The sequence below is a fragment of the Lactuca serriola genome, chromosome 4, assembly GCF_051521515.1.
Source record: "Lactuca serriola cultivar US96UC23 chromosome 4, Lser_US96UC23_V15, whole genome shotgun sequence".
Classification (NCBI taxonomy): Eukaryota; Viridiplantae; Streptophyta; class Magnoliopsida; order Asterales; family Asteraceae; genus Lactuca; species Lactuca serriola.
In genome coordinates, this window is record NC_136411.1 from 387,966,665 (window position 1) to 388,030,872 (window position 64,208).

General features: G+C 37.3%; 3 protein-coding genes across 6 annotated transcripts; 1 reads left to right on the forward strand and 2 right to left on the reverse strand.

The window, feature by feature from the left end:
• Positions 1 to 40,670: 40,670 nt before the first annotated feature.
• Positions 40,671 to 46,077, forward strand: LOC145097810 (serine/threonine-protein kinase PBL34-like). The gene is made up of 6 exons (XM_079035450.1): positions 40,671 to 41,515; positions 42,853 to 43,190; positions 43,752 to 43,887; positions 43,965 to 44,101; positions 44,551 to 44,674; positions 45,407 to 46,077. Exons 1-6 carry the CDS (start codon positions 41,332 to 41,334, stop codon positions 45,907 to 45,909), a joined length of 1,422 nt encoding a protein of 473 aa, XP_078891576.1. The 5' UTR covers positions 40,671 to 41,331; the 3' UTR covers positions 45,910 to 46,077.
• A 2,692-nt stretch (positions 46,078 to 48,769) lies between these two features.
• On the reverse strand, positions 48,770 to 53,318 carry LOC145097811 (uncharacterized). 3 transcript variants are annotated; one of them, XM_079035451.1, is made up of 12 exons: positions 53,161 to 53,318; positions 53,029 to 53,067; positions 52,368 to 52,491; positions 52,059 to 52,271; positions 51,632 to 51,757; positions 51,005 to 51,073; positions 50,797 to 50,937; positions 50,314 to 50,409; positions 50,006 to 50,173; positions 49,182 to 49,260; positions 48,954 to 49,046; positions 48,770 to 48,858 (listed from the first exon to the last, which is right to left on the reverse strand). In XM_079035451.1, the coding sequence occupies exons 3-12, from the start codon at positions 52,440 to 52,442 to the stop codon at positions 48,821 to 48,823; spliced, it is 1,098 nt and encodes a 365-aa protein (XP_078891577.1). In that variant the 5' UTR covers positions 52,443 to 52,491; positions 53,029 to 53,067; positions 53,161 to 53,318; the 3' UTR covers positions 48,770 to 48,820. The 3 variants fall into 3 exon arrangements, with proteins under 3 accessions (XP_078891577.1, XP_078891578.1, XP_078891579.1); XM_079035452.1 differs by having other exon boundaries at positions 53,029 to 53,318; XM_079035453.1 differs by lacking the exon at positions 48,770 to 48,858 and having other exon boundaries at positions 48,865 to 49,046.
• Positions 53,319 to 55,193: 1,875 nt separating this feature from the next.
• On the reverse strand, positions 55,194 to 58,130 carry LOC145097812 (uncharacterized). 2 transcript variants are annotated; one of them, XM_079035455.1, is made up of 11 exons: positions 58,020 to 58,130; positions 57,698 to 57,928; positions 57,121 to 57,287; positions 56,832 to 56,930; positions 56,663 to 56,731; positions 56,453 to 56,593; positions 56,109 to 56,198; positions 55,843 to 56,010; positions 55,679 to 55,757; positions 55,445 to 55,537; positions 55,194 to 55,282 (listed from the first exon to the last, which is right to left on the reverse strand). In XM_079035455.1, exons 1-11 carry the CDS (start codon positions 58,072 to 58,074, stop codon positions 55,275 to 55,277), a joined length of 1,200 nt encoding a protein of 399 aa, XP_078891581.1. In that variant the 5' UTR covers positions 58,075 to 58,130; the 3' UTR covers positions 55,194 to 55,274. The 2 variants fall into 2 exon arrangements, with proteins under 2 accessions (XP_078891581.1, XP_078891580.1); XM_079035454.1 differs by having other exon boundaries at positions 55,194 to 55,537.
• Positions 58,131 to 64,208: the final 6,078 nt, after the last annotated feature.

Below are 64,208 nucleotides of genomic sequence, written 5' to 3' on the forward strand. Positions count from 1 at the left end.
CCACATATAATACAGAAAGCTAACTATACTCCTACTAGCTTTGACATATACGCAGGACTCATCCTCACTTCTCGAGAAACCAAACTCTTTAACTTTCTCATCGAAACAAAGATTCCATGTGCGAGATGCTTGCTTTAATCCATAAATGGATTTATCAAGCTTACACACTCTATTAGGGTACTTCGTATCTATAAAACCCTCTAGCTGACACATGTAAACATCCTCAGCCAACTTCCCATTAAGGAAAGAGGTTTTGACATCCATCTGCCATATTTCATAATCATGAAACACAACTATGGATAGCATAACCCTTATAGATTTAATCTTTGCTACTGGTGAGAAAGTCTCGTCATAATCAACTCCAGGAGTTTGAGTAAATTCCTTCGCAGCCAATTGCGCCTTATATGTGTGTACTTTCCCGTCCATGTCGGTCTTTTCTTGAAGATCCATTTTCACCCGACCGTCTTACGACCTGGTGCATTGTCAACCAAGTTCCAAACTTGATTGTCATACATGGACTGAATCTCGCTGTCCATTACCTCTTTCCACTTTGCAGACTCTTGGCTCGCAATGGCTTCCTTGTAGTTTTCAGGTTCATCCAAATTTATCAATGTACTATCACTGATAAACATATCACCTTTAGTTGTTATATGAAAACCATATAACACAGGTGGAACGCTAACTCTACTGGAACGTCTCAGAGCTAAGGACTTGTTAACTGGATCAATAGGAGTCTCATCCTCAGGTTGAGCGCTAGTGTTATATGTTTCTTCATCGCTTAAATCTTGAAGATCTTCAAGGTCAATTTGCCTCCCACTGTCCTCTTGGCATATGAGCTCTCTCTCGTGAAAGACTCCTCTCCTCGCAATGAAAACAACATTGTCACTCAGTCTGTAGAAGAGATATCCAAAGGACTTCTGTGGATAGCTGATGAAAATACAACGCTCGCTACGAGGATTGAGCTTGTCGTGAGTCTCTCGTCTTATGAAAGCCTCGCAACCCCAAACCTTGATGTGCGCTAACAAGGGAACCTTCCTTCTCCATATTTCGTGAGGTGTTTCGGCAACCTTCTTAGTTGGGACTAGATTAAGGATTTGGGTGGCAGTCTCTAAGGCATACCCCCATAATGAGATAGGTAACGAAGCTCGACTCATCATGGAACGAACCTTGTCCAACAAGGTCCGATTGTGCCTCTCAGCCACACCATTCAGCTGCGATGTCCTAGGAGGCATCAATTGTGAAACAATTCCACATTCCTTAAGATAGTCCTGGAACTCTATACTAAGATACTCACCACCACGATCGGATCAAATCATCTTTATCTTCTTGCCCAATTGATTCTCCACTTCTTGCTTAAACTCTTTAAACTTTTCAAAGGTTTCCGAATTGTGCTTGATTAAGTAGATATATTCATATCTACTATAATCGTCGGTAAATGTTACATAGAAGCGATTAGCATCCCTTGTGGTGGATCTGAAGAGTACACACACATCGGTGTGTATGAGATCCAACAAACCCTCACCTCTTTCACAAGTACCAGTGAAAGGTGACTTTGTCATCTTTCCAAGCAAACAAGATTCACACGTGTCATCTGAATTTAAGTCAAATGACTCGAACACTCCATCCTTTTCGATTTGGGCTATGCGCTTCTTGTTGAGATGTCCAAGACGACAATACCACAAGAATGCCTTGTCCAAACCATTGGACAAATCAATATGCAATACATTATTTCCTAAGTTGTCTACAACCATCACAGTTTCATATATACCATTACAGGGCAATGCTTCAAAATAAAATTTACCATTATAAAAAGCATTAATATAACCAATTTCATTGTTAAATGAAAATCTAAAACCTTGTTTATACAAATCATGAAAAGAAATAATGTTTCTTTCCATATCTAGAGAGTAGCAACAATTGTTCAAATCTAACCCTAACCCATTACTAAGCAATAAAGAATAAACTCCAATCTTGGCGACAAGCAAATATTTCCTATTCCCCATGATCAAGTTCATCTTCCTGTTCTCCACATCCCTACTTCTTCTTAGACCCTGTGAAAGTGGGCTTTATCTTCCCATCCTTAATGTCCTGCAAGTATTTAGGACAACTTTGTTTTCAATGCCCTTTTTCATGACAATGGAAGTACTCTGCTTCCTTTGGATTGGATGAGGGAGTAGTAGAACCACCTTTAGACCCACTAGAAGAGTGTTAGGATATTAATCCTTGAAAGATCGATTAGATTCAAAACATATTAAGAACAAGAACAGAAAAATGATTCAAAATATGCATAATGATTATAGGCCACAACCTTAGAAGAACTCGATTAAGAATTGCTACTGTAGAGGCGTGATTAGGGTTACAAAAATATTGCCAAAGTTATGAAACACGGTGCATGCATGCACCTTAAATACTCTAACCCTAATAAATGACGGGTGGACAAGCCCAAGCCCGTTCACATAAATGAACTATTAAATAAGACGTAATGATGCAACTCTAATTCCCAACAATCTCCCCCTTTGCGTCCATTAAGGTGAGAGACTCTTCACTATTGTGTCTTCTTTGTAGTATTGAAGAGCTTGGGAATGACTACGAGAAGATGCATGCGAAAAGCAATGTACCATCTTATCATATCAGAGTAAATCTTCTTCGCAGCTTCGTCATTCAGTTTTACATTGCCCTGTGATCTCTAAAGTAAACTCCAAGCAAGTTGTAAAGAAGAAATGCTTATCAGGCAATGCGAAAAGGCACTTTTTTACATTATCAACTAGACCATGATGAAACATTACAGTCCAGTTCTCTTTTACAATCTTCCCCATCTGTATATTGTTGATGTCTTTCGTCTTGCCAGTAAGGGGAGCATTGGGTTTCCTCTTCAGAACTGAAGCAATTTCAATGTCAAACTTCGCCACTTCATAAATGTACGAAATCAGCGTTCGTTTTATATGCCCCATAATAGGTTCGTATTTCTTTTCATCTTTCAAAAGTGTTAGGTCCAGTTTAGTGTTGCGTCTGTGGGCTCGTTAGCTAGTCCAATTTTGTCTCCGGTATGGGCATGTCCATCCGTGAGTACGTTGTAGGGTTTATTATATATAGATGCTTGCATGCATTCTTGAACGTAATGATTTTGATAGAGATTTTATAGCGTACACGTTCTTATCTTTTGTAACCCTAGAATCCTCTACAACGGAAGTTCTTCATCGAGCTCTGCTAAGGTTTGAGTTAATCGAATCATTTGACTCATTCAAATCCATACTTGTGTTTTTATCTCACTGTTTTACTTTATTGATTTGCCTGTTATAAAGATCTAATCGATCAAAGAGTTTTAAATACTCATCAATTGGTATCAGAGCAGGAGGCTGTGTAATTCATACACATCTCTTCTGTGAAAGAAGTGATTAGGGTTTTTCCGCATTAACTGATATTTATTGAGCCGTCACTCCATAATTGACGTATCTCAGTATTTATTCTTTTGCCCTAATATTACATATTACAAGTCTGATCTTTCAAACAGGTTAAACGATCAAGCATGGACGATTCTCAATCTAATCCTATCAACATCTCACACAGTATTGGATCAACAACAAAGATTCCTATTCTTTACACCCAGGATTACAAAGTTTGGGCACATCATTTTGAAGACTATGTCATCGGATCTGAAGATAATGGGTATCTTATATAGGAAGTTATTGTGTCTGGACCATTTGCTCATTCAGGAACATCTAGAATCATTAAAACTCAGAAAGAGTATAATGATCTGTTAAAAGATGTGAAAGACGTGGCTCAAGACGAAAAGGAGAAGTTTCAGTGCAACATCAAAGCATTGAGACTGATCCGATTCGCTCTCCAGTCTGACACGTTTAGGTTGGTGAGTTCCTGCAGTACAGCTAAAGAAATCTGGGATAGGCTGCGAGAGCTGTATTCCACAGATGAAGATTTAGAGCACTCTATTCAGACTTTGCTTTTGTCTGAGTTTGGAGAATTTAAACAAAATTCTGATGAGACCGTCACTCAGACGTTTGATCGCTTCAATCATCTTCTTAGCAAGATGATCAAACATGATATCGAAAGGAAGCTGATTGAACAGAAGGTCACCTTTTTGAATGGCTTAAGATCCGAATGGAGAGCTGTTGTGTCTACAGTTAAAGCTCACGAGCAGTTCAAGTCATATTCGCTGGCGAAACTGGTGGGGATTCTGAAATCCTAAGAAAAGATTGTGATGCAAGCGAAAAGTGTGGTCTCAAACTTGGGGTCTTTGGCCCTCCTGTCCAAAAGCAAGAATGTAGTAGAAGATGAAGATCCAAACTTGGAGGACTACGATCTTACTACAGAAGATTATGCTATGATGGTGTCCAATCCAAAAAGGTTCATCAAGAAGAGGTTTCCTACCAATAAAAACCAAAATTGGTAGGGAAGCTACAGTTCAGAAAAGGTAAGGGAGGAGCTGAAGACTGAGGAACCAAAGAAAGAGGCGAAGGTTGAAGGAGATTCTGGTGTCAACTGCTATTACTGTGGAGGAAAGAATCATTATGCCAAATACTGTGTTCTGAAGAAAATGGCAGAAAAGGATGAGGAGAAAGATGAAGAGTTTGTCTTGATGAAAAAGCTGGAAGAGATCAAGAGGAAGAAAGCTGCTACTAACCCTTCTATGAATGCTCTTATTGTATAGGGTTCGGCAGAGGATGATGAGTTCGGTGGCGTGCAGGTGTGGTCAACCGACTCAGAAGATGATGAGGTGAGAAAGCCTTCACATGGAAAGGCGTATGTCGCAAAAGGTGGTGAAAGCAGTGGGAAGTGTTTGATGGTGACTGACGTATCTCACATGAGAGGATACAATACAGATGGTGGAAATGAGGACACCAAGGAGCGAGAGGACTTATGCTTCACAGCAAAACCTCTCAGTGTGCAGATCAATGAGCTTGATGAATTGATCAAGAAGGTACAATCTCTTTTTATCTCGTTCAAAGCTCCATAGAAATCATATGAAAAGGAATTAAATAACTTAAATTCAAGAATTTCAAATCTGGATAGTTGTTTAACTCAAACACGGGTCACCAATTCTAACCTAACTGACCAAATAAGCAGGGTGTCATCCAAGAGTGAGGAGCGAAGGATGTGGATTGAGCAGAAGGAGTCAGAGCTGATTAAGTCTAAGGATGAAAACATTTATTTACAAAGAGACAATTTAAAACTTTTAAAACAAAGAAATGTTTTTTGTTTGATTGCTAAAAAAAACTTTATGCTAACATTACTCAACTGCATCTGAATTGTGAAATAGGGTAGAAAATACATCGCATGATTTTACCCTTCCTTGAGTTTAAGGAGGATGAAATCGATGCTGAGGCATACAACTGTGAAAGTGTTGTATCGTCTGATGATGTGAATCCCACTTACACGTATGGTCTGGACAAAATAGAATCTTTTATAAAGTCCAAAGACCATAAGGACATGCTGAAAAATCTTTTGGATGAAACGATAAGCTGAAACTAAGGACCAAAACCATACAAAAATTTGACTCATTGAGTGCCAATTTAAGTTCAGAAAATAAAGTTGATGTTGAAAACGCATCTAAACTTAATGAGGACGATGATATGAGTGAAATTTCTGTAGAGGATGTAGTCGATTGTTCTGAGTTTGTCAAGAGCGAACCCGAAAACCACAAAAATCTAATTTCTGAAAATTTTGTGGAGTTCGCTCGTTTGTCCCAAAATAAGTCCCCGATTCTTGAAGTAAAGGTTGTAGTGTACCAAAAGGTGAGAACTACTCCAAATCAGGTGTATAAAGTCACAGGAGTAACCGAACATCAAACAGCCGAACTCACTGCCATTGTGAACGAAGATAACGTAGATGGCTGTGATGAGTTCTTCTGGTCAGCTCCTATAGATAATGCCGACGAAACAGTTGGTTTGTCAGAGCGAACATCCTGGAAAACAAAAGGAAGATATGTACCAGAGCCGTTGAACAAGCCTAACAACTTTGACGTGCCAAGCACTAGTGGCACAAAAGAAATACCTGTTGAAGAAGTCACTTCCACAAGCGAAACATCATCTGTGAAATGTGAACCGGCTGACAAGAAGCTGAAACAAAAGGCTAACACCCACAGACAGCCGAAACAAGTGAAAGATCAAAAGCAGCAGACGAATCTGAGATACAAAAAGAATCTCTCAGAGCGAAAGCAGTTTTGGCGATCTCAAAACGCCCATTTCTCCTATCATGATAAAAATTCAAAGCCAGAGAAAAAGACCTTCAGGCCGCATGAGGAACAGAACCGAAAGGACAGGTTCGGTTCAGAGAGCAACAACAACAGAAAGGACAGGTTCAGTTCAGAGAGCAACAACAACCGAAAGGACAGGTTCGGTTCAGAGAGCAACAGCAACCGAAAGGACAAGTTCGGTCTTGAAAGCAACAGCTACCGAAGATCCAGGTTCGGTCCCTCTGATGATCATAAACAAAAGGGTCACTTAGCACCTCAAGTCAGGAAAGACTCCCGGTCCAAAGTCTCTCATTCAAATTCCTCTCATTCTCAATTCTCTTCTAAACCCAATTCCATTCATCCACAAAATTCAAATTCTTCAACGAACTTGAGAGGAAAATCGAAGATTTCCTCAGTCCAGGAAAACCGAAAGAAAACTAATGCCCAACCACCAAAATCTGAAACCAAAACGTCTGTAACTAACCCTAACAAAATCAAAGTTTTCACCATTAAGAGAAAAGATGAAACATTAATAAAAAGAACATATCTTGTTGATGTTTCTCTTACTATTCCTGTTCTTGTGAAAGGCTCACGTGGACCCAAGAAACTTTGGGTTCCTAAATCTGCTTAATTTTTGCAGGTTATTAGTGACGAGCAGTCCGACGAAGAATGGTACATTGACAGTGGCTGCTCACGTCACATGACAGGGAGGAAGGAAGAGCTAAGAGAGTTTCGATCTCTTCAGAATGGTGGGAATGTCAAGTTCGGCAACAACTCTTATGGAACGATAAAGGGTTATGGTATGATAACTAATGGAGACTTCACAATAAGAAAGGTGGCGTACGTTGAAGGGCTACAGCATAATCTCATCAGTGTGTCTCAACTGGTGGGAGGTACCGGTCTTAAAGTTTCATTTGATGATGAAGGTTCAGAAATCATAGAGAAGAAATCAAAAAGGGTGATTCTCAAATCAGAACGCAAAGGCGAAATGTTTCCTCTCAATCTAAAACCAATCACAGGAAATCCAGCTATATGTCTTTTATCCAAAGCTCACTCTGACGAAAGCTGGTTGTGGCACCGAAGGCTCTCACATCTCAACTTCAAAGACATCAACAAGCTTGTCACAGGGGGTCATGTTAGGGGTCTCCCATTGCTCAAGTTTGATCGAGAACATTTGTGTGTTGCGTGTGAAATGGGGAAGCAAATTCGTCAAATTCACCCATCCATTATAAACACAAAAGTTGTTGAACCACTTGAATTGCTTCACATTGACTTGTGTGGTCCATCATCAATCGAAAGCATTGGCAGTAGCAAGTATATTCTTGTTATTGTTGATGATTTCTCACGTTTTACATGGGTGTTCTTTCTGAAGCACAAATCTGAAGCTACTCCTAAGCTAAAGATGTTCATCAAGTAGGTTGAAGTACAACTGAGAAAAGTTGTTCGCAACATCAGGAGAGACAATGGACTGGAGTTCAAGAACAAAGAATTTGAAGACTTTTTGGCAGAAAAAGGAATCAGTCACAACTTCTCAGCCCCCTACACGCCTCAATAGAACGGAATTGTCGAAAGACGAAACCGATCCTTGTGTGAGGCGGCCCGAACGATGCTAAGTTTCGCTTCTCTTCCTTTATATTTCTGGGCTGATGCTATTGTTGCGGCTTGTTTTAAGCAGAACAGGTCTTATCTCAACAAGCGCTTCTCTCTTACTCCTTATGAGATCATCAATAACAGGAAGCCGAACGTGAAATTCTTCCATATATTCGGCTCACGATGCTTCATCTTCAACTCCAAAGAACATCGTAACAAGTTTGACGTTAAAGCTGATGAAGGAATCTTTCTGGGATATTCTCTTACTTCAAAAGCTTACCGGGTCTTAAATAAGCGTTCAAGGAAGATCGAAGAAACATATTATGTGACTTTCGATGATAACTACGTCAAAAAGCTAAAGGCTTCTAAAGAAGCAATTGGAGAGATATTCACTCAAACAGGTCAAGTCATGGCCTCGATTGCTAATCTATTCGATCAGTTTGTGGAATTATTCGATGAACCTGAGAAAGCTACTCTCTCGGAAGCCAAGGCAGCAGACAACAAAGTCGACCATCTGAAGCAAATTGTCGAAGATGCAGCCAAACGAATGGGTGAAGGAGAAAAAGTTCCGAACGAACCTCCTCAGCAAGGCGCTTCAGTTGAGGGGGAGAATCCTCTTTCTTCAAAACAACCAAGCTCACAACTTGAGGGGGAGTATTCTATTCCAGTTCCACCCAAAAGCTCAACTGCACCCGAGAGTCCTATAGCACCAGAAAGTCCAGCTACACCTGAAAGCTCATCAGTCGAGGGGGAGAACTCCGACATGTTTTTCTATGACGATAGTCAATCTGAATTAGAAGAAATGGTAAACGATGAATTGGATCCATCCTATGATCCAAATTACCCTCCTCTTGTTAAATGGACCAAAGATCATCTTGTATCTCAGATAGTGGGTAATGTCTCTGAAAAGGTCCTCACCCGATCTCAACTGAAGGCAAAGCAAACATCTCTATTCTCCAAAGTAGAGTTCTGCATGTATAATTCTTTCGTATCAAAAGTTGAACCGAAGACAGTAAATACTGCTCTTGATCATTCTGACTGGGTTCAAGCTATGCAAGATGAACTCAACGAGTTCGAAAGAAACAAGGTATGGCACCTCATTCCAACTCCTAAAGATGCCTCAGTTGTTGGTCTCAAATGGGTATTCAGAAATAAAATGGACAAGGAAGGCAATGTGATTCGAAACAAAGCTCGTCTCGTGGTGAAAGGATACTGCCAGGAAGAAGGAATTGATTATGAGGAAACTTTTGCTCTGGTAGCAAGGCTGGAATATGTTCGAATATTTCTGGCCTATGCTGCACACAAGAACTTCGAGGTCTACCAAATGGACGTGAAATGCGCCTTTCTGAATGGAGAACTTGAAGAAACGGTTTACGTGGAGCAACCTCCTGGTTTTGTCAATGAAAAGTACCCAAATCACTGTTATATTCTGGACAAGGCAGTTTACGGTCTGAAACAAGCACCTAGGGCATGGTATGAAACGCTAACCAAGTTTTTAAAGATGTCAAAATTCAAACAAGGTTCGGTTGACCCAACCTTCTTTCGTAAGAAGGAAGGTAACCACCTTATGATTGTTCAAATCTATGTCGATGATATCATCTTTGGCTCAACGAATCCTAGCTTGACAGCTGAATTCAGAAAGTTGATGGAGACTAAATTTGAAATGAGCTCAATGGGTCTGATTAACTTTTTCCTTGGTTTAAATATTAGACAGGGACCCAAAAGGCATCTTTATCAACCAGGAAGCATACACCAAGACTCTTCTTGCTAAATTCGGCATGATGGGAGACTCAAAGGTTAAAGTTCTAATGGCATTCGGAACCAAGGTCACACCATCCTTGGAAAAACCCGCAGTCGATATTACGCTATACCGCCAAATGATTGGGTCTTTAATGTACCTCACTGCTAGTAGGCCTGATATAATGTTTTCTGTGTGTTACTGTGCTAGGTTCCAGGCGAATCCTCGTGAACCACATATGCTTGCAGTGAAAAACATACCCTGGTATCTGAAACGAACCACCTCCCACTGTCTATGGTATCCATCAAACTCAGGTTTCTTCGTTCAAGCCTACTCAGATGCAGACCTTGGAGGATGTGGTTTAGACAGGAAAAGCACCACTGGAGGCTGCCAATTCCTAGACGGGAAATTGGTTAGCTGGCAATCAAAGAAACAGACATGTGTTTCTCTGTCTACCGCCGAAGCAGAGTACATCGCAGCAGCCTCCTGTACATCTCAAGTGATTTGGATCCAAAGCCAGCTCCGGGACTATGGACTCAATATGAAAAACATCCCACTATATTGTGATTCAGAAAGTGCAATTAGGATCTGTCATAACCCATTACAACATTCCAAGACAAAGCATATAGCACTAAGGTATCACTTTATTAAGGATCATGTTGAAGATGGGAACGTCGAAATTCACTTTGTTCGAACCACTGATCAACTGGCTGACATCTTCACCAAAGCTCTTCCTGAAGCATCTTTCAATAAAATTCTACAAGGGCTAGGAATGATGGAATTGGAGTCAGTACCAAAGACTACTTCTCAAAATTAAAAGTTGGAAGCGAAATGTACCGAACGTTCGAGTTCGGGTCACATGTGTGCCGAAATGAACCGAACGCTCGGGTTCAGTCCTGTTCTGGTATGCCGAAATAAACCGAACGCTCGGGTTCGGTCCTATCATCTAATCTTCGCTTATCACTCAACGGTAGTTTCTTTGGTTGTAAATCTTTTGTATCATTTTCTCAAATTCTTCTCTCTTATTTTCAACGTTCTTTTCTTTTTCAAACTTATTTTTTTGCAACCGAAATAGACCGAACGCTTGGGTTCGGTTCCAATATATATATATATATATATATATATATATATATATATATATATATATATATATATATATATATTGCCGAAATAGACCGAACGCTTGGGTTCGGTTCCAAAATTTTTTGTGTGTCTCATTTTTTTTATTATTATTTTAAATCAAAAATTACAAAATCATTTTATTCTTTTAAATCAAAAACTCCAAAAACATTTTTTTATTTTTATTAGTTCGATAATTTTTTGTTTTGTGTCTTATATTTTTGTGTGGATATTTGTGGGGAAATTCTTTCATTAAGTTAAGTGTCCCTAGAAGCATGCTATTGTATGTGTCCAAAGCCTCACATGATTCTGAATAATAGCCTTACTGACTTGGTACATACAAACCTTGTCTTCCCAATTAGGCTTTCATATTTATTCTAATCATGAGCTACCTAACTCTCTTCTCACATCAGACAAGAGTTTTCTGCTTGGTCCTTATTTTAACAGCAGAGGTACTTTGGTTTTTCTTTATACCATCTACACTACTTTTCTCCATCTCATTCGCTTCATAAACGTAACCCTTGAGACTCTCAAAAATTATCACTGAGGTTTATGGTTACACACTTTCTGTGTTTATGATCTTAGCTTCGTGTCACTACGTACTGAGTGAAACCCACAATTCAATACCTACTATGCATTGACGGTGAACAATCAATTTTGCTCTAGCTTTCACTCACGAATTGGCGGACTTATCAATGAGGATGGAAAGTAAAATCTCTAATTTTCTTTTGTGTGATTCCTATGAAATTGTTAAATCCCATAACATTTCTTCCCTTGGAATCCAGTTTTAAATTTTTTTTTTGAGATTTTACATAAACTATTTTACATTACCACTTAAATTATTTCAAACCTACTTGTTCAACAGACTACATTGGTCTCACAAGTACTTCGTTCGATTACTGTCTTATATCAAGATCAGGAATTCTGAACTGAAGCGAAAGCCACCCAAATTAGCCTGATTAAAAGAAGCCTTTCAACACTTCTCAATAAGTGTCTGATCGTTATTCAACGGGAAACCACACAAACACTTTAAAGTCTCTTTTGACTTTGAAGGAAGAGATTCGTGCCCGGGATCCATTGTTTCGTGTCTTTATTGACATCAAAAATTCCCTTATATGTGTTGCTTTATTTCCTTTTCCTTTACACACTAAGCACGAAAATCTTTTTGATTTTCCAACATTCTGGTTTCATTAGTTACAAGGCATATTTTTTAAATGGGATTTGAAGTCATAAAAGAGTTGTGGCTCACATTGATCCACATGGTCAATTTTTCTTTAAGATGACGTTTAATCTAAAAGGATAAGATGCTGACTCAGGCGGGAGTCCAATCGATTTGATTTTCAAACGGCGCTTGAAGGCCAGACGTGCGAAGTGGAACCGTTTCGTTTAAAAACGGCGTCTGATAGGAAGGCGTGTGAATCGGGACTGATACTCTCTCTCATGCGTAGTCATCGGTGCTAACAACTATCACGCATCAATCACTTCCGAAAAACCCTTCGTATTTCCTTCGAAGATTTGGGACAGATTCTTCTCTCTCCTTTATCCACAGTATAAAAGGTAATCTTCACCATTATTTACCTCTTTACTGCACCCAAATTTCAGAGAGCAAGAAATTCTTCACGTATTCTACTGTTCATCATCTCTCCCAACTTCTTCACAACAATGGCGGATTCATCATCGGTTCATGCCACTTCCCACATCCTGCCGATTCGTCCCCAACAGTGTTTGATCATCGATCTTACTCCTCAGGTTTATGATGCCTTCATGTTCCCGATCATCGAGTGTCTCAAATACTCGCCGCTTGCTCCTGCACTCACCAAAGCTGAAGTTGTTCCTATGGAGTTCTTATCCCAAATTTTCGCCACTGCTCATTACGACAAGTCAATCGATAGGATCTTCTTCGACGTGCTTGATCACAAGGCGTCAATCTCCAAGCAACGATTCTGCTCACTTTTAGGGTTTGAACCTGATTCATTTAGGGTTAACCCTGAATCAATTCCGGTGGGTCACCTGTTTTCTATACTCTACAATATGGGTTATATTGAGGTGCTGACAACGGTCATGAAGTTCAAGAAATCGTGCCTGTCTCCTCAGTGGAATAGGTTGTTTACAGTGCTGTTCAAGGGGTTATCTGAACGCAGCGCTGGATCAGACGGAGCGAGTCGTCTGTTCATCTCGATTCTCTATGGGGTCTACAACGGTATCAACCTGGACTATGGGTCGGTCCTATGGCAGAAGCTTATTCAGAGTCTGGCTTCTACATCTCAGCATTCCGAGATTTCCTATGCTCGTTTTTGGACTCTCATTACAAAATGGGTGATGGAAAAGTATCATGTCCCCATTGTTGCTGGTTCTCCAATGTCTTCGATTGGTACTTTCCATACCACGAAGATAATTGTCTCTGACGCATCCAAGTTTCAGTTCATTGGCTCCATCCCTGAGTCGATGTATGGAGACGTTCCTGCCGATAGCCGTATCATCAGAACCTACAAGGAGTTTCGTCGCTCTGGTCCTAGAGAGTTAACTCCTGAGATGATTAAATCCATCCATGAAGCTGACAAGCCTGCTCCCAGGGGAAAGAAGAATGAAAAAGGCAAAGACAAGCAGGTTGGCAAGGGAGCGAAAGGACCTTCTCCCAAGAAACGTAAAACCACCAAGGCTGCCCAATCCCCTCCAATGAAGAAGAGAAAAACCCAAATGAGGCGAAAGTTGATACTCGCTTCCTCCTCAAGCGAATCTGAGGAAGAAAACTCAGACTATGATGGGTTTCCTCGTGGTAACACTCATCCACGATCGCCTACCCCAGAAGTTCATGTTTCCACTTCACCTATCTCTTCTCCACCAGTTACCATTCCTATTTCTATTCCCCCCATAACCTCCACCACTCAAATACCACCTACCTCCATCCTAGTACCCCCTCCCATTTTTACAGAAGCTACCACAACCACTGCTGAAGTAAGAACCAACGTATCTGATACGGGGGCTCCTACTAAAGCACCCGAACCCACTCCCACTACCGAACCTACTTCACAACCCGAACCTACTTCCACTACCGAGCCTCCACCCTCACCTCAGGCAGCAGAGGACGAAGAACCATTCCTCGGTGGGGAGGATATGACATTTGATTCGGTCTATTACAGTCCGTATCAGGTGCAGAGTGATGACGATGATGATGCTCCGGTCACCAAGAAGCATCTCAAGGAGCTTCACGAAAAGATAGATTCGCTCATCGCCTCCTCTTCTTCATCACAGTCTACTATTTCTGAAGCTGCTATTCAAAATATTGTTGATGCTTTTTCCAAAGCTCATCAAGTCTCTCTAGACTCAGCTACTGCCGCAATTGATGCATCCACCAAGTCCTGTGAGGCTGCGAACGAAAAAGTCGAAAAACTATTTACTGATGCTTCGTCTCTGTTGAAATCTTTACATGAGACTGCTAACAACACCAAAACGAAACTGGAACCTCTTGTCAACCAGCTGACTACCTCAGTTGCCTTAGAACTGAAGTCTTTTGGCACTCTTCGTCAAACTCTCTCAGACGACAACTCAGCGTTTAAGGCGACGATTGAGGAGCGACTGACCAAGCTCCAGGAAGATCTTGCTGCTGAAAATTCTCTTATGGACGCTCTTGCCAGAAAGACCACTGCTCTGAAGGTCAAGAGTCTTCAACTCTCCAATTCTCAAAAGGAGATTAAGTCTCTTCGATCTAAAAGAGAGATTGTGTCTTCGTGTGTTTCGGATGTCCACGCAGCTATTTCAAACATCCTGGAAGCACATGACCCGATACTAAACTACTCTGTGAGGCGTACTCTCGCGGAAAAGCTTGCTCCTGCCCTTTCTCTTCTGAGCAAAATTGAAGGGCTCCTTGACTTCGTGTCCATTCCGAAACAAGGGGGAGAGCATGTATCTCAACCGCCTCCTACTTCTACAGCAACCAAAACAACCGAACCTCCTCCAACAGGCCAAGCCTCAGGTTCGGGTGCCAAAGACAAGGGCAAGAAAATTGCTGAAGAGAGTGATGAAGATAAAGAGACCATTGCCGATCTTTTGAAAAAGCAAGGCCGAGACAAGGACGCTGACATTAGCGCTCGGGTTGCTAGAGAGGCTGAAGAAGCTGAATGAAAACAGAAAGAAGCTCACGACCTTCTTGAGAGTAGGAAAACCCTTTTTCCTCCTTGGACTCTTGAGAAGTTGCTGAAAGAAGCAATCGAAACACCGAGTATCTTGTGGCTCGAACCAGTGATCTCTCTAGATCGCATTAATTCTGTCGATTCTCAGTTCGACATGCCACTGACCTGAAAGGCGTTCGTCTTCCATGCCTTTGACAACATTGTCGAGTTCCCTCATCCTCATCCAAAGGTAGACAGGGATTTCATCGAGTTCTATCTGAGGGCTGCTTAACCACAGTATCAAACATGGGGCGCTCAGAAGATAGTCAATGTTCGGGTCCTCAAGCCGTATCTGGAAGGAAACTTTACCAATGTTCGGTTTAAGGTGCTAAGAGGATCTGCCAAGACCGAACATGCCATTTCGGTTGCTGATCTTCCCAACTTAAATCCACACGATTGGATAATTTTGCACAACATCCTTCTTACAAATGAAGCAGAATATGGTCAGATCATTGACCACTTCAAGAGGATGCTTGTCTGCTACATCATGGAAGTTGCCAAGATGGATCAGGAGATAGTGAGTGTCTTCAAGAAAAAGCCTACTATTTCTCCTGTTGGCTCAGCAAGTGATCTCCACATGATGCAGATGGGGAAGATAGACCCGAAGAGAAACTCTGTTATGTTTACCAGAAACGAAGGCCAAAAATGCCTATTCGCTTTGGCAGACAAACATCTCTACACCACTGCATGTCTGGAACATGTTTTGAGTATCATTCATCGGTGCAAGCAAAACTCAGCTGACGACAAGAAATACTTTGATGATATGATCCAGTGGTACATCCGCTTCAGACAGACAATCCTCGCTATTATCCCTCGTCTGTTTGATACCACCAAGAAGGTTCCGGCAGCTGGACCCAACAAGAAGAAGTGATAGTCTCGCTCCAAATTGACGCAAAAGGGGAGATTGTTAGGTCCAGTTTAGTGTTGCGTCTTTGGGCTCGTTAGCTAGTCCAGTTTTGTCTCCGGTATGGGCCTGTCCATCCGTGAGTACGTTGTAGGGTTTATTATATATAGATGCTTGCATGCATTCTTGAACGTAATGATTTTGATAGAGATTTTATAACGTACACGTTCTTATCTTTTGTAACCCTAAAAAGGAAGTGCAATAAAATGATCCAATCATAGGGATTAGGACATGGCAGATCAACCAAGGAAAACTCATGAACAGCACTTTCGGATCCTCTTGTTGTTTTGAACTTGATGTTCACGAAGCTCCCCGTTTCAACTGGCCGTATGACCTTCACAGTGGTAATCTTTTGTGCACTCCAAGTGAGGTGCTAAGACTTGGCATGTGATAAGTAAAACTCCATTAAAGAGTTATCAACTTTCTCATCTGTTGAAAGAGCATTCATAATTACTTCAAAACTACGAAACAGGAATGCTCGTGGAGTGATAGGCATGTCAAATTGAGAATCCTATGAATTCTCCAGATCAAACGAAGTTACATGCTCCAACCAATGCATTCTTGGATTATCAACTGCCTCATTACGGATTCGCTCCAAGTTCCATGGTGGAAACAAAGTCTTTCGACTTTCCAAAGTAACCTGAGCTTTGCGTTCTGCTCGCTCCTTAGCTTCTGCCTCTCGGATAATTCTTTGATGTTCGTCCATTTCAGCCTCTCAAGCCTTTATTCTTTTGAGCTCGTTTTCATCAGGCTCTTCATCGTCACTATTCACTAGTTTTTCTTTACCTTTGGAACCCAAAGCTACATTAACCTTCATTTCACTGGAGACTTTCGGTTTTTGCTCCTCATGACTAGATGTACTAGTGTTGGTCTCTGGAGGTTGTTGAGGTTCTTTTGATGATTCTCCCCCTTATTTTGAAAGGTCGGGAGACTCTGAAACACCCTCTATTTGATTGAGCATGGAAAGAGCAAGATGAAATTTGTCAGTGAAATGCCTTCGAATAGAGATTGTAAGTATAGGATCATGAGCATCAAGAATATTGGAGAGCAAAGCATTAACATCTCCAACAATGCTTTTAATAACAGCTCGTTCGGACTTAAGATCCTTAATCTCTTTGTTTGCGTGGGCGAGTTTAGCAGCCTGAACTTGGACTTTCGTTGTTTTGGCAGCTAGTTCGTCCATAATGCCGCTTTCAACTGCCAGATCTTCACGAAGCTTATCAATTTTTGAAGAGAGTGACGTCCGAAACTCAGTGCTATCTGTTTGCAGATCAGTGTGAACCTGCACATGGGCTTCTTTTTCATTTTGTAGTGAGGTGCGAAGACACACTATTGCCTCATTCGCCTTGGAGGTATTTGTCTCAGCACATGTTTGTAAAGTCTTCATAAAGGTCTGAGCATCAGAGATGAGTTTTTCAACCTTCTCAAGCACCCCTTTGCATATAGCAGTCGAGTCAAAAACCGCTTGATTCGCTTTATCCATATTGGCCTGATGTTCTTTTTTCATCGACTGGAAAAAGGCCTCAACTGTTGCCTTAGCGAATCTAGCTTCGCATTGATAGCCTTGAACTGTCTTTGAGTAACAGGAGCATCATCATCACTATCATCCTGAACTCGGAATGGATTGAACTGAAAAGATTTAAAATCAATCCCATCTCCTTTGAAAAAGGTATCTGAATCATCTTGTCTCAAAATAGAAATTGGAGGTGTTGAATGACCTGCAGTTAAACCTGAAGCTCCTACCCCCGCATCAGATGTGTTGATAGTAACAAGAGGTTCACTGGTCATGTTCGTGGTTGAGGTGGTGGCAGTAGAGTCAGTGGACATAGGAGTGGAAGAAGCAAGAATGGTTTGAACTTGCGAACTAACAGGGGGACATGGTTCAATGGTAATCGGTGTAAAAACGGTAACAGTAGGAGAGGGAATAGATGTATTCTCAAAGAAGTCATCAATAATAGGAACGGAGACGGGAATCAAAAAGATTACCTTGGGGTTTGTGGAAATAGGCTGTGAAACCTCAGAAATAGATGTTGTAGTAGCATCCTCAGTTTGGATAGGCTTGTCCCTTTCAATGCGAATGTCTGAGTGAGTGTTAGACTGCGAATGTTTGCTTTCACTGGGAGTTGGAGATCTGGGCTTAAGAGTGGCTTTCTTGATCTTTCACTTCTTGGCTGGAGGAGGAGATGGTGCAGATGAGCCAGCTTTTTCCTCTTGTTTCTTGGGGGTTGCAGCTGTTGTTAAAGTACCTTCTTTCCGAGTTTTCTTCTTTCCTCCTTTCTTAGGATTATCAGCGTCTGCTAATATCGCTCACATCTCATTAGTCAAAGGACGAAAGCTTGAAATTGGAAGTTTCCTGTAAGTCTCGAGAATCTTGCTAGCAACAAAAACAGAACAAAAGATGGCTTCAGGAATGGAACCCACGAACGAAAATTTTAAGTTGTCAGCGATGATGAAATTCATAGTGTGAAAGATCGAAATAGCATACATGAATGAATCTCGCATCACCGGAAGTTTAAGCCTCTCAATTACCCTTTGAACAACAATCTTCTAGAATCGAGCACATGAAATCTCACTGTGTCGGTTTGAAGAATGAGTACTTTGGACTAATTTAGTCCAAAGAAATTCCCCAAAGTCGATGTTTTCCCATGTGTAGATACCATACATGATGGTCATGAACAATTTGTTGGCGCAGTCAGAGCCAATCACACACTCAGAGAAGCTCTTGAATAGTAAAGTAAAAAGCCCATTCCATTGAGGCGGCAGATTAGGTTTTCTAAACTTGGAGATGGAGGTTAGGGCTTCTTTGTAACCCATTTGGTAGAACATCTCCATAATGGCAGCGATAGTGATGGAATCGGGGTCTACCATATCAGTAGTCAACTCAATCCCTAAGAAGGAACAAAATCGGGACATAGTGATTGAGGTTTTCCTGTCAAGAACTTCGAACATGATTCTTTGTTCTTCCTTGATGTATCAAGCAGATAAGTACGCCTTGGAGAGAGGAGACAATGGAACAATCTCACAAGTTCTCAAAGCTTTAACCAATGGTGCGTATTTCAAGCACTCAACAATCGGTAACATGAAGTTGTCGTACTTGAGAGGATCGAGATCCAGAATCAAGTTTTGGTTTTGCTTGATAGTGAGAAGAGATGAATGCCCTGATTGTTCTTGAATAGAAGGAGTTTCAGAAGATCCCGCCATTGATAATTGCTTAAAGATGAAGATGATGAACAGTAGATGATGAAGATCGCCAAAATTCTTTGCGAGTATTTGTGAGTGGTAAGGGCAGATGTAGCATAAAAACTCTTTCTACCGTTTGTTTGGTGAGAGAAATCCAGAGAGATGATTGTATCAGGCACTGAAAAGTCGCCTGCAAAAGCATGATTTGACAACTGTTATGTCAGAAACGTGTGTCAGGCGGTGGTAAAGGAAACGTTGGTTCAAATTTTCACGCGCCCATTTGAATCCTTATCCACTAGAGTGTTGCATCAGTTTCTCCCTTTTGCATTTAAGTGTATACCACCTTTTGCATTAAGATACGAACTTTTGCCTTTAAGTAAACTTGAGTGGAACTGCAAAACTGAAAATGAGGGTAAGTACCACGAACCAGACTTTTGGAAAATCACAAGGATCTTCGTGCTAGATTGTGACAAAGATAATGAAATAAAGCAAAGTATATGTGGGATTTTAGTGATGTCTATTTTAAGACACGATACAGTGGATCCTGGGCAAAGATCTCTTCCTTCGAAGTCAAGAGAGACTAAGAAGTGTCTATGTGGTTCCCCGTTAAATTACGATCACCTGTTTATTAAGAAACAGTGAAAGGCATCGTTTCCATAGGCTTACCAGGTGTCTTTTGTGTCAACCAAACTCCGAAACTTGATATAACTACGAACGTTGGGATGAAGTACTCGTGTGACCAGTGTAGTCAGTTGAACAAGTAGCTTTGGAATTATTTTAGTAACTTGGATAGATGCAGAAATCTCAAAAAAAAAAATTGGATCTTTTGAGTAGAAACGTCTTAGTTCTAAAATATTTCATTAAGATCTCGCAAAAGAAAAATAGATTTCTTGGTACAGTCCATGAAAGTAGATTTTAGTTAATTCCTTGGTGAAAAATCTATAACATTAATTGTTGGATTTTCGTTAATGCCTTCAAATAAGTGTGTTGAATTTTGGGTTTCACTCAGTTCGTGGTTGAACAAAACTAAGATCATTAACACAGATGTTGTGTAACCATAAACCTCATTGGTAATTTTTGAGAATCTCAAGGGTTACGATCATGAAAGAGAAAGTGATGGAGAAAAGTATGAGTTGGTTCCAAGGAAACGAATGTACCTCTGTTATGCAAATATGAACGAGCAGCTAACTCTTTACTCAATTTGAGAAGAGTAAGGTAGCTCATGAATTATGTGAATTCGTAGCCTAGATAGGAAGAAACGATTGGTATAATCGATTCATTAAGGCTTCAACATAAAGTTGTCGAGGCTTCAGACAACATGCAGCAACATGCTTCTAGGGACACTTATCTAGTACATAGATCAAGAAATTTATACATGCCCCATCATTCGTGATTGAAAAGTAAATATTTTGCCTTCAAATTTGCACAAATATTTAACGAAAGAAATATAAACAGAACAACTTTTTTTTGAATAAATAAAAATAAAAAGAAGTAAAATATTTTTGTATTTTGATATTCTTGAAAATATAAAATAAATAAAAATAAAGTTTATAAAACATAATTAAAACAAAACCATTAAGTAAAAAAAAAAAATATATATATATATATATATATATATATATATATATATATATATATATATATATATATATATATATATATACATAATGTACAAAAGGATATAAAATGCTCCAGACCACGAATGAATAGTTGATCATGAGATATGTAGAGCTTCCGCATGAAGTCATAGGATAAACAAGGGCTCGAATTACTATGAGCGTTCACACCGATTCGCGAAACAAAAGATGACTGCGAATTACTGCGAGCGTTCACACCAATTCGCGTGACATGCTCTAGACTACGAGTGCGAAAGTACAACAAAAAACGAAAGGGTCATTATGAAAGTGAAAGTGGTTTTGGAACAGATTCATCTTCTATCATTCCCAATCCTTGAAGAATCCGATGGAAGGTAGGTTCAGGTAAGGCTTTAATGAATATGTTATCTAACTGATTAGCAGATCTTACGAAGTGTATTTCAACATTACCATTTTCCACATGATCCTTGATAAAATGATATCTCAGTGCTATGTGTTTCGTTTTTGAGTATTGCACTGGATTGTGACAATGCGAATGGCACTTTCGGAGTCACAGTAAAAGGCTATTTGTTTCATATTCAAACCATAGTCATAAAGTTGGCTTTGAATCCAAATGACTTGTGAAGTGCATGAGGTTGAAGCTATGTACTCTGCTTTAACAATTGAGAGGGATAGGCAATTTTGCTTTTTCGACTGCCAACTTATGAGCTTGCCATCCAAGAATTCGCATCCTCCCGTTGTACTCTTTCTATCCAGGCCGCATCCTCCTAGATCAGTGTCCGAAAATGCTGAATATGTTCTTGACATCTACCATGTGGGGTTCGCGAGGATTCGCTTGGAACCTAGCACAATAACAAACATAAAACATAATATTTGGTCGACTAGTTGTTAAATACATCAATGAACTGATAATCTAACAATAAAAGGTCATATTAGCAGCTGGTTTTTCCAGAGATGGTGTTAGTTTTGTTCTGAATGCCATTTGAACATTCGTTTTTGAATATCCCACCATTCCAAGTATACATTCCTGGCTTATGTTTAATCCAAGGAAAAAGTTAATTAGCCCATTGAACTCATCTCAAATTTCGTTTCCATTAGCTTTCGGAATTCAGCTGTTAAGCTGGGGTTAGTTGATCCGAAGATAATGTCATCAACGTAGATTTGGACAATCATTAAGTGGTCACCCTCTTTCTTGCGAAAGAAGGTTAGGTCCACCGAACCTTGTTTAAATTTGGACATTTTTAAGAAACGAGTGAGAGTTTTGTACCAGGCCCTTGGAGCTTGTTTCAGACCATAGACTGTTTTGTATAGAATGTAATAGTGATTAGGATACTTCACATTTATGAAGCCAGGTGGTTGCTCCACATACACTGTCTCTTCAAGTACCCCATTCAGGAGTGCACATTTGACGTCCATCTGGTATACTTCAAAATTCTTATGTGCCGCATAAGCCAGAAAAATGCGAATGGATTCTAGCCTAGCAACGGGTGCGAAGATATCTTCGTAATCAATGCCTTCTTCTTGACAATACCTCTTTACAACCAGTCGTGCTTTGTTTCATATAACATTTCCCTCTTTATCAAGCTTGTTGCGAAACACTCACTTTAACCCTACAATAGTTGCATCCTTTGGAGTACGAATCAGTATCCAGACTTTGTTTCATTCGAATTCATTGAGCTCCTCCTACATCTCTTGTACCCAATCTGAATGATCCAAAGCAATCTGAACATTTTTGGGCTCGACTTTGGACATGAATGAATTAAACATGCAATACTCTACTTTGGAGAATAAAGCAGTTTGATTCGCCTTTTGTTGTGCTCTTGTAAGAACTCCTAAAAAGGATTCGCCTATAACCTGTGTTTTTGGATGATCTCTAGTTTATTTAGCCAGAAAAGGATAATCAGGATCATAAGAAGGATCCAATTCAGCATTTATGTCCTCAAATTCTGATTGTATATCCGAATCATCATTCGGTACATCCGAATCATCATTCATATTATCTTTCTCCCCCTCGAATGATGTGAATGTCTCTTCATCAGGTGTTGGATTCTCCCCCTGGAGTGAAATTTCGTGAGTCTCTTGTGGATTAGAGTGCTCCCCCTGAAAAGTTGCATTGGAAGGTGATTCAGAACTCTCCCCATGTAATGTAGCGTTTGTGTCATGTAGGCCATACACACTTTGTTTCTCTTTATGCATATCATTCGCAGCGTCGTCAATTATCTTCTTTAATTCATCAACCTTATTGTAACCCGTATTAGATTCGGAAGAGATAGCCTTCTCTAGCTCATCGAATAGTAGCATGAATTATTCATAGAGATTGGATAGTGGAATCGTAGTTGGGCTTGGTTTAGGAAAGATCTCTTTTGATTGACTGTCATTCGCTTGAGTCCTCTTTAAGTAGTTGTCGTCGAACGTGACATAATAGGTTTCTTCTATTCGTTTGATCATTTTTTGAGAACCCTATATGCCTTAGAGGTCAACGAATATCCCAAGAAGATACCTTCGTTAGCTTTCACATCGAATTTGTTCCTTTGTTCATTAGAATTAAAGATGAAGCACCTGGAACCAAAAAACATGGAAAAACTTTACGTTAGATTTTCGTTTGTCTATGATTTCATAGGGAGTGATAGAAAATCGTTTATTAAGAATTGAATGGTTTTGGGTGAAACAAGTTGTCCCAATCGCATCAGCCTAGAAATATAGTGGCAGATTCGCAAATGAGAGCATGGTTCTTACAACCTCACAATATGATCAATTTCGCCTTTCAACGACTCCGTTTTGTTGTGGACTGTATGGAGCCAAAAATTTATGCGACACTCCTTTCGAGGTCAGAAATTCTTCAAACTTCTGGTTTTTGAGTTCCAACCCATTTCCACTATGAATATTGCAAACTAGCTTTCGCAGTTGTAATTCAATCTGCTTTATGAAGTCTTTGAGCTTGGGAGTGGCTTCAGATTTCTATTTAAGAAAATAAACCCAAGTGAAACGAGAAAAATAATCTATAATAACAAGAATATACTTATTACCACCAATACTTTCGATCGCAAACGAACCACAAAGATCAATGTGCAAAAGTTCGAGTGGCTCAATGACTTTCGTATTCACCACCGTTGGATGACTTTTCATGCTTTTCTTTCCCATTTTACATGCAGCACAAAGATGATCCTTTTCGTACTTTAGGAGAGGAAGCCCTCGCACATGATCACCAACAACAAGCTTGTTGATATCTTTGAATTTAAGGTGCGAAAGTCTTCTATGCCATAGCCAACTATCGTCTGCAGGAGCTTTCATTAGAAGGCAAATGGTTGGCTTCCCTTGTAACGGATTTAAGTTCAACAGATACATCTCGCCTTTGCATTTAGACTTTAGAAGACTGCTTTGGTTTTCTTTTCTATGATCTCAGAACCTTCTTCGTCAAATGAGACTTTAATCCTGTGCCAACGACCAACTACAAAACACTTATAAGATTGTGTTGTAGACCCTCGACATAAGCAACCTTATGAATTGCGAATTCGCCATTTGTTATCATTCTATAACCTTTAATTTCTCCAAGTGAGTTATTTCCAAACTTCACTCTTCCACCATTTTTCAGTTCTCTATACTCTCGTAGTTCCTCCATTTTTCCTGTCATGTGGCGCGAACAACCACTGTCGATATATCATTTAGTGTCAAACTGTTCATCATGAATTACTTGCAAAAATTAAGCAGATTTAGGAAACTAAAGTTGTTTGGGTCCTTGTGAGCCTTTTATTGAAAGAGGGTAAGTAATTGCAAGATCAACCATATAGGTTCGTTTTATTAAGGTGGTGTTATATTTCCTTGTAATTTTAAAAACCTTCATCCTCTTATCTTTTAGGTTAGTATCTTTTGTGTTAGTTTCAGGCTTCTTGATTGGAGCTTGATGATCCGAAATCAGCTTTCCTTGTCCCTTAACATCCTTCGATGTCTTGACAGGATATGAAGCATATTTGGTTTATGAGTTGTGAGGATTTGGATTCTCCCCAGGGCTTTTGGCTTTGAAAGAATAGGTTTTTGAAAAAAAAATTGTTTAGAATCCTTTAGACTACGAAACTGACTTCGCGAAGAGCTCTTTGGGTTCACATTTGATGCTACTTTCGCATTTTGATTAAGAGGTTTTTCAATGCGAACGAAGTTGGTATTTTTGGATTGCCATAATTGTTTTCTTTCCTTGAGATTTTTGTTGTATCTTGCGTTCCTTTGATGTCTCTGTGCTACGAACTGTTCTGACGATTTATGAATGTTAGCTTTCGCTCTTGGCTTTCTTGTTGGAGTTTTGTTTTGTACTGAAGATGTGTCGCTAGTAACACTCTTAGTTCCACTGGGACTTCCTTTCTTATAGCTGGAATTGACCTTTTTTAAAGGTTCTGCTACATATCTTCCTTTTACTCTCCATGAGGTCCTTTCTAAGAGACCAACTATTTCGTTAGAATTATCAATAGGACTTGACCAAAAGTACTTATCACATCCATCTACGTTGTCTTCTTCAACTAAGTACGTTAATTCGACTGTTTGATTCTTATTTACCCCATTGATTTTGAAAACCTGATTAGGGACAGTTTGGACTTTTGGAAAAAAGTCGCAATTTCTTTTAAGACATTTGGATTATTTTCAGAAAGTCGTGCGAATTCAACAGAATTTTCAAAAACTAGGACTCCCCAACATCAGGTTCATTTTTAACAAACTCTGAGTAATCAACCTCATCCTTTACAGATATTTCACTCATATCACTGTCATCGTCAAATTCAGATGTGTTATCCACATTAAATTTGTTATCTGAACTCAACTTTATACTCAATGAGTCAATCTTCTGCACAATGTCAGATTTAATTCGCATTTTGTCATTTTCATCCAAAAGCTGTTTTAGCATGTTCTTGTGGTCTTTTGACTTAATAAATGATTCAATTTTGTCCAGACCAGTCTTGTAAGCTTTTGAAGTTTCATCAGATGAGATGATGGATTCTCACTTATAACAGTCAGCATCAATTTCGTCTTCCTTTAATTCAAGGAATGGCAATATCATCTTATGGAGCTTTTGACCAATCTCACAATCAAGATGCAATTGAGTAATATTAAGATAAAGCCTTTTCGCAATCAAGCAAAAACTATTATGTTGTTTCAAAAGCATTAAATTGTCTTGTTGCAAGTAAATTAACTCATCCCTAGACTTAGCTAAATCATACTCAATCTTCTCTATCCATATACGTCTCTCCTCACTTTTTGACGAAACCCTGCTGATTTGATCGATTAGGTTAGAATTTGTCAAGCGAGTTTGTTTCAAACTAGAAAATGTGAATTTAAATTCATTTAGTTCAGTTTCTTATCTTTACATAGGTATATTAAGAGATTCAAGATTAGAGTTTACCTTGTTAACCATCAGATCGCATTCGTTGATTTGCTCAAAAACTGGTTTTGCAGCGAAAAAACTATCACTTCCACGTCCACTATCATTGGCGTATCCTCGCATCTGTGACACATCATTTGTCACCATGAAACATCTTCCTCCAGAATGCAAATCTTCTTCTTTCGCTATGAAACTTCTCTCATGAGTTGACCTGCGAACCTCCACATCTTCATAATCCGTGGACCAGACTTCCACCCTACCAAATTCATCATCAGCTTCTTGTTCCTGCATAATTAAAGCAGGTATTGAATTATCAGAGTTATTTTTCTTCTTTATCTCCTCAAGCTTTCGGAGATGATAAGTCTCATCGTCTTCTCCTTCCTTCTTTTCATTCAACCTTCGTAGCATCCACTCTTTGGCCAAGTGATTTTTGCCATGACAGTAGTTACAATCATAGCCAGAGTCACTAGTAAGCTTCTTTTCCTCTTCCTTTTGTGAGCAATTCGCACTCTCCTCTTTTACCTTCTCAAAACTGTAGCTTCCTTACCAATTTCGGTTCTTGTTGGAAGGAAACTTCTTCTTTGCGAATCGCTTCAGATTTGACACCATCAATGCAATCTCTTCATTTGTAAGCTCACAATAAGAAACATTAGATTCTGAACCATCCTCTGGTACTTTTTTTCCCTTCGCAACGAGGGCCAAAGATTCCATCCCAAATACAACTTTCGCTTCTTATGTCACCTCATTTTCATGTGACTTCAGGATTCCAACAAGCTTTGCAAAAGTATAATTCTTGAACTACTCATGCGCCTTGACTGTTGACACTATCGCCATCCACTCAGATCTAAGCCAATTCATGAACGTGACCTTTTGTTCAATAACTTCATGTCTAATGCCATGTTACATCATCCTACTTAGAAGATGATTGTAACGATTGAAAGTTTGTCTCAAACTCTCTTTAGACTTCTGTGTAAAGGCACCAAACTCTGAAAGCAAGAGTGTTTGTGTGGAGTGCTCAAGATCCGCATCTATAGAGTAGAGTTCCTTAAGCCTATCCCAGATGGCTTTGGCTGTGTCACACGAACTAACTAGTCGAAAAGTGTCAGGCGGCAAAGCAAATTGAATGATTCTCATTGCCTTAACATTGCTAATCATTTTGTCTTTCTCAGATTGAGTTTTAATGACTCTTCTGGTTCCAGTGTGAACAAATGCCCCAAGAGCGATGGGCTCCCATATCATATATGCATTGTCTTCTAGACCAAGAACGTAATCTTCGAAGTGAAGTGCCCATACTTCATATTCATTGGGGAAAAGAATTGGGATCCTAGTGGTCGATCCAATGTTGCTAGAAAGGTTGATGCAGTTGATGTGAGAATCGTCGTGTTGCATGATGATATACTTTTTGAGACCTGTTAAGAATCAGACGTGTAAACTGATGTACTTTTAGGGTAATATTAAGATCATAGATTAATGTCAATGAAACTGTGATGACGGCTGAACCAAATCCAATATTAACGGAAACCCTAATGACTTTATAAACATAAGAGATGCGTATAGATTACACAATCTCCTTCTCTGATACCAATTGTTAGGATAATAAACCTTGAAAGATCGATTAGATTCAAAACATATTAAGAACAAGAGCAAGACAATGATTCAAATTATGCTTAATGATTATAAGCCACGGCCTCAGAAGAACTCGATTAAGAATTGCTACTGTAGAGGTGTGATTAGGGTTACAAGAATATTGCCAAAGTTATGAGACACGGTGCATGCATGCACCTTAAATATTCTAACCCTAATAAATGACGACTGGAAAAGCCCAAGCCCGTTTACATAAATGAGCTACTAAATAAGATGCAATGACGCAACTCTAATTCCCAACAAAGAGGATCCATCATGAGACTTTCCCTTGTGATTCTTTGAGGAAGCTTTCCTCTTCTTTCCCTTCCCATGTCCAATTGCCAGAACTAGGGCAACAGCAATAGGAGTGGGTACAACAAATTTGCCTTTAAACTACTTTCAGCGGTTCTTAGTAGGCCTTGAAACTTGCTTAGAGTGACTTCCTCCTTGTTTATATGATAAGTCATTCTAAACTGATCTTAACAAGGAGGCAATGAGTGTAGGATAATGTCAATAGCCAACTCTTCTTCAAAATTGACATTCAACTTTAGCAAGCGATCCACATATCTTTGCATCTTTTTCAAGTAGACCGTGATGGATTCTCCATCCTTCATTTTTGTTTTTATCATGGAGGAAATGATTTCATACCTTTCTTGTCGAGCACTCTGATGGTACCTTTCCATCAAGTCTTAGTGCATCTCGAAAGGCCAGAAGTCCTCGTAGGACTTCTAAAGCTCATAAGTCATAGTGGCTAGCATGATGTACAACACCTTTGTGGCGTCCTTCCCATGAGCCCTATACTCAGCTAGTTGCTCAGGAGTAGCAGTTTCTTCATCAATCTCCTTTAGCTCTTTGTCGAGGACATATTCCTTTTCCTCGTAGCAAATGGCCATGCGAATGTTTCGAATCCAGTCGTTGAAATTCGACCCATCGAAAATGACCCCCCACATAAGTTCGTGAGGGAGAAAGAGCCGGAAGAGTTTGAGTTTGAAGCGTTTTTTGAGGTAGACATCTGAAAAAGAAAGACAAGTTTCATTAGATAGAAATTCCTTAATATAACACCCAAATGAAATATTAAGGCTAGGACCCAAACACAATAATTCACAACTTAGAAATGGGATGTCGTAATCTAATTACGAATTATTTGAAGGTAGGTAAATGATGATTTACCAATTTTCACCACCTAAAACCAAAATTTAAAAGAATTAAGTTTTATGAAAATCCTAGATCTTTGAGATTCATTGAACCTTTCAATGGCATGTTTAATCTCGATTATGCCCTTCAAGTATGTGATTGGGATACCGAGGATCACAAACAAGATGTGAATAACCATGCAAATATGTGTGGTACTCTTGATGTCATTTATCACCTAATCAATGTGTCGGTGAATCACACACACTCCATTGATCTATGACAACCATCGAGCTACCATTTGCCACCCTTGTTAGTCCAAATTAGTGTGTCAGTAAACCACACACGCTCCACTAACGACTTGGAAAGGTACAAAGTGCAATTTCATGGAATAGCACCATTTTCACATTTTTCCTAAAGTAACTAAGATTGGGAATTTAGAAAAACATTTAGTTACTTTTATAATTATCATTATAATTTTTAATGAGAAGTAATGTCCTATCCTACGCGTTTGGCTAACGACCCTCCACTAGTCAAGGAAGCGGTGGGAGAGAGTGAACACCCATTCAATCGCCATTTTATAGGCAATTTCCTTATACCCCCTATATAGACCAATTTCGTGAATGAGGCCTACTAACGGTAAGACTGAGTATCTTATACATACATATATATATATATATATATATATATATATATATATAAGTATTAAGTTATTAATAGAGTAAATTACTCAAATAGTCCCTGTGGTTTGGTCAAAATTGCACGTTTGGTCCCTAACTTTTTTTGCACTCGGATCGTCCCTGTGGTTTGATTTTGTTGCGTTTTTCGTCCCTGTGGTTTGATTTTGTTGCATTTTTCATCCCTTACATACATAGAGTTAGGGACCAAACATGCAACTTTTACCAAACCATAGGGACGAAAAACGCAACAAAAGCAAACCACATGGATGATCCGAGTGCAAAAAAAAGTTAGGGACCAAACGTGCAATTTTGACCAAACCACAGGGACGATTTCAGTAATTTACTCTTATTAATATTATAACAGTTAAGGGTTGATTTTTAAACTTTTTAAACTCTAGGTTTTAGAATTTAAATATTTCAAAATCAAAACTTTTCAATCAAATTTTAAATTCCAAAACTTAAGGGCAAGTTTTAAAACTTTTCAAAACCTCTTAGATTAAATTTGAAAACAATAAAATTAATCATATGATTTATCTATATCAAAAAATTTGACATAATCTAATTTCATATAGAAACATAATTCACATCAAATACTACAAATAATTAATATATCACATAAACAAGTAATTATCTCAAAATTTGACAATTATCCTTCAATTGGATGAGAATAATCATTACCTTATCATAACAAAAACGATTTTTATCAGTCAAAATAGTTTGTGGTAATGATCCTACTCCAATTCTGGCCAAAAAAACCCCGAAAATCTACCAACAGATGATCCAACTCGTCGGGTCAGGCAATGGACTCGTCGAGTTCCTTCATAGGACTCATCGAGTCCACCAGTCAGAGAGCAGATTTCAATTTGCTTTAACTTTGAACAATTAACCAATGCATCAATATAACAGAAAACACCCTAGGCTCTGATACCACTGACGGGTTTTGAGTACTATAACAATCCTAAGGTGCACATACAACCTAATGCTTTGGATCTAATTTTTATCAAGTTATACATGAAATTTTCATTTATCCAAAGCATGAACCCTAACTAGCATACAATTTAGAGATTTACAACATAAAACAAGTTAGATGAATACCTCTTGGTTGTAGCTTGTAGACAAACTATAGAGACGGTGGCGGAGATTACCTCCAAGTTCAGGGAGAGGGCCTTTATAAAGAACAAGGAGTGTGATTTGTGCAATCGGCCGGGTATGTCTAAACTCAAATCGAGGGTTTGAGAGATTTTTACAAGAAAAATAATTTTCTAAAATTAAGATTATGGGTTTTTTATAAAGAACAAGGAGTGTGATGTGTGTAATCGGTCGGGCTCAAGTAAGTTTCCCCAAAGATACCCATACATGTTATATTATGATATGAAGTGTGAATATGTGAAGTGCATGCTAGATTAGGGCTAAAGATCTACGAAGGATGCCTTATATGCCTACTGTATGTGCTTATTGAACTACATGCTAGATTAGGGCTAAGGATCTAGGAGGGATGCCTTGTATGCCTACTGTATGTGCTTATTCAACTATATGCTAGTACTGATTAGTCAGTGATATGATGGTCTGTTTAGGATATGCCTGGTTTTGGTTACTCCATGCTCGAATACTACTTGCTTTGTGCTTTCAGGAGTTCTAGTTATCTTTAATCAACTAGTAAACAAATACGCATATGATGGGTTTTAGGTAAAACAAATAAACTAGAAAAACAATTCCTAAGTTCACATGCAACCTACTTGGATCTATGTTTTAACTATTGAACATATAACTTTGAATTGCAAACAAGAACCCTAGAGGAGAGAGGCTATTTTCGAAAATAACTAACTAGGGTTTAAGAGTTACATACCTTTCAATTGTTATAGTAAACAATTGATAATCCTCTTGAACTTGATCTTCTTGGAAGCCTAGCACCACAAATGTAATGCCTCTAATGAAATCACACCCAAGAACTAGCAAGAAGGAAACTTGAAGGAGAGAGGGTAGAGAGTATGCAATTTTCGGCCCTAGGTTTTCTTCAAAGAAGGAGTCACCGATTTTAGGAGCTGGGGGGGCTCCTTATATAGTTGAGGGATCTAGGGTTTAGGGAAAACCCTAATGCTCCTTTGCTTAGGCCTAAGCAAACCCAAGGGTCTTATCTAAGCCCCCTTGGACGAAATCATTAGGGTTTCCCCTATAGATTTCGTCCACCCCCTTCCAAGGAGGTTCTGGAGCCTTCCATTCAACTATTAGATAATTACAAACTAGTCCCTGCACTTTATAATTAATACAGTTAACCCCAAAATTAATTCTAATTAATTTCTGGCTAACTATTAATTATACATTATGATTTCTAATCAATATATTAATCTTTTAACATATTAATAAATCATTTATATTAATTTATTAATCTTATAATAAATCAATATCTCTCCTTTCATAATTTCCTTGTCCGGTTGCTAGGTTTAAGGGCAACCCAAAAGGACTGTGATGCTATCAATTCAAGTACCTACCAATTATAGTTATGGGCTTAGACACCTAATCCAACAACATATTACAAGGACTAAATAATTTCAGAAGGTTAGGTCTGGCCCTATTTCGCAGCTCTTGTCTGAGTCCAAACATTGTAGGGTAGGACCTCTCATTCGAAGAATTATCTGGTCTTAGTAATATGTAATGGTATTGTGAGCTAGTTAGGGAGAGATAACAGGGACTTATTATGCAGCCGATGGTGGAGAGTGGGTCAGAGATTACCCTAGGGAAAGCCTGGGATGAGATTAGTGACATGATTTATTCGATTGTGAATCGTATACATGGATAGGAAGCGACTTTGGTAAACCAAGGCAAACCAGGAGGAAAGTACGGATAGATGTGGAAGCTAGTATGGGCTCGTACTACTGAAAGTATAGGATCCATACTCGACTCTTGGAAAGTTTCGGGGAACCAAGAGTGGCAGAGTGTGAGACCTCTCGATGTTATGTATGACCCTGATGATTGTGTGTTTTGTTTCAGAATGGTGGTGATGCGTCATTGAGCAAGGGGCTCAAGATCTGGGTCAGGTTCGGGTACAGGTTCCGAACCAGTTGATGATGGATTGCACTTGTTCATTGCATTCGATTGTGAATCGTATACATGGATAGGAAGCGACTTTGGTAAACCAAGGCAAACCAGGAGGAAAGTACGGATAGATGTGGAAGCTAGTATGGGCTCGTACTACTGAAAGTATAGGATCCATACTCGACTCTTGGAAAGTTGCGGGGAACCAAGGTGGCAGAGTGTGAGACCTCTCGATGTTATGTATGACCCTGATGATTGTGTGTTTTGTTTCAGAATGGTGGTGATGCGTCATTAGGCAGGGGGCTCAGGATCTGGGTCAGGTTCGGGTACAGGTTCCGAACCAGTTGATGATGGATTGCACTTGTTCATTGCATTCGAGATTACGACAGGCATCCTTGAGTCGACCCCTATGATTTTTGGGTCGATCAAGGAGGGTGTCATTGAGCTGATGGAGGATCACCTTAGGGCGTTCAGGAGTGACATGGCACCTGGAAAGTCAGGGACTCGTACGCTCTCCTTCAAGGATTTCATGGGATGCGGAGCACCAGACTTCTATGGGGTGAAAGACCCCATTGTGGCTAGGCGATGGATCACAGACATTGAGTCTGCATAGGTGACGAGCTTATGCCTTGAGGTATCAAAGGTCAGATTCGATGCTGGGTGTTTGAGGGAGTGAGCTAGAGACTAGTGGGAGGCAGTCGGTGATACTTTGGGAGCACCAGCCATTGAGGCCATGACTTGGTCGGATTTTGTGTCTAAGTTTTGGGCAGAGTTTGTGCCAGCTGTGGAGGTTCAATAGCTGGCCAGGGAGTTTTTGGATATAAGAAAAACTAAGGAGATGGTGGCAGAGATTACCGCCAAGTTCAGGGATAGGGCCTTGTTGGTGCCCCAGTACGTGGCTGACGAGGAGATGAAGAAAACTCGATACCACGATATGTTGAGAGCTGACATTCGTAAATATGTCAGCTATTCGGCGTGCCCGACTTTGGATGATTGGATAGCCAGGGCACGATGGAGATTGATATAGAGCACATCAGGAAGAGGAAGGCGGAGATTGGTTAGACGACTGGGGTTTCGGTGAAGAAACCCAAGGGATTCGACTCGAGGTCGAAGGGCCAGCAGGGTTGGAGCCGCTGTGGGAAATGCGGCAAGACGCATGAGGGAGTGTGCAGAGTAGAGGGTCATGCTCCTATAGTGCGACAAGTTGGGTGACTTTAGCAGGGATTGTACTGCCCCTAGCCCCACCATTCAGACATCAGACATGCTTTGTTTTCACTACAATCAGCGAGGCCATAAAAAGGCCAACTGCCTGAGATTGGTATCAAGAGCGCTAGTGGTGGCGCCAACTCCAGCGACCCTGTGGATCACAAATGGCCACCAGGGCAAGTTAGATGCTCCTGTGGTGAGGAGTCGAGCCTTCCAACTGACCGCCGAGAAGGCACGTGTCGTACCAGATGTGGTGACGGGTATGTTTCTTCTCCCTAGTTTTTATTTTATGGCAGTTTCGATATTTACATTCTATGTATATTGTTTTAGGATCGTTCCATGTGAAAGGTATCCCAGTGATGGTATTATTTGACTCAGGGGCTACCCAATCCTTTGTCTCGCTCGCGCTTAACAAGCAATTTGTTGGAGCTCCAGGGGAGCTAGACTCTCCCCTTGATGTAGAGATTGCATATGATAGGACCATTCACGTCGCGAGCGTTCATCGAGGATGTACACTGCAGTTGTTCGATGAGTAGTACTTTGTGGATTTGGTCCTTATTCCCCTGCGAGGGAATAAGGTTATCGTGGGTATGGACTGGTTGAGCCCCAATGGGATAGTGATCGACTGCGAGCAGAATCTAGTGCAAGTTAGGACCCCAAGTGGGGGATGGTTAGTGATTCAGGGCGAGAGGCCGCAACGTGGACCGACTTCGTGTTTGACAGCGAGGGCAAGATGTTACCTTCAGCAGGGTTGCGCAGGTTACGTCGCCTATGTCATGGATACCTGGGAGAAGGATAAGGCGACTATACACGATGTACCGATCGTACAGGAGTACCCAAACGTGTTCCCAGAGTATTTGCTTGGGGTACCTCCGGAGAGGCAGGTAGAGTTCAGGATTGACCTAGTTCCTAGTGCGGCTCCAATATCCAAGGCACCATATCGGTTGGCTCCTCCCGAGATGCAGGAGTTGTCTACACGGCTGCAGGAACTGTTAGACAAGAGATTTATCAGGCCAAGCAGTTCGCCATGGGGAGCCCCGATCTTGTTTGTGAAGAAGAATGAGGGGCACATCGGATGTGTATAGCTTATCGAGAGTTGAAAAAGGTAATGGTGAAGAACCGTTATCCCCTCCAGAGTATTGATGACATATTTGACCAGCTTCAGGGTGCATCTTGGTTCTCCAAGATTGATCTATGATCAGGCTACCACCAGATGCGAGTCAGAGACAACGATTTTGTATAAGACGACCTTTTAGACTTGCTATGGTCACTATGAGTTCGTGGTGATGCCGTTTGAGCTTACTAATGCTCCTGCCGCGTTCATGGATCTCATGAACCACATGTGTAGACCGATGTTGGATCGGTATGTGATAGTTTTTATCGATGACATCTTGGTGTATTCCAAGACTCAGGATCAGAACGAGGAGCACCTGAGGGAGGTGCTGGAGACACTGAGGAGGGAGAAACTTTTTGCAAAGTTCTCCAAGTGCAAGTTTTGGTTGTGCGAGGTGCAGTTTCTGGGACACCTCGTCAACCAGAACGATATACTGGTTGATCCGGCCAAGGTAGAGGCTGTGATGAGATGGGAGGTTCCAAGGTCTCCATCTAAGATTCTGAGTTTTCTTGGTCTGGCGGGTTATTATCGGAGATTCATCCAGGATTTCTCCAAGATTGTTGTTCCACTGACCCGATTAACCAAGAAGTCGGTGACTTTTCGCTAGGGGGCCTGAGCAGCAGGCGACTTTCGAGACTTTGAGGCAGAAGTTGTGCAAGGCACCGATATTGACTCTGCCGGAGGACGTTAAGGATTTTGTAGTGTATTGTGACGCATCTATCACGGGCTTAGGCATAATATTGATGCAGAGAGGGGGTGTCATCGCTTACGCCTCGAGGCAGCTGAAGCCTCACGAGGCGAATTACCTGACACACGACCTAGAGTTGGGGGCAATTGTTTTTGCCCTCAATATTTGGTGACATTACCTCTATGAGGCCTGTTGTATTATCTACACGGACCACAAGAGCTTGAGATATTTGCTGGATCATCCAAATCTAAACATGAGACAACAACGTTGGTTGGATGTGGTGAAGGATTACGATTGCGAGATCCTCTACCACCTGAGGAAGGCCAATGTGGTGGCTGATGCACTCACCCGCAAGGCGGTCGCGACTCCGATTCAGGATATTTGCCTGAGGATGATAGTGATTACTTCGCTTCTGGAGCGGATTTGGGAGGCTCAAATCGAGGGAATGAAGGAGGAGCATTGAAAGTATGAGCGGATCATAGGGCGGGTAGCTTCATTCGACTATGATAGTCGTGGATTGTTGACCCTGCATCGTAGGGTCTGGGTTCCTTAATAGGGAGGTGTACGTCAGGTTCTGATGGAGGAGGTGCACAAGTCGATATTCTCCATTCATCCCAGGGTAACAAAGATGTATTAGGATCTTCACCCTGATTATTAGTGGCCATGCATGAAGCGAGACATAGCTTGGTATGTGGAGCGATGCTTGACTTACAGGAAAGTCAAGGCCAAGCATCAGCGACCTCATGGCAAGACGCGACCATTAGAGATTCCAGTGTGGAAATGGGAAGACATCACTATGGATTTCATCACAAAGCTTCCCACGACCGCACGTGGGGTAGATTCTATCTGGGTCATCGTGAATCGATTGACCAAGAGTGCCCACTTCATACCGATCCAGGAGAGTATTTCTATCGAGAAGCTGGCAGACATCTATATTAAGGAGGTAGTAGCTCGACATGGGGTGGCGGTTTCTGTGATTTCTGACAGGGATGTGCGGTTCACTTCCAGATTTTGGAAGACGTTTCATGACGAGTTAGGCACTCGTATGCACTTCAGCACGACATTCCACCCACAGACGGATGGTCAAAGCGAGCGGACCATTTAGACTTTGGAGGATATACTGATGGAGTGCGTTCTAGACTTTGGTGGTAATTAGGATATCTACGTTCCTTTGGCAGATTTTTCCTATAATAATAGCTCCCACGCCAGTATTGACTGACCTCCCTTTGAGATGCTTTATGGGAGGAAGTGCAGGACCCCGGTATGTTGGGGTGAAGTTGGGAAGAGGGTCATAGGGAGTACCAAAATGGTAATCAAGCCGACAGAAATGATCCAGCAAGTCCAGAGTAGACTCCAAATGACCCAGAGTCGGTAGAAGAGCTACGTCGACAGACGTCGATCGGACTTGGAGTTTCAAGTCGGGGATATGGTCCTTCTGAAGGTGTCACCTTGGAAAGGTGTCATTCGCTTCAGAAAACAGGGCAAGCTGGGCCCCAGGAATATCGGACCTTTCAGGGTTACAGCCCGGGTGGACAACGTGACATATCGGTTGGAACTTCCGGAAGAGCTTAAACAGATCCATAACACCTTTCATGTTTCGCAGCTGCGGAAGTGCATAGCCGATGATTCCGTGGTGGTTCCTTAGGAGGACATTTAGGTGGATGACAGCTGAGAGCCATTATCGACAGGAAGACGAAGGATCTGAGGAACAAGATGGTAGAGTTGGTCAAGGTGCAGTAACAATACCGCAAGGGCTCAGAATGGACGAGGGAGCCGGAAAATAAGATAAGGGAGCACTACCCGAAGCTATTTCCAGCCGCAGCAGACTTCAAGGACGAAGTTTGCTTCAAGTGGGGGAGAATTGTAACGCTATGTAATTCTCCAAGGTATTATCTATATATTTATTGAGTTAATTATTTTATATTGATTGGGCTTGGATCCATTGGATCCTTACTAAGTGGGCTTCAGGGTGTCGTACGCTGGGCGTACCACCCTGTGTACGCGCAACGTACTAACAAGGGATGATCACACATGTCTTTCACGTACGCATCGCGTACCAAAGATTACGCGTGTCGTACAAGTGCAGACCATAAACCCTAAGTTTTAGGGTTTTCACCCTATTTAAGCAACTTATAATTCTCCAAACCCTTATTCTCTCAGCCTCCCATGTCCTCACAGTGCCCAACTTGAACCCTAACTCCATTGCATGTATCTTGAGCTTACTTTGAGCACTTTGGTTTTGTTTTGGTAGTTTTGAAGAGCAAGGAGTTTAAAGAAGGAGCAAGGACTTGAAGAGAGCTTGTAGATCTAGATGTTTGGCATCTTTTCTTACTCATTTGAGGTATCAAGCTCCAACCTTGACCATTTCATGCTTAAATGTAGTCTTAGGGTGTTTTATGTCACATTTGGTCCCATATTTGAGGTCTCTTGAGTTTTGGAAGAATTTATCCATAAGAGATGTCCTTTTGAGCTCTTGGAAGCATTTAGGACCATAAAAATCAGATCTTGATGTTTTAGCCCTAACCATGCAAGTGATAGGTGGCCACAAAGCGAGCTTATAGACTTAATGGGTGTCTTAATCCCCATCCATGCATACAAAAGCATAAAGTTCATAACTTTATGGTTAAGGATGTTGTTAGGAGCCTAGATCTACGTTCTAGACATTGGGACTTAATGGATTAAGTCAAAAGAAGGATTTTAGGGTGACTGGAAGGAATGTCGGGCGTAGCCCCTAGTACGTTGCGTGTTTCATGTTAGCTTCCCGCTTCTGGTCAAAGCCAGCGTACATCATGGGTACGTGCCAGGTACGCTGTGCGTATGCATGCAGAGTGGTTAACATGGGTTTTTGGGCCTTGGGAGATTGGGCCTGAATTTGTTGGGCCTCATGAACCACTGTCAAGTAAGGCCTCTAGGCCTAGGACTGGGATTTATGATATTGGGCTTTATTGGGCTTTAAAGCTTAAGGGAATGGACTTGGGCCTTAAATTGATTATGGGTTGGACCTTGGGGGAAAAGGCCCATTAGGGCAAGGACTAGGGGACCTTACCTTGGGACATGAATTAGAAGTTGGGCCATAAGGGAGTCATACTTGGGCCCAATAACTAACTAGGGAACTTGTTATTCTTTAAGGAGAGGAGTCCCGAGCCATCCGAGGAGTAGGTGAGTTACCTTCCCGGTATGAGTGGGTCGAAGGCACCAATGTCGGCCCACTAATAGTTGTTTACAGTAGATATGATTTTCTTTGTGATAATTGTTTGGTATGCCAATATTTGTTGAGGCTTACGTGCTTGTATGCTATGTTATTACGTGGTTGTGGTAGGGGTGAAGTAGACCCCGTAACCGGTCGAAAGAGGCTGAAAGGGTAGGCCAACACCCATATATGCTAGGCAGTATGTGATTTATGTGCTTAGATGCTAGGATATTATGTAGTAGTGGTAGGGGTAAAATAGACCCCGTAACCGGTTGAAAGAGACCGAGTGGGTAGGCCAACACCCAGATATGATAGGCAGTTACCGGTTGAAAGAGACCAAATGGGTAGGCCAACACCCAGATATGCTAGGCAGTTACCGATTGGAAGAGACCGAATGGGTAGGCTAGCACCCTGATATGCTAGGCAGTACCGGTTGAAAGAGACCGAAGGGGTAGGCCAGTACCCGAATATGCTAGGCGGTATGTTTATTATATGGTATGTGGTATGATGGGGGAACTCACTAAGCTTCGTGCTTACGGTTTTCAGTTTTGGTTTCAAGTACTTCTTCTTCGAAAGGAAAAGAGTCGGCATGATCGCAACACATCATACTATGATTTTCCCTGCATGAGATCTTTGGGAATTGTACTCTGATGATTCTTTTCTTATGACACGTTTTGGTTATTGAGATATTGGTTTTTGATTATGATATGGGATGACACTATATATGTTTTCAAACTATCATTTTTATGAATTACTTAATTGAAAACAAAATTTTTGGTCTTAAATTTTGGGATGTTACAACCAATGTCCTTTTCGTTTTCCCTACCAATAATACAATAATAATGGGAATCATCTTCTCTCTCAATTTTAAACAAATTCTCTATTCCTTCATCAACATGGTCCACATAAAAGGATATTTGACCATCGGTTCGATAAGCATCAAAAATGGAACTTGTATAGTCCCTATCATTTGCAACAGACATAATGCCAAACAAAAAAGGGATTATTACATGGCTCACAGTTGTACAACTTCTTACAATCTACTTGTATGAAACGTTCGAGCTAGGTAATACACTCAAAGTATGTCATACCAGCAAAATCATGATCTCTGAATGTGTATTTGACACCATGATTATAAGAGAAAGGATGCTAAATAAATACCCCCTTTATAGTTGAGTTCCACTATAGGATAAAGCGCAAACGGGGTTCGAGGCTGACATTGCTACTACTTGGCTGCTTATTGAGTTCATTCTCTAGAGAAGTTGAAAACTTAGTTAATTCTCAAAGTTTTTGAATAACGGAATGAAAACGAAGAAGACAAGCTTTTACTCTCATTTACACTGATACGTGGCAGCGAAATATCTTATTATGTTGTTTCTAATTACCAGGTAAGCAAGGAAACCAACTTACCCTATTTCCTTGCTAAAAGTGGTGTAATTAACATCAATTTTGTATATTAACCGACCTATTACATAAAAAAAATATTTTAATGATCATTTTGGGACAAAAACCAAAAGTTTATTGTGCTATAATGTTATTTTCTCATCTCTATTCTAATAAAAAATAGTTTTAACCTCCATTTGCCAAGCGTCATTCTAATACAACACTGTCATTAATATTATGTCATTTGTCATTTATATATATTAGGCAACTCACTTCAAAATTCAAATTTATATTTTTTAATTATATGTTAAATTTGAAGTTATAATAACTTTAAAATTTTGATATATATATATATATATATATATATATATATATATATATATATATATATCTTAATTAATAATTAATAGTTTATTTAAAAAGATTTATTTAAAATAACTGATTAATAACTATAAAATTTTATTATGAAAGTTTAATTAATTTTAATGGAGTTGGAAAAAAAATTCATTAACCACCAATAACTAAGTTATATGATTTGGTCGTATAATATAATTTTGCTACGAACTTACCTGTAAAAACTAAAAACTTATATGAAGAATACATTTTTTTATTGTAAGCTAAATTTTAAATAATAAGCATATTTATTTTAGAATATAAAAAATTATATCCTAGGATGTAATTTCAAACATGTAGACTTAATTTTACACCTAAATAGTAGTAATAGAGTAATATTATATTCGAGTCACCATACATTTACATGTTATTCTCCCTCTTCCTTGCTTTGCTTTTCACGCGAAACGCACAGAGCGACACAAATACCCTCCTTTCGTCTCTCTCATCTTGTTTTTCTTACTTGGCCTCGATAACTGGCCCTGTCGTCTCCTCTTTTCTTGAGAAAAAAACTTTTTCTTTACCACATATACTCATATCTACATATCTAAATTCTATATCTTTTATGTCTTACCCCCTCTTCCCTTTCGCCCTGTCTCTATCAAGAAAAAAATAGTGTGTGTGTGAGTGTGTGTGGGTGTGGGAATATCCGGACTACATTTTTGACTCTCAACTGTTTGCCCCTGTGGCTTCTTGAAATTAGGGTTCTTGAAAGTTTTTCGTCCATGAATCTCTCGTATTTCTCGGCGCCATTGTCTTTGCATGTCATTTTATGATCTGGGTAAATCGATCCCCACCCCATTTTTAAAAATTCGACCCGATTTCTGATCTGGGGTTCACTTCCTTTGTGCTTTACCGTTTTTCAAGAACACACCCTTTTGTGAATAATGGAAAAGCTTGATGCTTTGTATCTTGATGAGCTTAGAGTGTTTGAATTGGGGGTGTATATGGAGTGTGGTTTAGCTCATGATGGGTTGTGATTCTTTTTTAATTATTTAAAGGGGTTTGTGGTTGAGAAATTGAAATCTAGGGTTTTTGAAGAAAAAATGGGTGTGGGTCCTGATTCTATTAAAACTAGGGTTTTAAATGTGGATAAATTGAAGGAAAGCAAGAAGAAAGAAGACGAGGTTAATGAAACAGGGTGTTGGATTAAGTTCAGATTCTTTGGAAGATGCATATCTTCAAGGTCTAAAGTTGAGAGCTCTATTAGCGGCAGTAGCACTCAATATGGTAATTTTTCAAGACTCGAATTCAGTAATTTAATTCATTGCTAAATATTTGCATAATTGAATCTTTGTTAGCTTTAATTTCTTGTCGTTGTGGTGTATTTGTGTTTATGTTAATGAAATCTTGCATTTGCTTCTAGGTAGATTGTCTTTCGATACTCTCCTTCTTTTGAAGTTTTTCATTCATTAAAATGCAATTTTAAGTTTGTAAACTCTTTTCAATATGTAGATATGGAAAAACATATTATTATTCTGTACTAAATATCTGCATAATTTTAAGTTGTTAAAATGATTTTTTCAAGGGTCAAATGAATGTTTTGGTACTAGTTGCAACAAAAGAGAGTGTCAAATGGTAGATCAAATCACTTATAATATAGTAATTAAAATTAAAAATAAGAACACCATCAAAAGTGTTTCTTACACCTTCAAGTAGCAAAAGCATATCCATACACTATCACCATTGATGTTTTTAATCATATCCGATTATTCAATATCACATAACCACTTTCAAAATGGCTTAGTGCCCAAAAATAGAAATACATTTCTCAATGGGGAACAAAATTAAAGGGAAAGTGTCTCTCTTTATTTGTGGTATGACCAAAAAGGAAAGATTGCTTCTCACTTTTGAATTTTGTTTGATTTTGACGCGTATTTTGGTTTCTTTTTTAAGTAGAAACACATGTTTCATGTTTCGATTGTTTCTTTGACCATTTTAAAACGTATTACTAACAAACATATCATGTTCCCTACGACAATAAAAAGAAATAGTAACATGTTTTCCACACGAGTTCTAGTATTTTCAAAAATCGGTAAAAAAAAACTACACGAAATAGCAACAAATTTACTCTTTTACCAATATACAATGTACTTTTTTTCTCACATTTTTTTTATCGATCACATGTAATCCCATAGTAACAACATACTTACATTTCTTTACACATAATAACAACAAACACACTAATTTACTATTCCTTGCCTATAATAGCAACTTACTTTACTCTTTTTTTTTTTTTTTTCCAATTTACACAATGCGCTTTATTTTTTTACTCATAATACCAAAATACTTGCATTTCTTTATTTATAATATTAACATACTTGTGTTTTGTATACCTATAACAACAATATGTAAAGCTATAATAGCAACATACGTAGGTTTCTTTACACATAATAAGAAGGAATTTACAATTCCTTACCTATCATAGCAACATACTTTTATTTCTTACCAATAATAGCAATATATTGATTCTATTGGTAAAAAAAGCGTATGTATGTTGCATATATTAATTAAACTCTTAAATAACCGATTGAATTCATTAACTTTTTTTTTTAAATGTGAAACAGCGGAAAGTAAATCAACAAATGACACAAGTACAGATCAACCGGTTGTTCCATGTGCATCATCTTCAACAACTAGCAATGAGGAAAGCAATACATCGACTTTGAACATAACAGAAGAACTTAAAATTGCTTCTCAACTTAGAAAGTTTAATTTCAGTGAACTTAAATCTGCAACAAGGAATTTTAGGCCAGAGAGTTTACTTGGTGAGGGTGGATTTGGTTGTGTTTTTAAAGGATGGATCAATGAGAATGGAACTGCCCCGGTCAAACCGGGCACCGGTTTGACCGTAGCAGTCAAGACCCTTAACCATGATGGTCTACAAGGTCACAAAGAATGGCTCGTATGTAATTCTAACCCTAATTTTTTAAATTATATTTTTAGCTTATGGAAAGTAGAGGTGGGGAAATTGGTGGGTTGGATAATGGATCAAAACGGGTCGGTTTGACCCATCAAGTTTTTAGGTTTTAACTATTTGACCTTTTGGAGATGAAATATAGGGATATGATTTTTTTTTATGAGTAAATTATAAATTTCGTCCAATTTTTGAAATTTTCTTGAAGTCGTCTTTAAGTTTTCATTTTGTGGTGAATTTAGGCTCTTACAATGAAATGCAAGTCTTAAATTGGACCAAACTTGTAATTTTGAGTAAAGCACATGGACCAAATCCGCAACAACATGCAAACTTAAGGATAACATCGTGAAGATTTCAAAGAGTGGACCAAACTTGTGATTTTAAGTAAAGTACATGGACCAAAAGGCGATCTAATTGTTAAATATAAAGAGTATATGATGGTTGTATTTGTGATTATCCCTAAAATATTACCCAAACTGATACGAAACCATGTGTATTTAATGATAATATGGTTGACTTTTTTTATATATTCTTTTTGGTTTGTGATAGGCGGAAGTTAACTTTCTTGGAGACCTCCTACATCCAAATTTGGTTAAATTAATTGGTTATTGCATCGAGGATGACCAAAGGCTGCTTGTTTATGAGTTTATGCCACGTGGAAGCTTGGAAAATCATTTGTTCAGAAGTATGTCGTGTTTTTTATTCTATGTTGTGGTTCTTTCTATTAATAGAAAGTCTTAAACATTTTCTTGAATTTTATAGGGTCGTTGCCACTTCCATGGGCAATGAGGATGAAAATCGCACTTGGTGCTGCAAAGGGTCTTGCTTTTCTTCACGAGGAAGCAGAAAGACCCGTTATTTATCGTGATTTTAAAACATCAAATATTTTACTCGATGCGGTTTGTGGCTCTTTAAATTCCTAACTACACCTTTTTTGATTAATTTCTATAACAAGGATGAGAAGGGCATTTACGTCTTTTCACATAGACAAGAAATTGTTATGGCATGAGTCACCTTTTTGGATGTGACAAGACAAAAATCCACTTTTTTGCTTTTGTTCCATTGACATTAGTATTCTAGAAAGGATGAGGAGGGCATTTATGTTTTTTTGCACTTGCACCGACAAGAAATTTGTAGGAGTCTAGAGTTGTTGTCCCACCACCTTTTTGGGTGGGGGACAAAAAGACAAAAAAAAGCCCACCTTTTTAGGTGGGAGTGAGATAGAAAACAAAAATTTGTAGTTTTTGTCCCATTGACATCAGACACACAGTATTATCAGTATCAGTCTAATGCACACCAAACACAGTACAACAATAGTCTTATTGTGACCGTCATGACTTATTTTCAGGACTATAATGCAAAACTTTCTGATTTTGGACTTGCGAAAGACGGTCCGGAAGGCGATAAGACCCACGTGTCGACTCGTGTGATGGGTACATATGGTTATGCTGCCCCTGAGTATGTCATGACAGGTGTGTTATTTTCCTTCAAGGGTTATAAGCAAGAAATAGCAACCTACTTTTATTGATTTTGTTTATTATATATATATATATATATATATATATATATATATATATATATATATACAAAACAATTTTCAGTGCTACAGTTGGGTAGTCTTTTCAAAGTATAAATCTCCTAATAAAAAAAATATTGAAATTAGAATGCTATATTTAGGTAAAGTACAATGCCTATATAATAAAAAGAAAATGAAAGTAAAATGTGGTAATAGAAAGTCTGTTGCTATTTTAGATTTTCGAAGTATCGTGTTCTGATAAGAAGAAAATTGAAAAGTACAATGTTATAATACACAAATAAACGAAAGTATGCTTCTGTTTTAGATTTTTCATAGTATGTCCTAATAAGAAGAAAATTGAAAATACAATGTTATAGTCAGGATGCTATGTAATATAATGTCCTAATAAGAAAAATTGAAAGCATAATGTCCTAATAGAAAAAAAAAAACAAAAGTAGGATGCTATATAATACACAAATAAGCAAAAGTACATTGCTATTTTTTACTTTTTAAAGTACAATGTCCCAATAAGAAGAAATCGAAAGCACAATGCTGCAATCAGATAACATTTTCAAATTACTCTACCCAAGCAAGAAAAAAAAATCTTGCTTTCCAATTCAAGGGTAGAAAGGTCATTTCTTTTTTCCAACTAATTTACAATTCACAAAGCCGATGGATAAAATTTCAGGACATTTAACATCAAAGAGCGACGTGTACAGTTTCGGGGTAGTTCTACTGGAGATGATAACGGGTCGAAGATCCATGGATAAAAACCGACCCAACGGAGAACACAACCTCGTGGAGTGGGCCCGTCCATATTTAGGAGAAAGAAGACGGTTCTACCGATTAATCGATCCGCGGCTCGAAGGAAGATTCTCGATACGCGGCGCTCAGAAGGCGGCGCAGTTGGCGACGTTGTGTCTGAGCCGCGACCCGAAAGCGAGACCGCTGATGAGTGAAGTTCATGAAGCGCTGAAACCGCTCCCGAATTTGAAAGATATGGCGTGTTCGTCTCCATATTTTCAGGCGATGCAATCGGAAAGGACTGGAAGTCGGAATGGAAATGGAAATGGGAATGGGAATGGAATTGGGAATGGTGGGGGGAAAGGGCAGGGGGGTAGGAGTTTGTCGATTTCAAACTCGCCGTATCATCAGAATCAGGCTTATCGATCTCCGAAACCTGGAAGATAGGTGTTGGTGATGTGGCGAATCTGTGAAATTTTCTGGTTTTGATGGATTGTTGGTGGTTTTGTTTGTGTTTGTTTTGATCAAAGTTATATTTTCTTGTTTGAATTTTCAATGTTGAAATTGAAAGCGCGCATTTTGAAAGATATCCAAAAAAATCTTTATTTGAGCGTATTTTTTTGTTCTGTTTAATTACGTGCAGTTTATAACTTATAAGCTGTATAGATGGCAATATGGACAGGTAGTTAACGAGTTAAAATCTTAAATGTGTGTAAATTATTTGGACAGGTAGTTAACGAGTTAAAATCTTAAATGTGTGTAAATTATTTGGACAAGTTGAGCGTAAAAAATTGGAATTAGAAAATCTTGCAAACAATATTTATTAGTTTTTCAAGTTAATTATAAATCAAAAAAATTAAAAAGTTCCTTTTAATTATTATTATTATTTTTTAAATAAAGTATTTAAATCTACAGTTTTTTGTTTAAGCTAAAAGTTTATTGCTGAATATTTCCAAAGTTATATATGTAATCTATGTATGTTTAAAATGTTACTTAAAACAATAAATTTAATCTACTCCTTGGTATTATTCATAATTCCATTTGTAAACAGACGACACTTGAATCATCAAATCTAGATTCAAATCTGAAAAAAAGAGAGCACACACTTGAATTAATATTACATTTCAAGAAAACATTTTCAATATTCATAGTTTTAACTTTTAACCAAATATTCATAAATTTAAACATTAGAGCAGTTAAGAGGAAAAAGAAGAGCAAATAGTTAAAGGGTTAGGGTGCGTTTAGCTGTGGAAAAATAGGCCATTTTCCGCAAAAATTTTCCAAGAAAAATAAGACTTTTGAAACGCGTTTAGTTCGTCTATTTTTCTAAATTTTTCACGGAAAATGAAAATTTTCCGTTTTCTAAAATTACAAAGAGGATGAAAATTTTTTGAAAACTGATAATCATTGTTTTCCATATTTTTCTAATTCCAAATTTTTTCTAAAATATAAACACACACCCACTCCCACCCCATCCACCTCTACCTACCCACACCTTAACACCCCCCACCCACACACACATACATACCCACCCCCCATACACCCACCCGCACACACACACACACACACCAACCCACAAACATACCCACCCACACCCACAAACATACCCACCCACACCCACAAACGCACACATACATACCCACCAATGCACCCACACACACACAAACCCACACCTACCCCCATCCTCACAGACACACACACAAACCCACACCTACCCCCACAAACACACACATACACACACAAACACACACTCGTACCCCCACCCACCCAACACCACCACCACAATCACCGACCTACCATCACCATCACCACCACCATCGTTGCCGCCGCCATCACCACCACTGACACAATTGCCGCCGCCACCACCACCGCCGCCGACCCGCTACCGTCACTGCCCCCACCCACACCCTATCACCGCTACCGTTTTCTAAAAATGAAAACCGATAGAAAAATACACATCTAAACACGTTTTCTAATTTCTTAAAACTGAAAATGAAAAATAAATAAGTTTAACTAAACACGTTTTCTAAATTTTTCAATGAAAAATGAAAACGGAAAACGAAAATCGAAAAGGGAAAACAAAAAACGGAAAATGAAAATTGTTTTTCCGTAACTAAACACAACCTTAATGTCTTGATATTTTTAGCCAATTTAACTTGTTAAGTCATCATTTCGATATTAATTCATAAACAAACAACAATGTATTTTTAACAATTTCAATAAGCTTTTCTCAACTTTTTGTTAGGACATTTATGTAAACAATCTTCGGTAAAACCAAAAATTGGCAAACTAGTCTTTTTTTTTTCATAATAATTAAAATAAATTGGATAAAATAATGAGAAAATTACAAATTTAGCCAAATATATTAATTACTTTGTGGAAAATAACAAAAAAAAAAAACCCAAATTACAAAATTAGCCCTTAAAATCGCAGATGGATTAAGCTCATCTGCGATTTCGCATTTCCATCTGCGAATATACAAGTGCCTAAAGCACATCTATGCTTTAGTCACTTGTACATTCGCAGATGGAACAGTCCATTTGCGATTTTGTTAATTCCATCTGTGATTTCGTAGATTTTTGTATAAAAATGTTTTTTTTTCATTGTTCACTATCTTTTTTAGAGAAATTTTTTCTCTACGATTTCCTTAGAGCCCTCATGGACGATTTCTTCAAACATATCAATTTCATAGTCAAATGATAATTTTTTGAAAAAGTTTATATATAATAAGGTTGTTTCGCAGTCAAACCCTATCAATTTCGTAGTAAAAAAAACAAAACAAAAAAAAGTCACAAAATCGTAGGTGAATAGGAGAGGAAATCGCTGATGGACATACAGCGAAAAAAAAATCTGCGAACGTACAAGCGACTAAAACACGTCTGTACGTTCGCAGATGGCATGACGAAATTGCAGATGGATTACGTTCGCAGATGGCATGGCGAAGTCACAGATGGATTATACGCATCTGTGATTTTAGTGGCTAAAAATGCAATTTTGGTTTTTTTTTTTGTTATTTTCCACAAAATAATTAGTGTATTTGGCTAAATTTGTACTTTTCTCTAAAATAATTATCTTTTGGTTATTTTGTGTTTAACCATTATATTTCACTTTCATTAACGAATGTCACCAAGGTTTTATATACTTTTTTCTATGTCGATCACTTTGATGCATGTTGAAGTGGTCATAAAATATATATATATATATCAAAGTCAAGTGATTTTAGTGAAATTTTTTACACTAATTTTTTTTTATCATGACTTTCATTGCAGATCAACACAACCATAGTTGACTAATTCCAAAAGAAGTATCAACTTTGATTTTTGACCCAATTCGTTTTTGACATGCCAATTTCGCACCTTTAGATTGCCTTAAGAAAATCGGTATTGTTTAAGCAACCTATTCATTATGAAAATTGTGTGTCAAGATTACAAGAAAAATAGGAAAAAAAAAACAGAATTATTTTTCAAGAGTGAATTCTTGAATTTCTATACCAGTATGCCTAGCACTTCCTTGTACTCTCACGAACACTTCATCACCAACCTTTAGTGACGTCACTGGAATTGCTGTTGCTTCATTTCCTCCACCTGTCACCAAATCAATATATTATATTATATATATATATATATATATATATATATATATATATATATATATATATATATATATATATATATATATATCATATTATTACTATAAACCCAACCTTAAAAATTACGAACCTTTTGTAGGAGCTACAAGTCCGACAGTCTTTGAATTCTGTAGAAGAATGGTGTAAGAAGTTTCCTTATGTGAATCAACCTGTCATTATAAATTTCGAAGAAAGATTCAGCCACTTTTGATTATTTTTTCTTATAATTTTTGGGATATGACAAAATACATAAAAGTTTTTATCATTTTATGGATTTAACCACTTAACTACATATTCTATAGTGATTATCAAAATACAGAAAAGTTTTGATCCTTTTATGGATTTGACCACTTAACTACATATTCTATATTCTATAGTGATTAACCCATTATCCTTTTTTGACCATTTAAAAACATAGAGAAAAAAAAAAAGACAAATATAGCCAATTTCTTTAATTTGCCAAAAAGTTCATAAATTCCCTAAAATAGCCATCAATTCGTAATGGCCAAAAAAATATCAAGATTTTTTTTAGTGATACGGGATTGTTCATTTTTTTTTTTAAAAAAAATCATGATTTTTTCTCAAGAAAACATTTTTGAAAGACCAATTTCGTCGAAAAAAAGGAGCTTATTATTGTGAAAAACGAAGTTTTGAGTTGATAAAAAAAGTGATTTTCTGTATTTCTCCCATTTTGAATTTATTTATGACAGGGCAATTATACTATATTTGACCATTTTTTCAAGTTACCTGGTTTTGAAAAAGGTTAAAATTCAAAAAAGGACAACCTACAAAAGTACATAACAATAACCTGGAAAAAAATGTTTTTTCTTAAAGGTAAAAAAAATAAAATAAAGGTTTAATCACTAAAGAGAACAGTTAAGTGACAATCAATAAAATAATGGAAAACAAACAAACCTTTGCATCAACAATGATTAATGGTCGTGTCTCTATCTTTACACGTCCAACTACAGCTGTTCTTTGTATACCACTTTGATCAACAACAAGAATCTCTTTCCCTGCCTTCAGTTCTGAAAGATAGCAAGTTTTGCCACCTGGAATCGCCACATAAGCATGCACTGGCCCCTGAAAATGTTGACACGCCATCATTATACATTAAAAAAATGTATCCAGTTAATACTCAAAAAAGAAATAAGCTTCTATAACTAGAAAATCAGTAATGGCATGATTAATATGATAAAATACCTCAGAAAATAAACACTCACTGCGTTAACTCGGAAAGGCCAGCTGGCAATGTAATTTGATTTTGACTCTAGGCAATCTGAGTGGACAAGGAATAATCCTCTTGCAAAAGATCCAACCTACAAGATAAGGATGAGGGCATTCATGTCTTTTGTCTTCTAGGGATATTTTTAGATGATGAGTATGAGAAGGGTATTATCGTCTTTTTTCATATGCCAGAGATGGAGAGTGAGTCCCCGTCCCACCTTTTTGTGTGACACAAAAAATTACAATTTTTGGTCCCACTAACATCAATATGTGTCCAATGCATACTAAAAGCAGTAAAACATGTCTTGTCTTGTCCTTTTCAATCAGTACAACCTGTTATGTCAATATCATATACATGCCAAATACAGTACAGCCTGTTATCACTTGTCATGTCATGTCTTGTATGACGTCAAATGTAGTACAGTCTGTTTTGTTCAGTATCAAGATAATTAATTACAAGAAAGATGTATTGAGAGTACCAAAAGGCCTTCACCAGGTCTCATGAGACTACAAAGATCAACACAAACTCTATCTCCCATTCCACACATTTGAACTCTAGTAATGGTAGCTTTGGTCAAACCCAATATGTTGACTTCTTTATTTCTTTCATCAAGATAATCCTGATAATATGAACTATGTAAGAAACCATGACTCACTAGAGACTTTATGGGTATTATAAAAATGTACCTTTAGCTCAAAGACAGCTTCAACATCTTCAGCTTTTAAATCTACTCCCTCTAAACCTTGCTCCACTTCCTACAAAAGGCTAATAATAAAAATGAGTTGTTGTTTCTTTTTTACTTAATAGGCTTAGTGGGTTCAACACTTAATGTGGACAGCTACACATGACTATAAGTTGTGTTCGTATTTGGTCACTCTGGATTTTCTTTTTGTTCATATAAACTCCCTTAAAAACTTTAAATCATTATGTACAACACAAAGAGTTTAGGTATCTTTGATTGACAAAAAATTCTAGAGTGATCAAATATGGATACTGAATAGCTGGTTATTAATGCATATACTTTTTTGTATGTGTCCCAAATTATATAAAATTGTTTTATTTTATCCATGAATTTAAGGTTGAATACATAAAAAAGTAATATACTTTTATATATACTTGTTTTGCATCCAATTTTGTTTCCTTGTATTACAAAACTGTACTATAAAAATATTACACAACTGTAGGAATCCTAATTCCAATACAGACAATATTAGTAAAGATGTGTAATGGAACAAATTGAAGTCAAAAAAGGGGGAAGATATTGTATGAGAAGAGCGATAATTAAATAGAACTAAACAAAAAGGATGAGTTACCAAATGTTCTTGTAGATGTCTTTTTTGAAGCATTTGAGGACAACTTCCGGAAAGCCTGACTATTTGACCACGAACAACTGCTTGAAGCCATATAATGCCTTTGAGTGACCAAAATGCCCTTCGAGCCTTCACGGAGATATTAATATTAGTAAATGTATCACACTTATTACATAAGACATAAAACAAAAAATGATGATAAAAAAAAGGGTATACGCCATCCCAAGACCTCTCTTATGGAATCTCACCTCCTTACTCTTAGGACACTCACAAGAGTTTCTATTGTGGGTTACATAGTTCTATTATTGGTAAGAAATCTAAGTATAATGGGTGAAAAATGAAGTACATTGCCTATATTGGTAAAAGGAGTGAAGTACATTTTCCTAAAATGATCTTTTAGAATACATTTTATCGAGTTCCAGAAGCATACCGAGTATCCCCTGAAAGCTGCCTGCACCTTAGTAGCAGCCTGCTCTAGCTCATCATCATTTGCAGCACTATCATAGATTAAGTTGTCACTGGAGCCCTTTTCTAAATGTGTGATGACATTGCGCATTGGACTTGATATCACAGGAGAATCAGCAATAAAATCATTTGATTGTGAGTTGATAGTGATTGATGTCTTTTTGTCTGAAGTAGCATCCTTCAATAATACAGGATCAAATAAATGATTAGGTCAATAATCCATAGAGTATGCTTACTTGAATATAAGTGATAGACACAAATGTAATTTACTTACTTTTGAGAGATTAGATTTTGATGACTTCTTCCCAAAATGCACAGTCTTGACCCACTTTCCAGGAGATTTTCCCATTGTTAAAGATTGAAGTTGGAAACAGTGTAACCTCAAAACTCAAAAGTCCCTGGATTCCATAAATGAATTCCATAAAACATTTTTCTCATTCAAGTTCTTTTTCCATCACTTGTACAGCATGTCAACATGACCAACAAGTAACGAGTCAAAATTCTCACAATGTTCATGAAAAGATCAGAAACAACGTTCCAAAAGCAGTATGATTCAGTGCAAAAAGATAACTATGCTCAAGTCAATACTCAAGTACTCATATTTAATATATCATTAATCTAATATGAACAAATTCACTTGTGTTAGATATTATCATGGTCTATATGTAATGAAAACCGAAAGTCTCAAACATGAATTAAGAACTTAAGTAATTATAAGAGAACGGTTATCATTTTATTTCATAGTAAGTATAAATGCAAATCAGAGACAGCTAAAAGGCAATTGCGAAAACGACACACAGCATAAGCATCAAATTAAAGCAATGTATCAATAGCCTAGCACAGATCTGCTACCGAACCAAACTTCAACCAATCAAATGCAAAATTACACGACGACCTAGGGTTCTAACCAGTTAACTTCAGATCGAGAAACGTACCTGATCAACAAATCGCATTTAAAACCCTACCTTATCAAGCTGCAAAACCACAACAGAATTCAACTAGTAGAAAACCGGAAGAAATTATCCAGAATATAGAGATTGAAGTCAAAATTATGATCGAAATGATACCTTGAATCGAAGCATGAAGCCAACTTCGCCTCTATTTTCTCTCCGAGCAACCACAACGGTGGTTTTTATCATTTCCATCCCCCGTTCTAAGTGACGTGTGCCATGCCACTCAAACCAACAAAAGGCCTTCCAAATTTCAATTCTCCAACGACCTTTGCAATATCAGTTAGTATCTTTTGATCATTTTATATTATTTTTTATGAAAATAGTATATTATTATTTATATTAGTTATATACTTATTAGTAAATATTTATTATTTAAAATAACTAAAAATTTAATTAAAATATAAAATAGATGTTGATATGCCAATAAATATTTCTGAAAGATTGTTAGACATTGCACACGATATAGAGTTCAATTACGAAAACTAACATGACACATATATAAGAATGATGACATTTTACCAATATAGATGGTCCTGGAGGTGTATTTTGTTTTGCATATAGTTTTTGGGAGACTGGGAGCAACAAAGCAAGTATAAAACAAAATTTGGGAGTTCCCCTTTGAATTGATTTATTTTTTATGATAATTACCAAAATGATAATTTTTTCTAAATTTTTTTAAGAATATCAATAATAATCACCAAGTTTGAAATTAAGTCCAATTGTGAATTGCAAAGTCCCAAAAATGGTCCCCCAAAATAGAGTGCGCTGAATGCAATTTAGTTGATAGTTGTTATGTCCTAGTTTAACCATGTTTTAGATCATATTGGTTTTATAAATGGCTCATTAGTCATTACGGGTTGCGACCATCGAGGACTCAACAATTAGTCCTTAACATCATCACACACCTCTTGATTGCCATGGCTACGAGAGAGTTTTTGTATTGCAATGAGACTAGAGAGTCAATGTCGCACATGTGCCACCACCACCATTATCAAGATGAATTACATTCGCGGATAATATCATGAACTTAATTCTAACTCACCTACAACTAATTGTGGATCATTGTGAGACCATAATAGCTAAAGCCTTGTGTGACCTTTAGGAGTTCCAATTTGTCATGAATGACTATCTATAGGTGTATCCTATATGTTAGAATTTGGGACGAGCACCGGTTCCGATCCAGAGCAAAAAACTGAATACCTGAGAACCGAAATACACAAGGAATATAGGACCAAGACCAGACCGGTTAAGGGGATATCAGTTTCAGTTCTCAGTTCCAGACCAAGGTTTAGCCTACGAAACAAAAGAAGTGGATATCTCATAACCAGGAACCGTCCCGATAATATGTAATTCCAGTCCAGTCAAGGGGATGGGGCCGGTTCCGGTTTTTTTTCCCAATGGTAAGGTTCTATTGCGTCAAATGTTCATCCTAATTAAATATATTTTTTGTTGTATTTTTGCTAAAACATTATTTGTTTATCCATATATTATGTTGGTTAAATAACTCCCAAAAATATATTATTCATCAACATGAATTTGTATATGTTACAAAAGTTTCCTAACATATTTCATTAATATCCAACATGTTCAAAGTTATAGGAATAACTATCAACTTTTTGGATAACAACTTGTCTCCATATGAGTTGTCATCAAACCAAACAAAAAAATAGATACTATTTCCCAAATCTTTGGAATCATGAGATGCTTGCTCATCATTACTTTAATCAGTTTTGGCTAATAAGAATGATTAAGGCGTTCCTAATCCTTGGCATTCCCATTATTTCTAGTTTCAAGCTCATTCTTCTTGGTTTGATGGCAACTCGTAAGCACAAATTTTGCTGTAGTTCATCATTGCTCATAGGTTGTTTAAAGGTTATTTCCCGTCTCCACCAACTTATTTACCCCTTAAATCATTCGCACAAAGGTACATCCGCTCGTGAAACATTCTTTAGGACAGGTTCACGAGTTTATTGCATTCCACATGCTATTCACGTTACAAAATTGCCATGGAAGAATAAATCGGGAATTTATAGAATCTCATACACATGTTCCACTCATTTTTCCCAAAAAAAAGTACAAAACGACACTATTTCACAACACAAAACTCAACATCAAAGAAAACACTTGTCACAATTAACAGGAAGAAGGGGAGAAGTCTTTTGTGTCATTCGAAAGAGATGGAGAGGTGGTGGAGTTTGACAAGACTCTGTCAGTAGTTTTCCTAAATGTCAATATCCTACGCACCAATTTTAAACAATGTATAAAACTCTCAATATATTTTTAAGATATATCGTTTTCGTTAAAACTCCAACCACTTATAAAAGACCAAATATATGAAACTTCATGACAAAATTAAATGAAATTCATTTTTCAATAATGAACTCTTGTATTTCTATACCAGTATGCCTAGCACCACCTTGTACTCTCACCAACACTTGATCACCAATCTTTAGTGACGTCACTGGAATTGCTGTTGCTTCATTTCCTCCACCTGTCACCAAATCAATATAATATATATATATATATATATATATATATATATATATATATATATATATATATATATATATATATATATATATATATATATATATATATATATATATATAAAACAAACCTCAAAAATACACACCTTTTATAGGAGGTACAAATCCAACAGTCTCTGCATTCTGTAGAAGAATGCTGTAACAAGTTTCCTTGTCAGAATCAACCTGTTGTTATACATATTTTAAACAGTTAAAAAAATATATTGCCATGTCAGCATTCCACCAACTATTTGAGATGAAATTATTAAACCTTTGCATCAACAATGATTAAAGGTCGTGTCTCGATTTTTACACGTCCAACTACAGCTGTTCTTTGTATGCCACTTTGATCAACAACAAGAACCTCTTTCCCTGCTTTCAGCTCTGAAAGGTAGCATGTTTTGCCACCTGGAACTGCCACGTAAGCATGCACTGGCCCCTGAAAATATTCCCAAGAAATAAGTTTTTTATATAACTAGAAAAATGGTAACTTATATATAATTTATATAATAAAATACCTCCGAAATAGAAACTCACTGCGTTAACTCGGAAAGGTCTGCTGGCAATGTAGTTTGACTCTAGGCATTCTGAGTGAACAAGGAATAATCCTCTTGCAAAAGATCCAACCTACATCCATAAGGATAAGGGCATTAATGTCTTTTCCACAAATGAGAGATTGAGACTATACAGTACTGAATGCCAAGTCATGTCATGTTATGTTCTGTCGCATCATAACATGTCATGTCATGACTGCCAAATACAATACATGTCTAACCATCTGATATCATGTCATGTCAGATCAGATAATGTCATGCAGTATAACATAACCTGTTATGTTCTGTTTTGTTATGTCATTTATCAGAAAGAATGATTGAGAGTACCAAAAGGCCTTCACCGGGTCTCATGAGGCTGCAAAGATCAACACAAACTCTATCTCCCATTCCAGTCGTTTGAACTCGAGTAATGGTAGCTTTGGTCAAATCCAATAGGCTGCCTTCTTTATTTCTTTTATCAAGATATTCCTGATATTAATATGAATTATGTAAGAAAGTATGAATTATAGAGACTTTATGGGTATTAAAAAAATGTACCTTTAGCTCAAGGACAGTTTCAACATCTTCAGTTTTCAAAACTACTCCCCCTAAACCTTGCTCCAATGCCTACAAAAGGCAAATAATATCAGATAATTACAATGTGAATTGTTTTGAAAATTTGCACATCTTTTTGTAAGAATAGCAACTTTTGGTTTATAAGGTTTACCTCCAAGAAAATTTGAGATTCTGAGAGACCTTTTGAGATGGCAAAGACTGTTTTGTGAGTGCCATGAAATGCTGCAACAATGTTCTCTGCAGGAATCACCTGAAAAAACATAAGTGATAACAAAATAAGTAAGGATAACTCTTAAGATCTTTAAGCTTCCATATAGACCTGTTATACTAATATATGTTTGTATAAAGCATATAAAATTAACAAGTGTAAATGACATAAATTGTCTGCAATATTGCTGATGACATATAGAATAAGAATGAAAGGGATGATGCATATATACCTGCCAATCCAATAGATCAACAATAATGTTATCTGCATGCTCATAAGCTGGCTGGAGTTGCTCCAATTCTTGGGGAGATGATATTTCAGAAATTGTGGCAACCAATTTAGCCTTGTTGTCAAAAAGACTCTTGTCTTCAATGAAGATGGGATTTATCAATGCTATTGCTGCATGTAGAAACGATGAAATCAGGATGGATGAAAATCGTTTCTTGGAATTTACCACATTCATATGTTCATAACTTCTCGCAATATGTGATTGTGGGAAATGTCAATGTAGATGTTGAAAAGGAATGGGAAGATTTACAACATGACAGAAAGGTTTAGCAATCAATAACTCACGGTGAATCCTATAAAAGCTTCTAAAGAAATTAAGCTAAAATGGATAATGCGTTGCTAGCGTCTATGATCTAACCTACGCTGAAAGCTATTTAGGGGCATCCGATTAAGCTTTTGAGAGGAAAATCCATATAAAAACAAATCGATCCATATAATTATGAAAATTTCCTACATAACAACTGAAGTCCCGAGGGTATCTCCCTTTAGAAGCAAGTAACTAACAGTATCAGTAGACTTACAAGACCAATCAGTAGCGAGCTGGCGATGAATAGAAGAGAAGATGAACGTGGTCCAACCCCTTTCAACAGCTGCCGTCATAACCTGCTTGTTCTCCGTCCATATCCATACCTCCTTCTTCTTCTTCTTCTCCGTCGACATTGTTACAACAGTGCCGCTCCTAAATCGTGAAATGCGCTTACCACAGTTGCTTCTGACAGCACAATTGATTAATCTACGAGTCGTCGATTTGCCTAAGGACAATAAATAACATGATTAAATGCATAATCCAATGATCGAGTAACTAATTGCACAAAGATAAACGAAGAGCAACCTCGAGAGAACCTGTAATCGTGATTAATGGGGAAGAAGGGGGAGAAGAAGGCGATAGAGTAGCCATTCCTGTGTTTGCTATTCCAGTATTTTAAGTCGCTCGCTGTAAGGACAAATGTATATAAAATAAATAAATCAATAAAAAGATGTAATAAATCAATATCTCAAAAAGCTTTTTATATTAATCTTTAGAAAAACAAAATAATTATTGATATGAACACAAACAATAAATTAAATGATATATTGCGTATAAAAATATAAAAATATAAACAAATATTAACAAAATCAAAGTTAATTTTCATTTTCCCTGACATTAATAATCCTTTCCTCCTAAACTAGGTTGGAATCCATCCATCTCTACTTCTTTATTTTTCTTTTAGCAAGTACTGTTATGCTGCAGCCCCCTTTCAAACTTTTATTTTATAAATTACAACTAAATTTAATTTTTTTCATAAATTTGATTAAAAAACTTTTTAATAATTACCTCATTTTTAAGTTATAACATTTATCCATTTTAATGAATTTTATAGATGTGATATAAATATGTTTAGAATCTTTCGTTAACTTCTTTTAGAAATTTACTTTTTTTTAAGCAAGACTTTTTAAAACAAAAATTAAAACTTTTTTTTTATTTTCTTTTTCAAATATAATTACACAACTTATTTTACATATTCTTTTGTACGTTTGTTTATCAAAAATTTAAAAACTTTTTTATAGACTTTGAACATTTATTTTTCGTTTTTACATAATAAAACACAATTTTTAGTAAAAAAATTAAAACACAAAATTTAATCAACTCTTGATTTTGTTTGTTTATTTATATATATATATATATATATATATATATATATATATATATATATATATATATATATAATTTGTTGTTTGTGTTTAACATAATTTTTTTTTATATATAAATGATAGACAATAAAAAAAAAAAGAACAAACTAATAGTAAATGAATATACTAAATAAACAACAAATATAGTAGGGTCATGGTGTAAAGAAACAAAATTATTGTTAATACCCACTCATTATAGGTCAAAACCATTGACACAGTCAAAACCACTAATAATAAACCACGATTAATAATTTAAAAATCATTAAAACGTGGCAATAAAATCTCCGACAATGCTCAACCCATTATTAATAGAATTACATTTTAGGTCTTTTATTCTATATTTAATTTTATGTATTAATTCTTGTTAACTTTAAAATATTTCATTTACAATCCTTTGTGTTATATATATATATATATATATATATATATATATATATATATATATGTTTTTTTTTTCGGCAATTAAATAAATTAAAACATTCGTATTTCAATCATAATTTTTTCTTGTAAGAAAAAAAATCCGAAAAACCCAAACTTTTTAACATTTAATCCTTTATAAAATAAGCATAAACATTGAAATTTAGGAAAAATTATTATTATTTTCTTTTATAAAAGCAAAAAAAAAATCTTCAAAAATCATAAAAATGAAAAGGATACTGGTATTCATTATAGTAGTGACTTTATATAAAGAATTTTTCAAAATTGTTGTTGTTTAGGCACCTACGGTTTATTTAAAAATTCCAAATTTTTATAAAAGTTAAAAATCAAACCGATATTTAGTTTAAAAGTTACAAACTAATAAAAAAAACAAAAAACAACAATTAACTTCAAAGATGTATTAAAAATTAATTGTTGGTCGTGCTCTACGAGAGTGTCCCGGAGCTACGTGTTGACGATCGACTTAGTCTTCAAAAGAGAGATAGATATATGAGTTGATACGTCGTCATGCTTTCAGATTTAGCATGGTACGGAAAAAAAATATTAGTTACATTATAATAATATAACTTATAATAATATAACTTAGTTGGATATGTATTGGTTTTGTTTATTTTATATTTTGGCAAACAACTCTAAATTTAAAAATAAAAATGTTAAATGATATATTAATTAAAACTTTATTAGATAAAGTATTTTATATTAGAGAAAATACAAATCTAACCATAATTGTTAATTATTTATCAAATAATAGCAAAAAAAAAACCTCTTAGCCAAAAGTAGCCCACAAAAGAGTAGTCAACCTATAGTTGACTACGGTCAACGGGTCAACGGCGTTGACTACTCTTTTGTGTTAATTCGTGTATTCTTTCGTGTTTTGTATATATTTTTTTTCATTTCTAAGATACAAAACGGTAGGTTTTTTAAAACTTACGGTTTCCTCTCGTTTTAGCTACGGTTTTGGGAAAAAAAAATACGTTTTTTTTTTCATTTCTAAGATACGAAACCGTAGGTTTTTTAAAACCTACAGTTTTCTCTCATTTTAACCAAGGTTTTGAAAACCGGACCGGACATCGAACCGGTAGTCATAAAGGTTCAATGGTTCAACTGGTCTGACCGGTCGGACCGGTCCCGAAAACCAGAAAAACCGTGTGTGTGTGTGTGTGTGTGTGTGTGTATATATATATATATATATATATATATATATATATGTTACGCTTTTGAACTTTTAAGATTAGACATCGTTTCTTATAATCTTTTGCACTTTTAAGATTAAACATCCATTTCTAATAATCTTTGTTCGTATGTCTCTAAGTAATGAAAAAATAAAAAATATTAGATTGTATCACATAAGGGAGAAAATGAGTGTTGATGGCTATATCCTAATTCCCAGTTCCCACACCGTCTAAAAACAAAAGCGTGAGGTCTTAGGAGTTTTATAAAAGGAACAGGGAAAATGACTTGATAGGGTAAGATACTTTTTGAAATGTACACATTTAGTCCTTATTCTTTTTTTCTTGTAAAATAAACCCTTATACTTTATTTTTTGTAACAATGCAATCCTTGTGACCGGTTATACCCGGTATACCGGTCATATACGAATTTTCTTTTAGGGAAAATGACTTGATAGGGTAAGATACTTTTTGAATTGTACATATTTAGTCATTATTCTTTTTTTTTTTTGTAAAATAAACCCTTATACTTTATTAATATGTACACATTAGGTCATTTTCACCGGATTCTATAGGTTTTGCTGATGTGGAAGCACAAGTGGCACTAAATAGCAATTAATTAGCTTAGTCACCAGAGGTGGGTGATCCTCCAGCAACAAGAAAAGAGCGGTGACCCTTCTCTTTCTCGTCTCTCTTCCTTCCGGTCGAACAGCAACAACCAAACACCCTTTACATGTTGTGTTTCTCCGATATGTCTCTCTTTGCCTCCATCTTTGAGATATCTTGCCAGAAAAAAGAAGAAAGAATCGACGATGGCTACTAGAGCAGCTCCTTGCCGCCAACTACCGTCTCTACTTCCTCCTGCCTCCCCCTTCGACCTTGTTGTTTTTGCCATCATTCCTCCTTACTACCAGTGATGTGTAGGAACACACAAAACAGTCGTCGGAGATCGGGGTTCTCCCTCTTTTTCATGATGAATAAAAGTTGGAAAAATCTCGTTGTGGATATGTGGATGCCATCTGGGTATTTCATTTCAACAAAATAAAAGAAAGGGAAAATGGCTTCATAGGGTAAGATACTTTTTGAAATGTACACATTTAGTCCTTATTCCTTTTTTTTTGTAAAATAAACCCTTCCACGTCAACAAAACCTGTAGAATCCGGTGAAAAGGACCTAATGTGTACATATTAATAAAGTATAAGGGTTTATTTTACAAAAAATAAAGAATAAGGACTAAATGTGTACATTTCAAAAAGTATCTTACTCTATCAAGTCATTATCCCAAATGAATAATAGGCATCGGTTATCAGACCTAGATCTCACAATTGAAAACAGTGGGTCCCCTTGTCAGTCTTTGAAGTTTTGGCTTTGAAGTGACCTTATATAATTTTTTTTACTTTTCTAAAGTTCCGGTTTTATCCGGTTCGACCAAACCGGTTTTTGGTTGAACCGCGGGTTTTAGCCGGTTCATTTGCAAACGGTTTTTTGGCCTTAAAAAACCGGTGACCCTACCGGTTCCCGGTTGGACCGGTTGAACCGGCCGGTCCGGTCCGGTTTTCAAAACAGTGGTTTTAGCTACGGTTTTCCAAACCGTAGCCTACGGTTTTGGGAAAAAATACGGTTTTTTTTAAAGTATACTGTTTTGGGGTTTAATCTATTGTTTTGTAAAAAAAGCTACGGTTTTAAATTTTTTTTTTGATATAGAGTATTAAAACGAGTGTTTATAAGATGTAGAATTATTTTAAAAAAATAATTTTTCATTTTTAATACTCTATATTAGGAAAAAAATTAAAACCGTATCTTTTTTGACAAAACAGTAGATTAAACCCCAAAACAGTAGACTTAAAAAAACCGTATTTTTTTCTCAAAACCGTAGGCTACGGTTTGGAAAACCGTAGCTAAAACGAGAGGAAACCGTAGGTTTTAAAAAACCTACGGTTTTGTATCTTAGAAATGAAAAAAAAAATTATACAAAACACGAAACAATAGACGAATATAGAAACCTACGGTTTCGTGAGCTATATTTGGACATTTACTAATTTTTGCCTAAAAATTGTTAATCACTTCCTTAATTTGGCTAGATCAGTAATTGCCCCTTTTATTTTTAGTTAAATAAAAATGGTTTGGATAATACAAAGTTGTTAATTGTTAACCTTTTAATAAATAAAATTAATATAGTAACGGTAAAGTTTAATCATATAAAGTATAAAGGTTTAAATTGAAAACTTGATATATTTTGAGGGGTAAGTAAGTAAATAGAATAATCAACTGTGATTTTAGACGGAGATATTAGGTTGAACGGTACAGAGTTATGGTGGCTACGCGTGGGGCTGATGTGGCAAGGTCACCTACGTGTGAACACCGCCCCAGGTGCGCGTAGGTGCCTTGTGGCGTGGTGCGTATCACGGACAAAGACAACCAATGAAAGGGAGAGAGAGAGAGAGAGTCTAACGTTTCTTTTTTTAACTGTTTGCATATTAAACAAAAAAAATTTAATAACATCTTTTACATATATATATATATATATATATATATATATATATATATATATATACTATGTTATAACCCGTGGGTACCACGGATAAGAAAATAAAAAAAACTATAAATAAATAATAAGATAATGATTGACCAATGATAAGAAATAATTTATTAATTTATGAAGATGGATGTTTTGTTTATAAGTTTATAATGATACAATGATTAGTTCAAACTATAACATCACACTGGTTTGAACCAGAAGTTGATGGGGAACTGTTATTTGAACCATAAGTTGATATAGAAACGTTATTTGGTCCACCACAAGATTATAAAAATATATTTTGATATTAGTATAAATAAATAATTAAATGAAGTGAATTGAATTAGTAAAGTTAATGTCACACCCCAAAACCGGAACGGCGGAAACGTTCTGGGGCGGAGGACGTCATGTAATGTATCACAACAATGCAAAGTAGTAAACAAGCAACAACATCATCCATTGCATTAATAGTATAATTTTAGTTACAAGTGTGTTCTTTCATAGTATAAGACAACATAATGAAAAATCAAAATAAAAGGCGAGTCTGAACTGCTCCGTCTTCACAAAACCTGGTCGTCGTACCTGTCTAATTGTGACCTGAGAATATAGGGTATTTTGAAAGCGAGTATCAGCCAAAAAGCTTGTGAATTCATAAGTATTAATGTGTCTTTGATTTGTAAAACTTGTAATGAAAGTCTAGGCATTGTCTTGAAAGAAAGTTCGTACAAGTGTGGATTGTTTGTAAGTAATGGAAAGCGTTTGAAAAACCCTAGAAATCCCTATGATTCCTATTAGTATAGATGAAATCTTCTACCAAGACCTAACTTTTTTGAAAGTAACAAAGATGGTTTTTCCCTTGTATGACTACTATTAACAATATATATATATATATATATATATATATATATATATATATATATATATATATATATATATATATATATATATAGTCTACCTCATTGCTTACGTGAATGTATCACAAAATAAAAGTAATAGGAAAAATATAGCCATGTAAGTGTTTATCCTTTTGTATTAGGATCAACCCGACATCGCGACTGCCGAAATAGTAATAACCTTGGACGTCGGTAGATGTTCATTTTCCTCTGTAGCTAACAGCAGGGTGTAGGAATGGTTAGTCCCGTAAAGGTACCCTAATATAAGTATTAACCGTAGGCATCCATAGATGTTCATTACCTCTGTTGCTAACAGTTGGGTGCCGGAATGGTTAGTCTCGTC

What these genes read in the sequence shown, in the direction of transcription:
- LOC145097810 (XM_079035450.1), top strand. Translation starts at nt 41,332, where the DNA reads ATGGGTGTGGGTCCTGATTCTATTAAAACTAGGGTTTTAAATGTGGAT. An exon ending in GGAAAATCATTTGTTCAGAA is followed by an intron (nt 43,888 to 43,964) that starts GTATGTCGTGTT and finishes TGAATTTTATAG; the next exon opens with GGTCGTTGCCACTTCCATGG. An exon ending in CAAATATTTTACTCGATGCG is followed by an intron (nt 44,102 to 44,550) that starts GTTTGTGGCTCT and finishes ACTTATTTTCAG; the next exon opens with GACTATAATGCAAAACTTTC.
- LOC145097811 (XM_079035451.1), bottom strand. Translation starts at nt 52,442, where the DNA reads ATGGGAAAATCTCCTGGAAAGTGGGTCAAGACTGTGCATTTTGGGAAG. An exon ending in CAGCTTTCAGGGGATACTCG is followed by an intron (nt 51,758 to 52,058) that starts GTATGCTTCTGG and finishes ATCTCCGTGAAG; the next exon opens with GCTCGAAGGGCATTTTGGTC. An exon ending in AAGCTGTCTTTGAGCTAAAG is followed by an intron (nt 50,938 to 51,004) that starts GTACATTTTTAT and finishes TCATATTATCAG; the next exon opens with GATTATCTTGATGAAAGAAA.
- LOC145097812 (XM_079035454.1), bottom strand. Translation starts at nt 58,074, where the DNA reads ATGGCTACTCTATCGCCTTCTTCTCCCCCTTCTTCCCCATTAATCACG. An exon ending in CCCATTAATCACGATTACAG is followed by an intron (nt 57,929 to 58,019) that starts GTTCTCTCGAGG and finishes TATTGTCCTTAG; the next exon opens with GCAAATCGACGACTCGTAGA. An exon ending in AAACTGTCCTTGAGCTAAAG is followed by an intron (nt 56,594 to 56,662) that starts GTACATTTTTTT and finishes TATTAATATCAG; the next exon opens with GAATATCTTGATAAAAGAAA.